General features: G+C 38.2%; 1 protein-coding gene and 1 long non-coding RNA gene across 2 annotated transcripts; both read left to right on the top strand.

The window, feature by feature from the left end:
• Positions 1 to 25,677: 25,677 nt before the first annotated feature.
• On the top strand, positions 25,678 to 28,524 carry LOC115926532. The gene has a single exon (XM_030991325.1). The coding sequence runs from the start codon at positions 25,755 to 25,757 to the stop codon at positions 27,612 to 27,614; it is 1,860 nt and encodes a 619-aa protein (XP_030847185.1). The 5' UTR covers positions 25,678 to 25,754; the 3' UTR covers positions 27,615 to 28,524.
• A 16,209-nt stretch (positions 28,525 to 44,733) lies between these two features.
• On the top strand, positions 44,734 to 50,363 carry LOC115926721. The gene is made up of 4 exons (XR_004065235.1): positions 44,734 to 44,924; positions 46,597 to 46,763; positions 47,451 to 47,579; positions 47,856 to 50,363. It is a non-coding gene; the product is annotated as an uncharacterized LOC115926721 (long non-coding RNA).
• The last annotated feature ends 21,726 nt before the right edge of the window (positions 50,364 to 72,089 follow it).

Below are 72,089 nucleotides of genomic sequence, written 5' to 3'. Positions count from 1 at the left end.
ACACCAATGTCAGTATGAGAGAGTCAGCGAAGGTTTACAAACTTTCGAAACTCGATCCCGTCGGCGTAAAGGGTAAGTTTTGGTTTTAAGGATATTTTTTAGATGTTACTAATTTCATCATTTTTAATATTTATTATTGCAGTATTACATAGTTTGATGGTCCAATTCGAAAGCAGAGAAACCGTAAATGGGTGATCCCTGGTTCAAAACCCAAGTTGATGAATAATGCCATATTGTGAGGAATATATTTTCAATAATTCTTGTTATTATATTTTGTATATTTTGTATAGTTGAAATGTAATTTGATACGAATGTTTTACAGAATTCAAATGCTCCGCGGGCTTCATTAGTCTAAAGCTATGGTCACATCACCTAAAAGTAGCCGGCTCGGCGGGTTCAAAATCGGTCAGCAACCTTTGACCTAGCGGCTTTGATTTTTGACCTAAATCGCTCGACGGCGAACGCCCGGGCACCGAGCATATTTTGGCGCCCCGCCGATCACCGGGCGGCTGCCGGGCAATTTCCTTAAAATTAGCCGGTGGCCGGTGGGAGACTGCTCGGGTATCGGTTGGTCATCGGTCGGTCACTGCCGGGACGCCGCCCGGAGAAGCTCTCAAATTTCTCCCAGTTTTGACCTAAAATCGACCGACGGGAAATCGACAGGGCACCGCCCAGGCATCGCTGGGGCTCTACAGCCTGCTCGACTTCTCACAAAAAAAAAACAAAAAAAAAACAAAACAAAAAAAACAAAACAAAAATCGTTGGGCGATGCCTAAATTCCAGCGGCGAACGAGCAGGCTACTTATCTGTCGGTCGCTGCTCTGATTTGTGACCATAGCTTAAGACAGGTAAAGATTAGCGTTGCAATTGGGTTAACGTCAGGATTAGCGATATATTTGGATTTGCATTTGGGGATAGGTCAAGTTTAGAGTTACATTTGGGATTGCGAAGGTTTATGTCTGGTTTTGTAGAGTTAGCTTTGGTTCAGGATTGAAGTTAGAATTCTGTTAAGACCACAAAGCATTTTCCCGCTGAAGAACATATAGATTTTTTCCTTCTTTTCTTCCAATGTGTTCAATTTCCAGAGTGTTCAGAACAAACGCTTTCATGTTGGTATTAAACATTCTTGGATGAGGTGTAACAGACCTTTGTCAGTTCATGGGATTTTGGTGAGTTGCATTTACTCCTTTTTTCAAATGTCATGTATAACCGGTGTCTCAGAAAATTTGCATCGAGTTTTAAACATCTCTAAGAGAAGGCCTGCTGAATCAAGTTTAATAAACTTTCGTATTTTCTGCCATTGGAATATACTCTAAAATCGATTTGAAGTAATGCTGATTTCTTCGAAAATTCTGGTGAAGGGTGGGTCGTAAAAAGAAACGATGACATTACATCAAATTAACCTTTACATTGTTTGTGTGTAATTGTCATGATAATCATATTGGATTATTGAAATGAGTTTTTCTGAAATAAATATTTCTGTTATAGTTTTTTCCCGCCAATTCCGCAACGTTATCAATCCAATTCATTTGCGTGCATTCAATCAAAAATAATCTAACCTGGCTTTGTTATTCGATAGTAAAAGGGGGGCACACTACTTTTTCAAGCACCCAACAAGTGCTCCTTTTCACATAGGATAGATGCTCCCTTTTATCTTGACAAGTGCCCCTTTATCTAGCAAATAGGGGCTCCTTTTCTTTCTGATTAATGCCCCTTTTCGTTTTTAATATGAGCACATTACCCTTCTCATAAATCTCCCTATCTTACACCTCTAATAAATGCCTCTATTTAAATCTCATAGGTGCCCCCTTTACTTCGACAAGTGTCCATTTAATTTGTAGTAATTGCCCCTTTAAATTCTAATACGTGCCCCTATTCATCTCACGTGAGTGCCCCTTACCATCTCTGAAAAGTGGTCAATCACCTCTTATAATTGCCCCTTGTCAAGTCTGGGAGATACTCCTTTTACTTTAACAAGTGACTATTTTCCTTGGTTGGGCCTATGCCCCTTTTTATTCTTATAAATGGCCCCTTTTATCTCTGGTGAGTGCCTCTATTCAAATTTGAGAGTATCCCCCATTGAACTTCGTAATAAGTGTTCTTTTCCTTTTTAATAAAAACGCCTTCCCTTTTTCATGAATGCCCCTTTTTAACCTTTGATAAATCCACCTATCATCTGATAGGTGCTCTTTTTTCTTTGGAATAAGTCCCCTTTTCATTCTCATATGTGACTTTTTCAATCCCTTGTCAGTGTCCTTCTTCAGTTGCCAGAAGTGCCCTAATTTTTCCCTCTGATACTTGCACTTTTTACCTTGATCTGATTTTTTTCTTGTCCCCTAATTTTCCTTTTTCCTTTTAAATAATACCTGTTTCTTAGTTTCCATACTCTGTTCCTCATCTCTCTTTTTAACGCTTTTTCTTTTCATTCCACTTTTTAAAGAGCTATAGAATTTCACGATTTAAAAAAAGATTATTATGAACTAAAACACGCCCCTTGGCCAGGCAATCATGTATTCTCTGCTAAATCATACGCATGTTATCTCGTCACATATCGTGATCTTTCTTTTAGAGCGAACTTATTCTTTTTTTCGCTCCACATAACTCAACAGCCAGGTGAGGTGTAAAACCTCATCATGATCATATATTTTGTCAAATAATTTGTTTTCCGCTCTAGTTAGCTCGATCTTTAGAAAAAGAAAATTTCATAGTGATTTTTTTAAAATTTCCCCTATGATACTTTATTCTTTCCTTTAAAAAAAATGCTCGTTTCATAATCTCGATACAGTTCCTGGTGTCTCTTTGAATAGGTGTTCTCTTTTCATTCCATTTATCCTGCTTCTCCCTGGTCAAACCTTCACTAGATTCATACCATCTACTTTTCTTTACCGTTCGCCTATTAAAAAGATCTATTAGAATTTGTCGTTTTTATAAAGAATACATATTGCTCCGGTTGTCTCATTTTCGCCAGCACAAACTCAGCTAGTTCGCCGTCTATAGAACGTAAATAGGGACTGTTAGATTGAGTGGACGAGAACACGACGAACGCCGACTGATCATGCGTGTCAACGTACTTAACTGCCTATGTTGACTACAATTAGAAATCTTTTAGATTGCACTCGACAATATGCATGCTGGAACATCACGGACAAAGAAAGAGGACAAAATATACAGTTCCTCATTCTACCCTCAACAAAAGAACATCCCTTCACTGCTATTATGTAAAAATGTGTAGAACAGGTGAATATGCATGTGACACCTGTTCTACACATTTTTACATAATAGCAAGGAAGGGATGTTCCTTTGTCTACCTGAGGAACTGTATATTTTATGCGCACGCGGCATACTAGTACCTTGAGCATGTAAAGGCGCTATATAAATATCAATATGTATGTATGTACTAGACTTAGGAAAATCAAGGTTGACGCATTCTCGATCGCCGACTGAGATGACGTAACGCATGCGCAGTGCCTTAAAATGACGACACACGTTGCAGTCGAAGCTGTCGTGCAAATCTAAAAGTCACTAATAGCAGACGGCAATCGGCGGATCAGACGACACTTGATAGTGATTTTTTATGTGAGATTGCTTTGCTAAATATAAAATACAAGAACCTTTTCCTTATCTTTAAACTATCATTGATATCTGATAAATAAACAGTTAGTAAAATAAACCTACCAAACTACGTAATACAATGAAATACTTGATTAAAAATGGGGGAATTTGATGTGGTGCACAATTGCACCCCTCTGTTAATAATCGAATAGTCTATGGTGTTCATGAATATTCATGTTCTTGCTTTGCTCGGCAAAATGCTTGCCTATACTAAATGGAAAAATTATGGTAGGAGGTTGGCTGAAATGGACATAATGAACAAATCAGAACTGATCTATTATAATTCATGATTGTTATCCTGCGTGCGCTTGACTTAAAACCTTACAATCGAGTGGAAAATTGCGTCCGAAGTTCGACTTGTTGCACATGTGTTATATAGGCAATGGCGAGCTGGCGACATATTTTGACCTAATTACGGTGGGTAAACTTTCGAAAGTCAATGGGACATTAGGGTTCCAATGAAAGAGCTAGTGATAACGTACGTCGGGGTGGGATTGCCTTTCGTTTAAAAAAAAAAAAAAAAAAAAAAAAAAAATTTTTTTTAACGATTTTGGGGGTAAAAGTCCATAGGCTGACATGTTTATAGGCTGCTGGACTCTGACGATAGGGGGCGTTGTCAAATTCAATTCAATTCAATTCAGTTTATTCATATGACGTTCTGGCAGCCGAAGCTGAATTGCAGGTCATTTATACAAGGTAAAAACATCATGATATTTAAAATACAGCATTATACATTTTAACATAAAAAATTAAGGCAATATAAAAGGATAAATTTACTAAATACATTTATACATAGAAATATACAAAATACATGAAGCTTACATGAAGATACGAACAAAATAGGGAAAAGAGCTATTATTTAAGCGATTGGTTTTACAAATAAATTGAGAATATTTTCTGTACATTTCGTAAATTAAATTTAACAATTCTTTGACTTGGTAGCCATAAAGAACACAATTCATGCTTTTCTAAGTTAATGGCGAAATCAAAACAAAGTTTATTCCTACGTTCTTCCAACGTTAACAAATTGCACAATTCTAGAGCATGATTATTTGTTTCGTAATTAAGTCCCAAAATAATTCTACATGATACTAAACGGAGCTATATGAGAATCAAAACATGATCGATATGTTTTGGTCTTTCCTGATGGTGAGAAAAGAGTTAATGTTTTTGAAAATAGAACAGTGTATGTAATTGCAAAGACGAGAAAGGGTTCATAAGTCCAAATTAAAATATAAAACGTTTATAATTTTTAAGGTTCATAATTCCGATTCCCCCCCCTTATCCTCTAGCAATGTATTTATTTCCATAATTTTAATACACATTTACTTTAACTACTCAGTGGTTAACGTAGGCTAAACATTTAAGTATATTAAACGATTCTTCCAGGTTACTATTATTTTCTATGCTAACACATCCATACCTTAAAAATAATCTTAGCAACGACTTCAATAAAAAAAACAAAGAATTGAAAATCTTTTTTAATCAACATTTATTTTTATAACAAAAACATTCATTTATAAAAGTTTTCTTTTGAGGCAATAAACCTGTGAATCATCTTGAAATTAAATTGTTTAACTTTATTATTACGAATTCGCTTTAATTTTAATGAAAATACATCCTTCCAATAAACAAAGTCATTATCTAAATCTAGAAAGGAAATACAAAAATAAACAACAAATGGTTCTCTTGACTTTTTTACGTATGAAAAAACGATAGTAATCTCTCACTTTCATAACAAAAACATTCACTTCATCCCCTGTTTCTATTTCTATAAGATTCAAAATATCACATTCATGTTAAAAATCATTGACATAACTTAATCTATCTAACCAAACCTGCGGAAATGCTTTCTTTTATTGTGTATATTTCAAATAAAATGAGAGCTGTTGTGCTTCCACTTTTTTTAATTTGTTAATGTAAAGTCATACCAAATACCATTTGTAATCAAATTACGAATTTTTAATAAAACGGCATCTTGCCATCCTTAATAAAAGAATATTTTTGTCTTAAATGTAATATTTCTATGTTTTTTATTTGATGTCTTCTTCTTCAAGATAATCTGCCTCCTTCAATACTGAAGATTCTTGCAGATGCCGTATACTTGGTCATATGGAATATTTGTTTATACTTAAAACATATCAATGAATTTTAGTTCTGACCGAGTAAAGAAAAAGAGCTACACAAAATTCTGGCAAAATTATGTTCAGAGCATAATAAATTCATGTCTTTTATATTACAATTGAAATGTAAACAAAGTGGCAAACCCCTTGTTTATTGGACCAGTATCTAAACATAATTTTCCAGTATAGCCATTATTATCAAAGAAACGAGAAATCCATGCCGAAAGAAGTGAAAATATTTTACTTGCAATATTTATTTTATTTTATTTATTTATTGGTCTTCTTTTAGTAGGGTGGCTCCATCAGTAGTTCAATACTGTTTTCCGTGGAGGCCCTCAATCATATTCAATCCACCATTTTCAATATCGCTTATAATTACATTACGTTTAATTTTATCTTTTTTTCGAATTCCAATAAAGAAACTAAACAATAGTCAATTCAATATCTGTAAAACATGCTTTGGTATACTGGTACAGCAGTTGCGGTATACAGTAAGATCTTTCATTTTCCCCGTATTTAATACATTTCGAATTTATCTATGTTTACATTCCAGTTTAAATCTTGTAACAATTTCTTATTTTCGCCTATGATTACTCCTAGATATTTAATATGTTGATACGTATATATAATTTCATTATCATTACAAAAATTATCTGCAATATTCAGTTTCATAACTTTTGTCTTATTCCAATTTTTTTCGGATCTGTATAGTCTCCAAAATCGTTAATTTCATTCATAATATATTGTACATCATTAACAGATTCCACAAATAATGTCCTACCATCTGCATATTGGGAAATTTTTAAACTATCGATACCTAAATCAACATTGTATATATCAAGCCCTTCAATATTTTTATTTCGTCCTATTTTGCATGCTTATATTTCCATTACTACGTTAAAAGGTAATACCGATAATGGGCAACCCTGACGCACTCCTCTTTCAATAATCAACTTTTTAAAAATCCATCCATTACTCATCACCCGACTATTGGCGTCAGTATAAAAGGTCTTTATCCAGGTGATAAAAGATTCTTTAAAATTGAATCAATTGTATAGCGCATAAAACGTCATGAAATAACATCTCTATGCGCTTCCAAAGAGCTTTAGAAATTATTACCCCAGCTTTAGCTCCGGTAGCCGTTATCAGCGCACAGTGCATTTTAAGGAATAATCGTACCAGGTATCCAATTACCTCATCTGGGTTGAGTTTTGCAAATGTAGAGTAATGTCTGGCCAAAGGTATATCATCTGCCTTCACATGACGAAGATAACATTATCTGCCCTGACTTGACAAAGGCACTCTATGATGTGATTTATATACTTAACAACGTATATGTATTTCTTCGAACGTACTTCTGATACTGAAATAACCAATGACGAAAATATTTCGTTGGTCGTTGTTGTGTGTGTATAAGTATTTTTTCATGTGTGTATGCAGACTTCAAAGTAAGTCGCTAACTGATATCAAGAGATCTGGATTTGTGTTTATGAGTACGAAAAAAGGAGTCCGAATTGTGAGTGGGAGAATACCGACTGATATATAGTATATGTATCTATGTATATACATCTTATAGCGTCATTAGACGGACATAATTGTAGTGGAAAAATTAGTCATTAAGTAGACATGGTCATTTATTTTCGTGTCCTGTTAACGATTGAACAATGGAATCACTACCCTCTACGTACGTTTGCAGGTAGAGGAAACTGAAAGGAAACCTACATTTTTGTATCAACAGAATATCTATATAATAACTGTAAATGATACATTAATAGGACATCATGAAAACTAGTATATTTCCCTAACCTTAACCTATTAATGTCAAGTGTTATATATATAGTCATATACTGCCTTTCATGGAGCGACCGTAGTGTCGTTCGTAAGTTATTTGATAACGTTTAATAAGGGTAATGTATTTCATCTTGACCGTTTTGCAAATGAAAATGATGCCGAAGGGACGTGAAATTTAATTTCACACTTTTCAACCTAAAATGAGCACAATATTTGTTTATTTGAAAAGATATACTTTTATATTTGAATACGTTAGTAAACCTGTCTATTGAATCACATTGACTGAAAACACTTTAAACTTGGCCTGGAAAACCTATGTCCTTCAAAGGTTTCTCCATTTGACACCATACTTGTTTTTTTTCTTCTCTCTCTCTCTCTCTTAGTGGGCAATCTGACGCATACAACAACCTGTTTGGACGAGCGGTGAACAGTGAAATGAGATTTTCTTTAACTTTTCGCTGATCAGCAACTCCTAGTTGTGACTAGATATCAGATCGACGATATTGTAGAGGGTAATGTTAGAACATTAGTGGTGTGAATTCTCAACCCAACCCAATTCCTCCTCAAATCGTATTTTTATTGTATAATTTGTAATGCCAGATCATTAGATATATAGTACACCTTTTATCAGATAATGAAAAGAAGTAAAATTTCTGTTTTAATGTTTTGTGAACTTCTTTATTTACATGTACCATAATTATTACACGATTGTTTGGAGAATTTATTTTTGTCTCGTGTTTCGAAATTTTTCTGTAATGGCGTCACTTAAACAGACCATTTCACGCACTTTGGAGTGTTCTATTTGTTTAGAATTACTCAGTGATCCGAAACAGTTATCATGTTCGCATTCATTTTGTAAAAGATGTCTAGACGAAATGCTAACATGCTCTTGTCAAACTGAAACGTATTCTTTGACGTGTCCGATATGTCGAAGCATAACAGATGTCAAGGATGGCGATGTGATGAATCTAAATACAAATGTTCCTCTGAAGTCTGTGGTTGAGGATCTCAGAAACAGCCAGCAGCTCCTTGACTGTGAGGTTTGCCAAACGGGTTCGAAGGCGGTGCATTTCTGCCAGGAATGCGGGAAGAACATGTGTAACGAGTGTCTGGAGAATCACAACAAATGGCCACCCAACCTCAAACATACAGTAGTGTTCGTAAAAGATATTAAAGAGCGCAAGTTTGTCGGGAGGAAGGTCGGCAAGGAGCAATACTGCCAGGAGCACGACGTATCGGACGGACATCAGAATATCTGCTCTAATGTCTGCCTTACTTGCAAGAAGTTCATCTGTATTAGATGCCGCATGCTGTTGCACGAGAAGGAAGGCCACACTGTTTTAGCTACCGATGAATACAAAGATTTTTTCCAGAGGAAAATCCAACTATTGCAAGCATTAGGTGAGAAGAAAGCCACAACCATCAAGACCCATCTGGCTGTTATTGAGAGTCAGATGAAGCGCGTTACTGATCACATTGACGGAACATATGTTGGGATCACCAACGTGCATGAAGTATCAGTCAAGCTATTAAATGAGAATAAATTAGCATTAGTAGAACAGTTTAAGGCCAAGAAAGAGCTACTTTGCCAACGCTTGCAGAAAATGAAGGGTGATCATGAAAGGTCGGTAGCTAGTCTAAAAAGTGCGAATGTGTTGTTGGGCAGCAGCTTAGAGGCTCCTCTGAGTGGAGATGTCATTGCTATTCATGATTCACTGTCTGGTAAGCTTCAAAGTCTGGTACAACGGGAGGATCCGGACGGCCAGCTTGTAACTGATGTGGGTGATCGGGCGGAGGAGTTGACCTTTACACCAGATCAACAAGACCCCTTGAGCATCGGACATTGCTGCGTAAAGTATAAAAAGATCCGTAGTGTGAAACTCTCAGGTCGAATGAACTCTTTGACTTCTTCGGTCGATGGCCGAATGGCAGTAGGATATTGTGGAGGAGGGATCGAGTTCGTTTCTGAGAATGGGCAATTCCAGGAGACAGTCCTCAGCGATGTCAAGGTTTGTGGAGCAAGATTCCTCTCTGATGGTGGGTATGTTGTCCTTGATGTGAGCAACACCATCACCACCTATTCACCCGAATGTGTGAAGTCAGATGCAAAGTTTGTAACACTGGGCCCTTATGAAGGCGGGGTCGGAAGCCTAGCTGTATGCAGTATCGATCATATCTATGTCGGCTACTGCAAAGCAAAGAAGATCCAATCGTTCCATCTAGGAGGTGGAACTGCTATCAGGGAGATAGATTGCAATAATTTCGAACCGAAGCAGATCACTTGTCTCGATGACTCCCTGATCATCAACCATAGCACTTACACGACAATATTTGGTCGAGACGGCGTTGTGAAACACAGCACAAAGAGATCACATGTTTATCCATACAGTACCATAACTCAAGACAACTCTATTCTTATCGCATGGGTCAATCATGATCAAGGGTTTGTCACTGTCGTAAAGGTCACCAACAGTTTGAAGCCGGTAAAGGAGCCCTCGTTGGCCTTCAACATTGAGAAGTCTAATGTGAATTGGTATTTCCTTCAGGTGTTCGCATCTGGCAGAGTTGCTTTCTGTACTTCAAACAGACTCTACATATTGGCATGTCCACCGTAATGGGAAACTGCCCCGGGAAACTGCTTACTGTTGAGTCGATTGTAATGATGTGAACTACTTCCGGGTATTCCGATGCAGAGGAATTGTTTATTTGATTATAATCTAATAATAATGTAATATGAATAAGTTTCTTCCTAAGGGCCATGAAATCATTATTACCTTAGCAATTACCAGGTACCCACTTACACCTGGGTCGAGAATGGCAAATGCGGGTAAACATCCTTGATCCAAGAATGGAAGCACCCAGCGAAGATCTAAAACTTATTCTAACCCATAAACACAAAAAACAACAAACTTTATTGTTGCAACGCATGGTCCAGAAGTTCCATACATATAATTAAGTATGAACTTTTAGCAAGATTACACAGAAGAGCTGCATACATTGCATCTAGAAAGTCCTGAAAACCCTTTTCAATAAGAGCTTTATAAGTTACAATGGCTTGGATTGTTTTTAAATGCGTCAACTTCCATTGTTCCTTTTGTATTGCCCTCTAAGTTAATCCAGTTGACGGCGTTGCAGTAAGGTTAACCAGTTAACCAGTTAATCTGGCTGAGTTGTCAAATTCGTGAGCTTCAATCCTGAATTTGCTTTGTTCAAGCCCGTTGGTTGAATGATTTCGCGATAAACCTCATGCGCAGGCTCTGTTGTTTGAAACCAGTAACTGAAATGTCGAGCGAATATGATGTCACGCTTCGGTACTCGATATTGCCCTTCCTTTTTGTTTTATATTAAAATGCTAAATGAAGTTATGTCCCAGTCACAACGTCACACCGAGTCAATGAGGACTCCAGACCGACAGGTTCGTGGTCATTGGGGTTAATTAATCACATTTCTTGTTCGATATATCGTCGGTCAAATGTCGGTCTCATTGGTGAGACAGGGGGCCACAACGTCACACCGAGTCAATGAGGACTCCAGACCGACAGGTTCGTGGTCATTGGGGTTAATTAATCACATTTCTTGTTCGATATATCGTCGGTCTAATGTCGGTCTCATTGGTGAGACAGGGGGCCACAACGTCACACCGACTCAATGAGGACTCCAGACCGACAGGTTCGTGGTCATTGAGGTTAATTAATCACATTTCTTGTTCGATCTATCGTCGGTCTAATGTCGGTCTCATTGGTGAGACAGGGGGCCACAACGTCACACCGACTCAATGAGGACTCCAGACCGACAGGTTCGTGGTCATTGGGGTTAATTAATCACATTTCTTGTTCGATCTATCGTCGGTCTAATGTCGGTCTCATTGGTAAGACAGGGGGCCACAACGTCACACTGACTCAATGAGGACTCCAGACCGACAGGTTCGTGGTCATTTGGATTACTTATTCACATTTCTTGTTCGGTCTATTGTCGGTCTAATGTCGGTCTCATTGGTGAGACAGGGGTCAAAGTCACATCGACTCAATACCGACTCCAGACCAACCGGTTTGGGGACATTTGGATTAATTATTCACATTTCTTGTTCGGTCTATTGTCGGTCTAATGTCGGTCTCATTGGTGAGACAGGGGTCAAAGTCACACCGACTCAATACGGACACCATACAGACATGTTCGTGGTCATTGGGGTTAATTAATCACATTTCTTGTTCGATCTATCGTCGGTCTAATGTCGGTCTCATTGGTGAGACATGGGTCAAAGTCACATCGACTCAATACCGACACCAGACTAACCGGTTGGGGGGACATTTGGATTAATTATTCACATTTCTTGTTTGGTCTATTGTCGGTCTAATGTCGGTCTCATTAGTGAGACAGGGGTCAAAGTCACACCGACTCAATACGGACACCAGACAGACATGTTCGTGGTCATTCAAGGTTTATTAAAGACATAAATGGCAGTCATAGAACTGTACATGCTTTCGCAGTGCTGGTAAAATACAGAGCAAGTATAAACTAACAACATGAGATCAGGGAAAATGGAATTGAATATAATGTGTACAAGCATAATTTAAAATTTGATTGGTAAAATTATAGTACAATATATACGGAATTTAAAATGACTAATTGATATTTCCTCATTGTTAAAAAATAACATAACATTGCACAGTTGTTAAGGCAATTATAAGCTTGGATCTGTATAGTGAAAGTTTAACATACTCACGATGGTGAGATTGGGAAGAGCACTGTTCTGGAATCTCTTACAAGAAAATCCTTGATACTTATTGGCGCTTCGTAAATTGTATTTGTTGGCTTTCTGGGAGTAACCTCATTTCTCGTTCGCTCTATTGACGGTCTGGTGTCGGCCCATTGGTGTGACGGAGGTCTAACTCGCTACGGACTCCAGACCGACCGGTTCGGGGTCATTACGATTAATTAATCTCTTCTCTTGTTCGGTCTATTTTCTGTCTGGTGTCAGTACAATCGGTGTGGCTGAATGTATATATTTCTAAACCGTGATATTCTGTAAATATTATTTTTGTACTTTGTAAAGTATGCAGAAGAATACAAACATGGTAGTTTGAAAATGAACTTACTTTCAAACTAAACTAAACAGTGGCGTATCTAGAACCAAGAAAAAAGGGAGTAGGACGTGTTGCATGGTACCGAAGACAACTATCGATCTGAAGCGGTCTGGGGGCGGTCACCTCTCTGAATATTTTCAAATTGACTTACACATTTGGTTAATGGGAATAAAGCTAACTATCGGTAACCATGTATATTAAAAATGATTTAAAATCTTTATTCACTTAATTACGTACATAAAGTAGATTGTTTAGGTTTCAGGACCTGATAATCAATTTTGATATACATGTTCACTATATCAGTTGCTTGGTTGCCACTTTGTGTTTTTGGTTATGTAAATCTTATTCACTGTACTTCTACATTTGTAGATCAGAGGACAGATATTGATTAATGATATAACAAGATGAGCGAGTATGTACATATTGTTGTGTTAAGACCAAATTTGAATTCTAACTTGTAGCTACACTTTGCTTTCATTAGGCTTCTGTTTTTAAGTATTTAACCAGGAAACGATTTAATAAAATACGATCATAGTTAAATACATGAATTTATACTTCTTGTCAGACATATTGATAGTTGAATTTATCGTAATCGTGAAGAAGATTTTGAATAAAAGTGTAAACATTGATAAAGAAAATGTTGACGATGGTGATAATGATGATGATGATGAAGACAATGGTAAATACGATGATACTGACGATGACGAGGATGTTGATAATGATCAAGGTGGTAGCGATTATGATGGTGATGATGATGATGGTGATAATATATAAAATGATTGTGACGGTGATGGTAATTGTGATGGTGAGGCTGGTACTTATCACATTGATGGTGACGAAGGTGATGTGGATGATTATGAAGGTGTTGATGATGACGATGATGGTGGTGATGATGATGATGATGGTGGTGATGATGGTGCTGGTGTGGACGACGATGATGATGATGGAGGTAATGTTGACGATGACAACAATGATGATGTTATTCTTAATGACGATGATGATGGTGTTGACGAGGAGAAGAAGAGATGTGGATGATGTTTTTGTTATTGGTGATGACGTTGGTAATGATGATGCCGATACTGCATACATGCCAACATTTGAAAATCAGAAATCTGTACAAATTATGCTATTTAAACAAAAAAGAGGAACAATCCTAACTCTCCTATTCAATACTACAGACAAATTTGTACAGGAAGAGGAACACCTGCATTAAAATGATAATTATCTTCTCCCAAAAAAGAGGAATGTTCCTCTTTAATCTGAACAGTTGGCATGTATGCGATAGTAGTCATTAAAGCGGTGGTGCTTTGTGGTGATGGTGCAGTTTTGAAGCAAGTAAAATGAAAGCCGGCAACCCTCGTTATCACAGAGCACCTAGGCAATTCCAGTATCAAAACCTTACATTGCATGAGGCACTTGTGACATAGTACAAAGAGAAAACCTCGCGGTATCCGTATATGGGGTAATGGTTATCCTAATATAAGCAGTTTCAAAGTCTGATCGGGGGGGGGGGGGTGCATCATGACTGCCTTTTTGGTCTAAATGACAATCGAGCCTTTCAAAATATTGCCGCAGATGGGGGAGTTTCAAAATTAAGATTGTGACTTCATAAAGTCTCGAAAAGTTTATCACATTATCACATACGCAACTTTATGTAACAATAATTCGACCTGAATGATAGGGGCTAATCGGAAGCGAAAGAGGGCTATCTGAATGAGAAAAGAGAGAGAGGGGGAAAGAGGGGGGGGGGGGGGATTAAGTTCAAATAAAAATCACTACAGCATAGGTTAAGAATCAACTAAGTAATTATTCAATAAGTACAACTTCAGTTTATTTTTGAAGACAGATATACTCATAGAATGGCTAATGCTTGAGTCAAGAGTGTTCCAAAACCTTGGACCAGTGCAAACTAAAGTGTTGAGAGTATTTAAACTTTGTCCTTGCATGGGGTAAGTGGAATGCAGAAGCACCTCTTGTGGCATAATTGTGAATTTGATTGTTTTTCTTGAAAATCTTGGCTAATGCCAGTGGCAGTACACCTGAGTTGAGATCTTCCTTTAAAATCCTATGTTGATAAAAAAGAGGATGTGTATGAGCAAGAAAGTCAGCATTCTTTTGAGCCAAGAATAGTGGTATTAGAGATTTGCCCAAAGCAAGCACACCATAATTAATATACGGTAGAATTAAAGTTGAATACAAGATAAGTAATATGCTTTGAGGACGAGTAGACTTCAACCTACGAATTGCACTAGTATTCCTTGACAATATTTTGCATAGATTATTTACATGAGTTTTCCACTTCAATTATTCATCGATAAAAAGACCTATAGGAGTTGATGTCACCCTGTATATCAGACCACCGTTGAAAATAATGTCACCGGGCAACATCTTGAGCGAATTGCTAAATATCATATAATTGTTTTTTTTTAAAGATTAAGAGACAGCTGTTTATTAGCATGAATCATGCAGTAATATTGCGCAACTCTGAGGTAACTGTTTGCAAAAGGACTTGTGCAACTTTGTGTGGAAAAAATATGCTTGGATCATCTGCAAACAAAATAGAGGATAATACATCAGAAGAATATTGAAAATCATTTATATAAAGGATAAAATAAAAGAGGATCAAGAAGTGATCCCTGTGGGACTCCACAGCTGACATTTTGTAACTCTGAAACAAAACCATTAATGAATACGAATTGCGGTCTCCAAGCTAAATAGCTTTTGAACTAATCCGGGGCAGCACCCTGACCCCGTAATGGGATAATTTACACAACAAAATGTTATGATCTACTGTATCAAATATTCAAATGCCTTAGAGTAATCCAATAATAGTCCAAGTGTGTGCATGTGGTTGTCTATCACACTAGAAACTTTATTGATAGAGTGCAGTATAGCATGGGTGGTAGTATGTTTCTCACGGAAGCCAAATTGAAAGTGGGAAACAATTTTACTCGTATTGAGAAACAGTTCTCACGTAGATAAATTTTTCAAGAATTTAAGAGAAAGATGTTAATAGGGAAATGGGTCGGTATAGTTCGTTGGGACAACTTTTGCAACTTTCATATTCCTGGGTACAATGCAATTTGTCATTGACAGATTAAAAATATGCAGTAATGGCTGTACGATTTCTGCTGCTACGTTTTAAACTAGACTGTTGGAGATATGATCATAACCTGCAGGGCTTTTTTTCAATCTTATTTATAAAAAAACTATACTGAGTACTTCTACTTCATTTGTTGGCATTAAATTCAAACTTTGCTGGTTAGGTTCTTTTTAAGAATTCATGGAATGATTTATCACAATTTGGAATACCCTCCGACCGATTCGGACCAATACTACAAAAATAATTGTTGAACTTTTCAACAATAGAATTTGTATCATCTACGAATTCTCCATCAATTTGCAGAGACCTTATGTTGGATGTTATTTTTATTTTTGATTACCTTCAATGTTCCTTTTATATCATTCAAGGTTGTCTGAAACTGAGTGGAATAGTAATTTTTCTTTGAAACACGTAATGTTGTAGTTAAGGTGTTTCGATATGTAGTGTAATTCAAGCATGACTGTTCTGATTTAGTTGTCTTGTATTTATAATATAGCTTATTTCTCTTATTGATCGATTTTAAAAGCAATCTTGTAATCTATGGCATTCGGGAGATTTTCCTGTGATTTCCGCTATCCCTTTTACATATAGGTATATTCTCATCTTACAGCAATATAAATTTTCTAAAGAAGTTATCAAAAGAGCTATCCACATTTTGATCAAGTACAACATCACTCCAGTCAGTTGCAAGTAGGGCTTTCTTAAGCTTTGCAATATTTTCGGGATTGCTCCTACGGACATGTTTATTTTGCCTAGCAATGAAAGAGGGTTAGCTCAATGGCATCTTGGCATAAATAGGAAAATGGTCAGATAGATTAGAAATTAAGATGCCAACATCTGGAGAGGGTTGCAAATTAGTGAAGATATTGTCAATGAGAGTAGAGGAATTTTTAGACACTCTTGTAGGTTAAGTGATTAATGGCATCAAGGAAAAGGACACCAATAGGTTAAAAAAAAAAGTCATCAATACAGCTGTTTCCATCGCAAGTGAGCAAGTTCAGATTATAATTACCCATAAGAAAAATGTTCTTGTTATTAAGTAGTGGATTTGACCGAATATCGTGTACTTCATTTATAAAGACATTTAGATTACTTTGTGGCGGCCTATAAACGACACCTAAAACAACATTACGTTTTCCCGGTATGAAAACATCGACAAATATAGTTTCAAACACATCATCCATAATGGTAAGCTCATGACAAATTTGGTAATCCATCACAGATGGAATGAATAAAGCCACCCCTCCACCTCTTTGATCTCGTCTGTTATTAGAAACCAAATTATAACCAGGAATTAAATATAAGCTAGTATCGAGTTCAGTATGAAACCAGGTCCCAGAAACCTCTATTGCTGTGAATCCTGAGTTAATACGTTTGGTGAACACACTGACATTTTCAAAATTCTTACACATACTACGAATATTCAAGTGATTAAGGCAAGTTCATTAGTTTCTGAACCACAGACCATATCAAAGAATTGATTTTCGGTACAATAATTACAATTTATTGTTATTTTATCATTATTTTCATCATATTGTTGCAAGGTACTTGCCTTGGATTCAAACAAACTGCATATATTATCATCTTTAGTTTCGACCATATTGAGAGAGTAAGAAAACGGTACTGTGAAACAGCGGTTCCAAATTCATCAGGTAGCCAGCTGGCATAAGATAGAGAGGATAGGAAATACACATAAATATATATAAAGCACCAATGTACTTAGATTCCAAGGGAAATGAGACAGCTTGAGAAATAAGATCCATGTTGAAATGAAATATCAGGGAGTGAAGGAGAAATAAAATAGGAAAGTGAGGGGGATATATAATGACCAAAGGCAAGAAAAAACAGTCTGTATACAAAACATATTTGCCATGAATAGGCTTAGTTGCAAGTAAGGAGTTACTATATATAGTCTGCGAAATTCAGTCATAACACTGGGGATGATGCTGCTAGTAATACAAAAGAAAGTAATAATTGGTATACCAATAAACTCACATCTTATATAATATCTCAAAAAGTACAATGAATACGGAAGTAACACTTTAGGATGATCTCGAGAAAAATATGGACTTTCACTTGGTATCAAAATCAGTACTGCTTCTGGTTTGAGACCGGTGGGAGCTCTGGGGATGAAGCTAAAATCGGCATTACCCCCTTTAACATTTTGAATAGCAAATTTACAACATTTCTGTGAATGTTTTGCCAAATTTCCATAATTTGAACAAAATATCGTTGAAAAAAATTCTCATTGCTGGGATAAATACAAATTTTATTGCGCTATACATTCATTTTGTAATGCAACTTTTACATTATGTATAGCAAATTTACATTCTTCTTGAAAAGAAATACATGTGCTATTTATACACACTGACTAATTGTACTACTTTAAGAGGTTTGTGAATGGTTTTAGTCTATTGAGAGTATATCTAAATTTCACCAAATTACACAAATCCAGTCTCAAAACTCAATTTTTTTCAATATTAACTATAATTCCATTACCCTCCCTTATTTTCTCTAGCTTTTCGAATTCTACGATTCACTGTAAAAAAAGAACGTGTTCATGGACCTGGTTATGGTTTTTGTAATTTTGCTGTACTGCTAATCTGCTATATAATACTTTTCAATAACAAGAAAAAATGGTTTAAAAACTTACATTTACAATACTGTATGTCATGTACATGTATAAGAATATACCCTGCTTAGCAATTAAATAATAATATATATTTAAGTCATTTTGCATGACAGATCGAGCGACAGAGGTTCCTGACATCGCATCAACGTGACATCATTTCTCCGATATGAAAATATCATAATAGTATAAATAAAGAGTGGCCTACTTGGGATACTGACTAAACACTGTTTTGTATACAAACATTTCAAGGCTCCGACTCGCAGGCCCAGGTTTACAGTTTTTATAAACCAGCTCGCTGATCTCACATCTTGTTCATATTGTCCAGAAACCTCATTCTCATAATATATCCCAAGTTGGCCACCCAATACTCAAACGTGCATCTTCTTCTTTTTACCTTCATATTGAAATCCATCTATCACATACATCTGTGATTCTTGATTTACACCCCCTCTTTCTTTTTGTTCTTTCTTTTTCTATCTCTCTCTTTTCCCCTCCATATTTGTATCATTATGTATCCATTAAGGGTAGTCATGCTATTAAGTTTTGCTTTAATACTTTGTCAACCATCCTGTTTGATGTTTTCGATTAGTTACAGCGAACCTTACTATGTTTTTCACATACTCTTTTGTCATGTATAAATGTTTAATGATTTGTGTGTTATATATTTGTAAAACTGCACACAAAAAAAAAACATCAATAAATAAATCAAATCAAATCTCATATTTTATAGAATCATGACTTCAGTATTGTTTTATCGAACTTCCTTCAATTTTGTTTACCATCCATTTTCTATATTGATAGCACCCTTTAACGAATCTTCGGAAAACGCCCCTCTTAACCCAATACATGATTTGACTGTAATTATTCCTAAATCGTTTGTTTGTTAGGCAAATATATCACTTCACGTTGCACTTGACTCCAAAGGTGCACATACATAGTTGATAACAAGCAAGTTATAATATAAAACACAAATATTATTAAGCAATAAAAAACAAATTATGACACAATATATTGTTAGATCACACATGGCCTACACTGCAATAAAGAATAATATAACCTCCCACAACATAAACAGAGGACACAAGCTGCATAGACTGACCACCTATGCATAGATATTTTTCGGGGGGGGGGGGATTCCCTTGAACACCGTTTCTCATATAATTTGACCTGTACCATACAGGATTACTGGTATTGTATGATCGGTCTTTATGTACAGTGATTAAAAAACACCCTGTTCTATTCATTCAAGTCAGTGCTAAGCATGTTTATTGTTGTGTATTACTACTTTTCTGCCATATTGTAATAGGAGTGAGGATTTCATAGTTCCTATATATATTCAAGCGAAACGGCAGGGATGTGCCCGAAAATTGTCCTATTCAGGCAGCAAGGTGTCAGAATATGTCATTAAAAAAATCCTGTCTAGTGTATTTTAATGGTGATATGACATTTCTAAGATAGTAAAGTACATGTTCTCTCCTTCTTGCTCACTCGCAAAACGTAGAAGCAGGAAGGATTCTGACCTCTAGATGACCGAATATTCTCAAATATATTACACGGACAGCGAGGTGCATGAATATCCTTATATTCGGCAGTGAGATTCAATATTCAATATTCAATTCAATATTTCAATATTCAATATTCAATATTCAAATTTATTGTCCAATGATTGGAAATTTGTTTCATTTGCATGTCAGTACAAGATAACAAATTATAAACATCAATAAGATTTCAGATTGGTACAGAGTAGAACATTTGAGATGCTTAAATGTCATAATCTTATATCTTATGATACAGTATATTTATGATTAAAAGGTATATTAACTATAAAAAGGCTTTTATTTTTGTAGATAGGCCAAGCCCGGGCAACGAATTACCCGAATGTCCTCGTATTCGGGCTGCGGAGTGAATGGATATAATGATTTAAAAATGTCGGGTATTTTTTTATATTTATTCTTGTTTTAAAGAATGGTTGACTCTCGGGCAAGAGGCGTGTCAGCTCCTTTGGCAAAAATGGGTCCATGGGTTATGGATATACATTCAGTCGGCCTGATGTGATTGGTTGATTTTACGATCTTGTGGGAGTAACTTTAAAGACAAGGAAATAATGTCATGTGATAGTTTTAATGCACCCACAGGTCTGACCGATGTCAGTTATAATTCACAATTCTTCTCTTTTTCATCGCGACACCATGCTAATGTCAGCACGAGAGAATCAGCGATGGTTTCCTAACTGTTGAAACTCCTGTCGGAGTAAAGGGTAAGTTTTGTTTTAATTTTTTTTTTAATATTTAAATTTTATCATTACTTTTTCAATATTTCAGTAATAAATAGTTTAATAGTCCAGTCCCAAGAGCAGATGTACCGTAACTGGGTGGTCCCTGGTTCGAAACTCCAGTTGATGCGCTATGTCTCCCTGGTTGCTTAGCTACAAACGTAAATCGCTTTTTGAGCAATGGGGTGAAAATAAATCACCAATTAGTCAATCACTTTTACTGTGTGTTTGCTTTATTTTCATAACGTCAAGTTTGCTTTAATGGGTGCTCCGTCAAATGCTCAGCAGGCTTCATTTTTACAAGACAGGCTAATGATTATTTAGGTTGCAATTGGGCTTACGTCAGAATTAGCGTTAGAGTTAGCTATGGTTCAGGGTTGAAATTGGAATTATGTTAAGATCACGCAGCATTTTGCCGTCGAAGCATATATATTTCATAATGCCAAAATGACCTTGAAAGGTTTGATTATTATTTTGTTATCTCAATATGTTCACTTTTCTAGAGTGGTCAGAAGAAACGCTTTCCTGTTGGTATTAAACGTTTTCGGATGAGGTGTAGATCCGTGTCAGTGCATGTGATTCTGGTGAGTTACATTCAACCTCTTTAATTCTTCAAATGTCATGTATACACGGCGTCTCAGAAAAAAAAAGCATCGAGTTTTAAATATTTCTAAGAGTAGGCTTATTGAATCAACTATTGAATCAAACTGAAAAATAATCTAGAATAGATTTGAAGTTCATGCTGATTTTTTTCAAAAATTCTTTTGACTGGTGGGTTGTAAAAAGAAATGATGAAATCACGTCATTTTGCATCATTTTGCGTGTTCTACTTAACTCGTGTGTTGTTATTACAAATTACGTTGGGTTATTGAAATTAGTTTTTGAGAAATATATATTTCTGTTATAGCTTTTCTCGTCCAATTCTGCAACATCAACACCAATATAATTCATTTGGCGTGCATTCGATCAAAAATAATCTAGCCCGGCTTTGCTATTCGATAATTCAAATTTTTGATCTGTGCTTACAAAGTTGCATTTCTGTCAGTCGAATTAACATGTTTCTCATTCAAATTCAATAATTAATGTGTTATTCATAACACGCTTTTCGTTAAGTGTTCATTACATTTAGCATGACATGATCACGGGATCACATAAGCTAAATAATGACGTTCGTAGGTTCAAATTCATTTAAAGCATCCAATTTAGTACTTCGTTCATTCAAATTAGCCAAAATTCTCTTACAGTTCTTGTTTCCAATAATCGTCACGTATTACATATTTGTTGTTGTTTATAGTGTGACCTTTTGTAATTGAGTTTGTATTTTTTGTTAATTTACTAGCTTTTATGATGTACAAACCATTTAGAATACAAACAAAAATTGTTCATGTACATATGAATCTAATGGTCTAGGAATGCGTACTCTATGCTGCTTATAGTAGCCCGTATAATATTATTATGTTAATAATATTTAATCAGTATATTTTGGGGTGCGCTGCACCTGGTAGCACTGCACTGGTGCTAAAGCAGCACTGCTTTAGCACTATAATATGAGCACCCTAAACGCAGAGGCGATGGACCCGGGGAATGGGGTGGGGGCAGGGGGCAAAGTGTGCCTCCCCATATTTTCTAGAATCCCCAAAGTTCCCCTTTTCAAATAGGAAAAATGCCCCCTTTTTATGGTTCTGATAAGTGCCCCTTCACCTTCTGATAAGTGTCCCCTTTTATCTTGTAACACGCCCATTTTTTCATTATAAGAAGTGCCCTTTTCCTTTCTGAGTAATGTCCCCTTTCTTTTATAATATGAGCACTTTCCCCATCTCATAAACGCCCCTTCCTCTGATAAAGGCCTCTATTTAAATCTCATAGGTGCCCCTTTTCCTTCGGCAAGTGCCCATTTTAATTTGTATCTATTGCCCCTTTCCATTCTCCTCCATGCCCCTCATCTCAGGGGACTTTGCCCCTTACCACCTCTGATGAGCGCCCAATCACCTCATATAATTGCCCCTTTTCAAATCTGGGAGCCTGCCCCTTTTACCTTGACAAGTGCCTACTTTCCTTGATATGCCCCCTTATCATTGCCCTTTCTATGTCTGGTGAGTGCTTCTATTCAAATTTGAGAGGATCCCCCTTTTACCTTTGTAATAATTGCCCCTTTTCCTTTTTAATAAACGCGCCTTCCCTGTCCACGAGTATACCTTGTTTACCTTTGATAAACGCCCTTATTATCTGATAGGCTCCCCTTTTCCTTTGTAATAAGTGTCCCTTTTCCATTCTTATAAATGTCCTTTTCACCTCTGATAATTTCACCTTTTACTTTGAGACGTGCTCGTTTTATTTTCTAATAAGAGTCCGTTTTGCCTTTGCATAAATGCCCCCATTTCCTTTCACCATAAAATGTGCCCAAAGTTTAAACCGACCTTTCAAAGCTTAATCGCTACGCTCACTCACATTTACAGTTGGTTCAATTATGTTACTTATTAAAGGTCTTTTTGGTCTATCATGATTAGAATATGACATCAGAATTGTTTTTACCGCTTAATAAGACCTAATTTTTTTCGCACTGCGATCTCACAAATCTTAAAATCTTATGGTGGCTCGTTTCACTCGCTAGGAAATAAAAGTTCAGATCATCAAACTTAATTGTAAAGTATGATTCTTAAGTAATATCTTGGACCATGTAAAGAGAGAAACAAATATTGAAATCATCCCGGATAATTTAATCATATTGTTAGAAAATGGTGTATTTGCGTTTTTAGGTTTTTCTTTATGAGTGCCCCCTTTTTCAGAATGTGCCCTTTTTGCGTCCCGCCCCACTTTCATGGACGCTCCGCTGCCCCTGCCCAAAAGTATATAAAATAGCCCTCCAAGTGCTAAAGCTTAGAATTGAATTTTTAGATTAATTGTGAGTATATTTTAATGCATGAGCGATATAAAAATGATTATACAAAATTGGGTAATTTTCGACATTTAAAAAGGAAAAGATGATTAATTTGTGCTTTGTGGTTCACTTAAACTAATGGGGAAACATTTTCGACCCTCTCCCATTTGCAAGGAATAACATAGATCTACCTTGAGCACTCCATACCCCCCCCCCGCGAATAAAAACCTCCAAATACGTTTTTGTCTGTTTTTATTTTTTTAATTCATTTTGGCAATAAGGGAACCATAATTATAAAACTACTAACACTGTTATCAAGTAGTCTACTAGGTTAAAGGGCGTCCGATATGGTCAATGAAAGAAAATAAATTAAATTCCTTATTTTTGTAATGAAATTTTCAGAGAAAAAAGAAAATATCCAACATGCATGCTAATTTAAATGATTACGTAGACAAATTGAATGCCCATTTGTGGAGTTGAATGCCCCAGATCACCTTTCCGTAAGGGCCGGTGAATTTAAAAGGATTTTGGTACATGCGCCATGGAGATGTATTATGAAATTGAATGTCCGATATGCTAAGTTGTGTGACCGAAGTACAATTTTGAATGACAACCTCTGATGAAAATGATGTTTGCCCAAAATATTCCGGTCTATTAAACATATTCAATTTTGAATTTTCAATACACTCTATTACTGTGAAAAAAATATATACGGAACTCATAAAATTAATCCAAAAACCATCTAGGGCGGTAGACTTCTGGAACAAAACCTTATAGACAAATTTTACTATTAAGTGGGATTCTTTATGGTTATTTAAATTGAAATATGCTCGTGATAATTATTTGATACAATTCAACTTTAAATTTATGTATAATATTTTACCAACACCTGTTAATTTATTCAAATGGAAAATCAAAGAAAACAATTTGTGTTATTACTGTAATAAACCTGGTACTATTATACATGTATTTTTTTAATGTGAAAATATTTACCGATTTTGGAACGTTATTGAAATATTATTATGTAACTCCTTCTGTAAAGATTTCAAATTCTCACCCATTTGTGTTGTATATGGTTTTCATGTCGCAAAAGAGAATGTTACAGATATTGATTTAATACTTCATTATGCTTTATTTGCAATCTATAAAGCAAGTGTAGGAAATCAATTTAATAAAAATGTAGTAACGAGAATAATAAGCAAATATTTTTTGTTTATGTTGAAATACAAAATAGAAGTAGAGGAAAACAAAACTAAGACAACGAATTTAAATATTATTAAGTGGAAGGAGACAATTACTAATTTAAAATCTGCTATCAAGTAAAGAGAGATATAATTTGATTTGACCTCATTTAGACATGTTATCCATGTTTTGTTATGAATATTTATGTATTACGATGTTATCCATTATTTTATCTGAATCAAGATTTATTTCAAAAAAAAAAAAAAAAAAAACATATTCAATTTGTTTACAACCTGACTGAAAACACTTCAAAATTGGCCTTGAAAACCCAGTGGCGAATCCAAGGGGGTGGGGGTGGGGTGTTCCCTGGGGGCCCGCTCCCCTCCCCCCTTGAGAAAAAAAATCATGTAAAAACACGTGATTTTTACCTTTTTGGGGGGTTGGCCCCCCCCCTGACGCTCAAGGGGGGGGGGGGGAGTGCAAATTTTTAAATTTTCGAGAACCAAAATAAAAAATGTGCTCACTACCCCCCCCCCCCCCCCCCCCCACTGGGCGATTTTTTTTTTAATTTTCCGGGAGCCAAAATTTGAAAAAAAAGTTGGGCCCCCTCCCCTAAGAAATCCTAGATCCGCGCCTGTGAAAACCAATATTTGTTTCCATGGTCTCTCTATTTGACATCATAATTGTTTTATCTCTCTTTTAGTGAGGGATCTTACGCATACAACCACCTGTTTGGACGAGCGGTGAACAGTGAATTGAGATCATCTTTAACTCGTCGCTTCTCAGCAACTCCTAGTTGTAACTAGAAATCAGATCGACGATATTGTAGAGCGTGATGTTAGAACATAGATGGTGTGAATTCTCAACCAAACCCATTTCCTCTTCAAATCGTTTTTATCGTATAATTTACAATGCCAGATCATTAAATGTATAGAATACTTTTTAAAGAGATAATGAAGTGACGTGAAATTTCTGTATTAATGTTTTGTAAACTTCTTTATTACATGTACTATGATTATTAAAGACACGATTGTTTTGGAGATTTATTTTTGTCTCGTGTTTTGAAATTGTATAGTAATGGCGTCACTTGAACAGACCATTTCACGCAATTTGGAGTGTCCTATTTGTTTAGAACTACTCAGTCTTCCAAAAAAGTTATCATGTTCGCATACATTTTGTAAAAGATGTATATCCAACATGCAATCATGCTCTTGGCAAACTGAATCAGTCAATTCTTTAACATGTCCTATATGTCGATGCGTAACAGATCTCCAACATGGCGATTTAATAAATCTAAATACAAATGTTCCTCTGAAGTCTGTGGTTGAGGACAATCAGCAGCTCTGTGAGATGTGTCAAACGGGTTCGAAGGCGGTGCATTTCTGCCAGGAATGCGAGAAGAACATGTGTAACGAGTGTCTGGAGAATCACAACAAATGGCCAGCCAACCTCAAGCATACAGTCGTGTTTGTGAAAGATATTCAAGAGCGCAAGGTTGTCCTCCGGAGGAAGGTCGTCTACTGCCAGGAGCACGACCAATCGGACGGACAGCAGAATATTTGCTCTGATGTCTGCCTTACTTGCAAGAAGTTCATCTGTATGAGATGTAGGATGCTGTTCCATGATGGCCACACTGTTGAAGATGCCGGGAAATACAACAGATCTATACAGAAGGAAATTCAAATACTTCAAGAAGGAGGCGAAGCGAAAGCCGCAACCATCAAGACCCACCTGGCTGTTATTGAGAGTCAGATGAAGCGCGTTACTGATCACAATGACAGCAGAAATGTTGAGATCACCAACGTGTATCTAGTATCAGTCAAGCTGTTGAATGATAGTAAATTAGCATTAGTCCAGCAGGTTAATGCCCATGATGAACCACTGTACCTACGTTTGCAGAAAATGAAGGGTGATCATGAAAGGTTGGTAGCTAGTCTAAAAAGTGCGAGTGTGTTGTTGGGCAGAAGCTTGGAGGCTCCTCTGAGTGGAGATGTCATTGCTATTCGTGATTCACTGTCTGGTGAGCTTCAAAGTCTGATAGATCGGGATGATCCGGACAACCAGCTTGTTACTGATGTCGGTGATCGTGCAGAGGAGTTGTTATTTACACCCCGATTTACCCCAGACCAACAAGACCCCTTGAGCATCGGGAAATTCTGTGTAAAAGATTTAAGGGTCCGTAGTGTGAAACTCTCAGGTCGAATGAGCTCCTTGGCTTCTTCGGTCGATGGTCGATTGGCAGTAGGGTATTGTGGAGGAGGGATCGAGTTCGTATCTGAGAATGGACAGTTCGAGGAGACAGTCCTCAACGATGTCAAGATTCGTGGAGCAAGATTCCTCCCTGATGGCGGGTACGTTGTCCTTGATGTGAGCAACACCATCACCACGTACTCATCCGAGTGTGTGAAGTCAGAGGCATATTTTGCGACACTGGGTTCCGATGAAGGCGGGGTCGGAAGCCTAGCTGTCGGCAGTTTCGATCAAATCTATGTCGGCTACTGCAGAGCAATGAAGATCCAAGTGTTCCACTCAAGAGGTGGAACTGCTTTCAGGGAGATACCGTGCAATGGTGTCGAACCTGAGCAGATCGCTTTTCTCGATGACTACTTGATCATCAGCTATCGCACTTCAACGCGAATAATTGCTTTTGAAGGTGTTGCGAAACAAAAACTCCTGCACAAAGTAAAGAGACTGAACGCTTATCCATACGGTGCCGTAACTCAAGACAAGTTCATTCTTATCGCATGGGTCAATCATGACCAAGGGTTGGTCACTATCGAAAAGTTCACCAACAAATTGAAGCTGGTGGAGACTCTCTTGAAGGACTACAAGATTGAGAAGCCTAAGAACCATTGGTATTCCCTCCAAGTTTTCACATCTGGAGGAGTTGCTTTCTGTTCTCCAAACAGACTCTACATATTGGCATGTCCAACATAATGGGAAACTGCTTAGAATTGTCGAGTCGATTGTAATGATGTGAACTACTTCCGGGCGTTCCTATGTAGGGAAATTGTTGGCATGGTTGAGTCCATTATTACGTTGTGAACTACTTCCAGGTATCAAGAGTTGCGTTCTGTAGTCCAAACTGATTCTACGTATAGGTATGTCCACAATGATATATCAAGTTTTTGGAATTGTTGACACGGTTTAATCGATGTTAATCCAATGATAATATAATAATTATTAGTTTGTTCGACCAGAGAGGCCTCGGCAGCATCAGTGCTGTTCTTCCTAAAGGCCCTGCGAACATTTGTACCCCAGCAATTGTCAGGTACCTGTTTACACCTGAGTCGAGAATGGCAAATGCGGATAAACATCTTGATCCAAGAATGGAAGCACCCAGCGAGGATCTAACCTAGGAAATCTCCTAAATATTATGAAAAACTATATTGTTTCAACGCAAAGTCCAAAAGACCCCTACATAGGTATGAACTGTTAGCAAGATTTCACAGAAGAGCAGCAGACATTGAATCCAGAAAGTTGTGGAAAACCCTTCTCAATAAGAGCTCTATAAATTACAATGGCTTGTCTTGTTTTGAAATTCGTCAATTCCATTGTTCCTTTTGTATTGCCCTCTATGGTTATTCCAGTTGATGACGTGCAGTAAGGTTAACTAGTTAATCTGGCCAAATTGTCAAAGTCGTAAGCCTCACCGCTGAATTCGTACTGAACCAGTCCGTTGCTTGAATGATTTCGCGATGAACCTCATGCGCAGGCTCTGTTGTTCAGAACCAGTAAGTTGCACAAAGAGCGAATATGATGTCACGCATCGGTACTTAAATCAAAATGCTAATTGAAGTTATGCCCCAGTCACGTCATACCGATTCAACGCGGTCTCCGCACCGTCCAGTTCCGGGACTAATCTCATTTCTTGTTTCGTTTATTGTCGGTCTGGCGTCGGTCTCGTTGGTGTGACGGAGGTTTAAGTCAAATCGACTCAATATTGAGTACAGATGGACCGGTTCGGGGTCATTGGGATTAATCAATTTTTTTTCTTGTTCGCTCTGGTGTCGGTCTGTTGCCGTTCTAGTGTCGGTTTTGGGTGTGTGACAAGGGTCAAAATCACATCGTTTCAATACGGACTCCAGATCGATTGGTTCGTGGTCTCTGGGAGTAATCCAATTTCTTGTTCGGTCTTTTGACGGTCTGGTGTCGGTCTCGTTGGTGTGACAAGGGCAATACTTACAAATACACCGACAATATACTTTATTTCATTAAAGGGATTGTTTAACAATGTTAAATCTGAGATGCATGGCCCTACGTGTTATCAGTGTCTGTGATATGGTGTTATATTGAAGCCCTAAAAAATTGCGCTTCAAAATGTTTAAGAATTGCCTCAAAATAAATAATCCTTCGAGTGACCGGTTTTTACCATACTCGTTTCTCCCAATAGACTGTAGTGTTATGAAAACTGTTTGGCAAACGAAAAATTGGATTTCGATTTTCAATCATAAATATATTGATAATTAGACAGGCGATCGGCTTGTAAAAGTCACGGGGTTCCTGACTGACATCAAGGTTTATAATTATCATTGCAGCATGAGCTAAATCAAGGATTTAAAAAAAAAGGATCTAAGACAAAGTTCCTGGATCCCTTTAACCCCAGTGGCCAAAAATCTAGTTTGGCGTCGGTTTGGTGGTGTGACAGAGTTAGACATATAAGTCACATCGCCAAACCGACTCAACACTGATTTCATATCGACTCAAGCCCGAATCTGAACCGAACGATTCTTGGCCATTGACCGTAATCTTGATAATGCCTCAGTCTTTCGACTCCTGACCGACTCCAGACCGATCATTCCCAGCCAGTTGGTGCAATGTAATTTTTTAAAGCGTGTTGATAAGCTTTGATACGATATTCATACATATTTTAATAAGGAAGAAGGAAGGAAAATTAGAGTGCCATGAATGTCATAACATGTTTATTGGACTCCACAAGGCTCTTTCTTTTCTCTTGTTTTGTTTGTGTTTGTATTTTCTCTTTCTTATTTGTTTATGTCTGTCTATATTACATATGTTATAATTAATGGGTGTTAGATGCTCAAGGTGTTTATGTTATCATGTATATTCAATATGTCGATTTGAAATGATATCTTAAAATACACTATAATGATGTTGAATTGTTTAAATGAGTCGTATATTATGTGCTTTCAATTATAGTATATAATTATCAATTTTTGTTGAATGTTTATAGAATATTCATTTGTAACACCTGTGAATGATGGAGCTAAAAAAATACCACGTTAACAAACAAACAAAAACCCAAAAAGTAATTGTTTTGTTCGGTCTATTGTCCGTCTTGGTTGGGCTCGTTGGTGTGACTGTGGTATCATGTCATTTATTATTCGGTCTATTGTATGTCTAGTGTTAGTCCAATCGGTGTGGCTGATGTATATTTTTCTCTACTCCTGATATTCTGAATATACGACTAGTACTTTGTAAATATGCAGAAGAACACAAAAATGACAGTTTGAGAACACTTATTAAGTAAATAATATTAAGCAGTGGCGTATCTAGAACAGAGAAAAAGAGAGTAGGACGTGTTGCATGGCACAGGGGCGTACGCAGGATTTTTTTCAAGGGGGGGGGGGGGGTTTAAAATATTTTGCTCCCGAAAATTTGAAAATCGCGCCGGCCGAAAAATCGCTCAGTGGGGGGGGGGGGGGGGTAAGCGGACACTTTTTTTTTTTTTGGAGGCCCAAAAAAATCGTAACGACTCAGCCAGCCGAAAAGTCGCTCAGTGGGGGGGGGGGGGGGGGGGGGGGGGGGGGGGGGGGTAAGCAGAGATTTGAAATTTTTCTTCGTTGGGGTGGGGGGTTAAGGTCACCTTATTTAGGTTAGCCGTGGGTATAATTTTTTTTTTTTTTTTTTTATAAAACAAAAAACAAAAAACAAAGGGGGGGGGGTTTAGGTTTTTTTAGGGGGGTTTACATACATAAAAATACCAAAGGGGGGTTTGAACCCCCCCCCGTGCCTACGCCCCTGGCATGGCACCAAAGACACCTATGAGTACGTGCGGTCTCTTAATATTTCCAATTTGACTTACAATCTTCTGGTTTATTGAACCGAAGTTTACTTTTGGTAATCAGATATATTATGCTTTGAAAAATTAAAAATGATTTAAAATCTTTATTCACTTAATTTTGTACATAAACTAGATGTTTTGGGTTTCAGGACCTGATAATCAATACATGTATATATATTTCTTTCACTTTTGTTCATTCGATGAATATCTGATTGATGTTCACTACGTCAGTTGCCTAGTTGCCACTTTGTGTTGTTGGTTATGTAAATCTAATGCACTGTACTTCTATTTGTGTAGTCATTATATTGTCGATCAGAGAACAGATGTTGATTTATGATATAACATGATGAGCGAGTATGTACATATTGTTGTGTTAAGAATAGATTTGAATTCTGACTTGTAGCTACACTTTGCTTTCATTGGGTTACTGTTTTGAAATATTTAACCAAGAAACGATGTAATAAAATACGCTCATAGCTAAATACATAAATTTATTCTCGTTGTTAAGACATATTGATAGTTGAATTTATCGTGATCGTGAAGAAGATTGTGAATAAAAGTGTAGAAATTGATAAAGAAAATGTTGACGATGGTGATAATGATGATGATGAATACCATGGTAAATACGATGATACTGACGATGACGACCATGTTTATAATGATCAGGGTGGTAGCGATTACAATGTTGATGATGATAATATATAAAATGATGGTGATGTTGATGGTAACTTTGATGGTGAGGCTGCGCTGGTAGTGATCACAATGATGGTGATGGGGATGATGATGGTGATGGTGTTGATGGTGATGATGACGATAATAGTGGTGATGATAGCGAGCTTTCAATTTTAGGCATCCGACGTCGGCTACTACGCGTGACGTCATATTTATCCCCTGCGCATGCGTGAGCTTCTGGGCCCACGTTCCCTTCCAAATCACGCGACGGGAGTCTGGGGCAATTTCCGTGAATCCACGTCGCCGTTTCATCACCTTCTTTTATGTTCTTCTTTGCTTTTATTATTCTATTATTTCCTCTTGCTATCTTTTGTTTCTTTTTCTATCACCTTTTCTTATGTTATTCTTTGTTTAATCATTCTATCACTTTCTCTTTCTGTTTTCCCCATCTTATTTTGTGTTTCTTCCTTCTATCACATTCTTTTATTTTATTCTTTGTTTTTATCATTTTATATCACTTCCTCTTTCCATCTTTCTTTATGTTATTCTTTGTTTCTTCCTTCTATCAAATTCTCTTATGTTATTCTTTGTTTTTATCATTCTATCACTTCCTCTTTCTATCTTTCCTTATGTTATTCTTTGTTTCTTCCTTCTATCACCTTCTCTAATGTTATTCTTTGTCTTTTAATCATTCTAGCACTTTCTCTTGTAAAATAACGTTATTCTTTGTTTCTTCCTTTTATCACCTTCTCTTATGTTACTCTTTGTTTTTATTATTTCCTCTTCCTATCGTTTATTCTTCTATCACCTTTTCTTATGTAATGTTTTTGTTTCATCATTTAACTTTCTATTTCTGTCATCCTCCATCCTCATGTTATTCTTCGTTTTAGATTTTCGCGCACTGTGCATTTATTACCTGATTTAATTACCTGATCTCAAAAATCGGTCACGTGACCGACGAAAGCACCGTCGTGAAAAATCGTTAGCACTGCCGCGAAGGGAACGGACGTGAGCTGCGCAACCTCTCCACGCTCCAGTGCCTCGTAGTAGCCGACGTCGAGTGCCTAAATCGAAAGCTCGCTGATAACGATGGTGACAACGACGATGATGATAGATCGATAGTGGTGGTTATTTTACCTGACTGCTAAGAAAGCATAAATGCTTGGTATTAAGCATCCAGAAGACCGACGGCTTTAGGTCCTTTCCGAGAGACCTGGTAATGAGAATTAATACCTTACGAAAAGGCACTAGCGCATCGACTTGGTTTTGAACCCGGGTCGCCGGATTACGAGACCACTGCTCTACCGACTGAGCTATCGCGCCATGATTAAGGTAATGTTGACGATGACAACGATGACGTTATTCTTAATGACGATGATAATGGTGTTGACGAGAAGAAGAGATATGGATGGTGTTTTTGAAAGTGGTGATGACGTCGGTGATGACGATGCCGATAGTAGTCCGAACGCGGTGGTGCTTTGTGATGATGGTGTAGTGCTAATGTAGTGTAAGATGAATGCCGGCAACCCTCGTTATCACAGAGGACCTAAGCAATTCCAGTACTCAAGTATCAATGACATTGCATGAGGCACTTATGACATACATTTAGTTCACAGAGACAAACTCGCGGTATCCGAATAGTGGGTGATGGTTGTCCTAAATTTAGCAGTTTCAAAGTCTGATTGGGAGGGGGGTTGGGGGTTGGAGCCTTGGAGGGCATCCTAGAGGCTGTTCACACCGGCAGAGATGGCGCGCGCTAGACCGCGCTATCTCTGCGGTTTGGAAGGTACAACGTCGTGTCGGTCCGCCCAACAGCGAGCCACGGCGAGCCAAAACGGCGTGCCACTGGAGCACCTCTTGGGGGTGGTCCACGAGAGAGCGCGCGGTCTAGCGCGCGCTAGAAAGAAGGGGGTGCTACGATAGACCGCGCTATCTCATTGCGGTTTGAACAGCCTCCTAGCTGCCTCTTTCGTCTAAATGACAATCGAGCCTTTCAAAATATTGCCGCAGATGGGGGAGTTTCAGAATTGAGATTGTGACTTCATAAAGTCTCGGAAAGTTGATCACATTATCACCTACGCAACTTTATGTCCTACTTTGAGGAATTTATTGGAAACGAATAATATAACTTAGCGATTATTGTTCTTCGCACAAAAAACAAGGAGATCTAAAAAAATCAAGTTGGATCAAACAGCTTAACGGTTCACTCAAAAAATATTTTTCCCCGGGATAAAGTGACAGCGAAGGGGTGGGCTGCAATAATTTCATCCTAAATGTGTAGACAATTTGAAAGTGGTTTTATAATGAATAGAAAATAGAATATTTATTTTCTCGGGGTGGGCGAAAATCTGATATCACCAATGGAAAGAGGATCATAAAATATTGACAAATGATCGGCAAATTTTGCAGTTAATTGCGTCCGTTCCTAAAAATTCTCAACTTACCGATAAGGGGTTCTGAAATCTCCATTTTGAGAACAGGATATCCTCAAAATTGTAAGTAATGAGTTTTACCGACTGGTTGTATGATATTTTGCCTTGTAAATTATGAAATTAACCTATTTTTAATGGATCGTATTTTTGTATAAATCAGCTGTAAACCCCCGTGCGTGAAATTAGGTCTCGTTGTTTTTATGGGTTTTTTTAGGTGCAACGCGCACACACGATCGGACATCGAATTTTTAGATCGCGATATCTCCGAAATCCTTTGACTTTAAATGTCCTAGTTGAATTAATTGGTAGTAAAATACTTTGCCGTTCATTTGATATTAATCAAAATAAATACATTTGTGTAGAATATGAGAAAACATGGATCGAATATCACACTTTCTAATATGTACTAAAATCTGCGCGGACTTGTTGCTCTAAAATGACGGTTCAGGAGAAGTGAAATGTTTCCGATGTGGAATATTATACAAATAATGCACTGCAGTGAGGGCATAAGCCAAGGTATCTGTGGAACAGTCAAACACGCCAGGCGATAGCCGAGGGTGTTTGGAATGTTTCAAAGGTACCGAGTGTGGGTAATTCTTACTAATGCCCGAACAAAATGCTCTGTATTATTTGTTTTATAAAATTATGACGTGGATCCTTGTTATTTGATAAATCACCCTCATCTGAAAGTCAGACAATACATTACTATAACTAATTCTAGGTCAACATCTATCTAGATGTAACTTATTTTTTTTTATAATTTAAATGTTTTGATCTTACTATCTTATTCTTAGTCTAACCTTTACTCATGACAACATGATCATCCATCATAAACGTGTAAATCAATGGTTTTGCAGCACGCCAACAGGTCATAGATAAACTTGAAATTGAACCTCCAACTTGAACAATGAACATCTAGAGTCTACGTAGAACTTGAAGTAACTTAGAACCCGAACCAGCAAGGTAAAACTGTCTTTCAAAAGTGCAACTTCGATCCAAACAGCGATAGTGTACATGTAGGCCTAGAATAGTTTTAAAAGCTGAAATAGTCAAACTCAAAGCCAAACATAATGATCTAGGCCTACACAAAATCTTGTCCTAAAACATTACTTAGACCATAGGGTCTATTATAAATGTTCACCACACAATCGTGGATTCGAAAAGTATTTGAAGTCGTTGAAGGTCCTGGTGGATCTTTTAATGCGAAAGCGAAAAAGAAAGTTGTTGATGGGAATTCGCATGAATTGAACATCTACATTATCTGAGTCACGATCCGGAACTACTATTTCAAGCGGCTGTCTGGTCGTGTGTATCATGGAATAGGCGCTATTAGGCCTGTTTGGACCTGGTCCAGGACCAGGATCTGGAACCGATTGAGTTGCACTAGGCAAAGTGATGTTTCTTTGCTCGTAGATATGACTTCCAAGATGGGAGGACATTTGTTTCTTCAGCTCGAGGCTAGTGGTACAGTAATTCTTGAGTGACTACTCACTGTGGTCTGTGGTGACCACTGTTTGAATGTCTCGAGACTCGAAACCGGGCTCGAAACCGACTCTATCCAGAGTCGTGATGAATTTTGCTCAGTCTTAAGCAGTGGTTTGTGTACAACTTTGAGTATCCAGCTTTCTGGGAAATTTGTTTAATCTTATTTATAATTTCCCATAGTGTTTTTGCCAACTGTTACATTGCGGTACCAGTGGTCACTATCTTCTGGCTTCTTTGCTTTGGATTTCTGCCATAGAAAAGGGCGATATTCGTTGAGCTTCGATACGTACCGCAAGAAACTCTCAACTGGACACTTTGAACTTCCATGTATTTCGTACATCACTCTGCTGTTTGACACCTCGTCATCATCCTCACGATTATTCTTTGTTAGTTGATCTCCTTTACCGATGTATCGAAGCCCGTCTTCATCTGTCTCAAGTCTCAAGTCGTCTGGTTTGGGTTCCCGAAGATTTTCGCGTCCGCGATTACGGAAGTAAGTGAATGAATGAAATCGACGAACACTTTGTTCTGTAGGCAATATCAAGCTGGCGTGTCGCAATCGAGCACAGACGAGTTTTGTATGATTTGCATGTCACTAGCTGAGATCGCGGGTTGGTGCTTGATGGAGTATTTGCCTTCATTCTTGAGTTTCACTAAGACAGCTTTAAACATTCTCACACTTTGTGAGAATGTTGCCTTGTCACGGATATCAGAGTTATGCAAGTCCAAAAACTGTCTCTGTACACCATACCTGATCACATGCATGGTTTTCTTGCTATACCAGGATCCATCTTTGTGACAGAGACTTGAATAGAAAGTGAAACAAAACGTCTTCCAGTCGAAGCCTGTCGGTTGTGATTTCACCTAATTCAATATGTTTCAGGCCCAAAAATGTTTTCAAATTTCGCAAAGCCGCACTTTGTGCTCTTCTTGTTACCATCAGAATCAGTTCCATTCAATAGCTCTTGCATTTCTTCAGTCGAAAGCATTTAAAATCTCTATTGTTACGATCGCAAAACATGATCGTCAATGACCGGTCATTTCCATAGCATCATGACTGGTATAGTTCACGTTAGCAAAATAAATGCATTATGCATGGTCACGTGTACGCTTTCAACCGATCATTTGATTAGGACCCGGCCCCCCCACTCAGTGTTATTTAGGGTACGCATATGCGTGTTCCAACCGACCCCCCTTTTCAGCAAAAGTCCGGTGTGTAAAGTCAATACGGCTCGACCTTTTTCTTTTGTATACTAGCCTTTTTCCGCACCCCCCCCCCTTTTCAGCAAAAGTCCGGTGTGTAAAGTCAATACGGCTCGACCTTTTTCTTTTGTTACGAAAAGGACATTTTGGCAACACGCATGCGGTCATTTTGAAACCTGAGTGGGGGGGCCGGGGATTAGGATCCACGTCATCATTTTATAACATAGCATAACGCATAACATAACATATATATGGAAAAATATTTATCCTACTCCAGAAAAACAATCGAGGACAACCAAATGATTTTTTAGGGGCCTATTAAAGGTACATCTGAAAAGTCTAACACGCCCGAGGCGGTGTGGGTAAGTTTACTAATGCCCGAACAAAATGATGTGTATTATTTGTTTTATAAGATTATGTTTTATTTGTTTTATAAAATGATGTTTTATAACATGATTTTACTAATGACCGGTCATTAGAATTGGATAATGACTAGCCTTTTGACAAGGCCTCGTGACTCTGGCTAAGCGGCTGAGATGAGTCTAGATACCCAGGGTGAACGCGCGACCGCCACTGGCTGGGATTCTCGCTATGTTGTTCACTCGGGCTTTCGCGATTAGTCTCTTTTTAGTCGCTCGGCGTCTATCAGACAGGTGGCCTTGTACAAAGGCGAGATAATGACCGGTCATTATACATATTACGCGTGTACGTTTTCAACGAATAATTTTTGATTAGGATCCACGTCATCATCTTATAACATAGCATAACGCTTTGCATGCTGCACGTTGTATCCCTTCCCCATCACTATTTCTGTCATTCAGATTGCCCTCTTTCGCTTCCGATTAGTCCCTATTATCCATGTCGAATTATTGCCGCAGATGGCGTACTGGGAAAAATATATTGATTTTATTTGACCATAACATGACTTTCATGTGGTAGCAAAATAATTCCTTGTATGCAAAATATTTATGCCTAAAACCTGATACGACGGGGGCGGGGGGGGGGGGGGGTGTGATAACCTATTCGTGTGATAATCTATTCGAGACTTTATGAAGTCACAATCTTTATTCTGAAACTCCCCCACCTGCGGCAATATTTGAAAGGCTCGATTGTCATTTAGACGACAGAGGCAGCAGGACAAACATCACCCCATATTCGGATACCGCGAGGTTGTCTTTGTGAACTATGTCACAAGTGTCTCATGCAATGTCATGTTATGAGACTTGAATTGCTTAGGTGCTCTGGGTTGCCGGCGTTCATCTTACTCGCTTCAACACTTAACCATCACCAACGTCATCACCACTATCTAAAACATCATCCATATCTCTTCCCCTCCTCGTCAACACCATCATCATCGTCATTAAGAATAACATCATCATCGTTGCCATCGTCAACATTACCTTCATCATCATCATCATCATCTTCGCCCGGCCCCTCCACTCAGCGTTATTTAGGGTACGAATATGCATGTTCCCTCATTTTGAAAACGCCCCCTAAGTCCGGTGTGTTAAGTCTTTTTTGTCTTTTTTTTACGAATATGCATGTTCCCTCCTTTTGAAAACACCCCCTAAGTCCGGTGTGTAAAGTCTTTTTTGTGTATGTACGAGCCGGACTTTGGTGCGTGAAAAGTACCCCTTTACCGGACATTTTGGTAACACGCATGCAGGGGCGGATCCAGGAATTTATTCCCGGGGGGGGGGGGGGGGGGTAAGAGCACATTTTTTTTTGTTTTACTCCCAAATATTTGAAAATCGCGCCGGCCGCAATTCGCTCAGTGGGGGGGGGGGGGGGTGAGCACATTTTTAAATTTGTTTGGGGGAAAGGGGTGGGGGGGGGGGCACGTCCCTGTTTGCCAGTACATTTTGGCGAATTTGGGGCTGATTTCAACATTTTTTTTGGGCCGGGGGGGGGGGGGGCACATGACCCCTGTGCCCCTCCCCTGGATCCGCCACTGGCATGGTATCCCTCCGTTCACGGAGTGGGGGGGGGGGGCGTCTTCGTCACCAGCACCATCATCACCACCATCATCATCATCATCAACATCGTCATCATCACCATCAACACCATCATCGTCTTCATCACCATCAACACCATCATTATCATCGTCTTCATCACCATCATAATCATCTCCATCACCATCATAATCATCTCCATCACCTTCGTCACCATCATTGTGATCACTACCAGCCTCACCTTCACAATTATCATCACCATTACCATTATTATCGCTACCACCGTAATCATGGCTGGCATTGTCAGTATCATCGTATTTACCATGGTCTTCATCATCATCATCATTATCACCATCGTCAACATTTTCTATATTAATGTGTAACTTTTATTCACAATCTTCTTCACGATGGCGATAAATTCAAATATCAATATGTCTTATAACATCGAGAATAAATTCATGTATTTAACTATGAGGGCATTTTATGAGATCATTTCCTAGTTAAATCCTTCAAAACAGTAGTCTAATGAAGGCAAAGTGTAGCTAAAATCTGTTCTTAACACAACAATATTATGCACATACTCGCTCATCTTGTTATTATAAGTCAATATCAGTCCTGTGATCGATAATACATATAGGATTTATTGAAATCAAAGCAAATCACATCAAAGACCAAGGACAAACAGTCTGAAGACTGACACCTGTCTTGGGTACAATATACAAATTAGTATATTTATATATTTACAATATAATGACTACAAAAATAGAAGTACAGTGAATAAGATTTACATAACCAACAACACAAAGTGGCAACTAGGCAACCGACATAGTGAACATAAATCAGATTAGAATTATCGAATGAACGAAAGTGAAAGAAATATATAGATACAAGAAGTCATGTTTATCAACATTGATTATCAGGTCCTGAAAACCAGACAATCTACTTCGCGTACGAAATTAAGTAAATAAAGATTTTAAATCATTTTTAATTTTCAAACCGTAATATACATGATTAACATAAGTAAACTTTAATCCCCCAAATCAGAAGATTGTAAGTCAATTTGGAAATATTCAGAGAGGAGACCGCCCCCAAACCGTTCCAGAACAATATTTGTCTTCGGCACCACGTAATGTGCCATCTTCCTTTTTTCTCTGTTCTAGATACGGCACGGCTTAATCCCATTTAGTCTAATTCAAAATAATTGTTTTCAATACTTCTGCATATTTTACAAAATTCCAAAATAATATATTCAGAATATCAGGAGTAGAGAAATATATACATCAGCCACACCGACTGGACTTACACTACACATACAATAGACCGAATAATAAATGACACAATACCACAGTCACACCAACGAGCCCAACACAGACGGACAATAGACAGAATAAACAATTGCTTGATTTTGTTTTTGTTTCTGTTAACGTGGTATATTCTAGTTCCATCATTCACAGGTGTTACAAATAGATATTTTATAAACATTCAACAAGGATTGATATTTACATACTATAATTAAAAGCTATATAACATCCGACTTATTTGAACAATTCAACATTAGTGTATTTTAAGATATCATTTCAAGTTTACATATTGAATATACATGAGAAAATAAACACTTTGACTCTTTGAGCATCTAACACCCATTAATTCGAACCTATGTAATATAGACAGACAAAAGCCGGTGTAGGTGTTGTCTATTGTCTCGTGTTAATTACACAACCTCCTCCCTCCACAAATAGCAGTAATCATGAAAGAATCCTGGATCGATGAACAAGCTTAGACCTACAACATCGTGTATTAAAGTAAAGTAAGTAAAAGCAAATGAGACAGAGAAAATACAAACACAAACACAAACAAAAGAAAGGGAAAGAAATAGCCTTGTGGCGTCCAACAAATATGTTATGACACTGTCATTTTCCTTCCTTCTTCCTTAATAAAAACTTTATGAATATAGTATCAAAGCTTATCAACACACTTTAAAAAATTACATTGCACCAACTGGCTGGGAATAGTCGGTCTGGAGTCGGTCTGTAGTCGGTTTGGCGATGTGACTGAGGCATTATCAAGATTACCGTCAATGGCCAAGAATCGTTCAGTTCGGAGTCGGTCTTGAGTTGATATGAATTCAGTGTTAAATCGGTTGGGCGATGTGACTTATATGTCTCACTCTGTCACACCAACAAACTAACACCAAACCAACTCCAGACTTGATTTTTGGCCACTAGGGTTAATAAAATGAAAGCTTTATTGTCGGTCTATTTTTAAGTATTGCCCTTGTCACACCAGCGAGACCGACACCAGACCGTCAATAGAGCGAAAAAGAAATGAGATTACTTTCAGAGACCTTGAACCGATCTGGAGTCCGTATTATTAGTCGATGTGATTTTGACCCCTGCCACAATAACGAGTTCGACACCAGACCAGCACCAGACCGACACCAGACCGAACAAGACAAGAGATTGATTCATCCAAATGACCCCGAACGGGTCGGTCCGGAGTCAATATTGAGTCGATGTGACATAAATCTCCGTCAAACCAACAAAGCCGACACCAGACCGTCAATAGACAAAACAAGAAATGAGATTAGTCCCACAATCACACAGAACCGGACGGTCTGGAGTCCGCGTTGAGTCGGTATGACGTTGTGATTGGGGCATAACTGCCCATAAAAGCGTAACCTCATAATCACAACAGAGCCTGCGCATGAGGTTAATCGCGAATTCATTCAAGCAACGGGCTGCAAGGTCTAGTGCAAATTCAGCGTTGAGGCTTACGACTTTGACAATTTGGCCAGATTAACTGGTTAACCTTACTGCAACGTCATCAATTGGAATGACCTAGGGGGCAATACAAAAGTAACAATGGAATTGACGCATTTCAAAACAAGACAACCCACTTTAACTTATAAAGCTCATATTGAGAAGGGGTTTTCCATGACTTTCTAGATGCAATGTATGCTGCGTATGCTGTGTAATCTGGCTATAAGCTTGCTATAAACTGCGAGTACCTGCGGGATTGCAACGGTAGTCTGCGATGGGTTTAAAACTTTTAGTGCGATTTTTCACGTTTTGTGACGTCAGTGACCCGCACACACACAGGCTTTGATGTCGGCCGCTGAGTCACGTCATCGTCGCCGCAACCCATCGTCAGCCGCAGTTCCTTGCCGCCAGTCAATCCGCAGCCAGCCGTCAGACCTCGTTCCTTGTTGCCGGGCTCCGTCGAGATATCATCACTAGCTAGCGGCCGTTCCGTTCCCTGCCGCAGCCATTCGTCCCTTACCATCATGTTGTCGCTGAAGGTCGTTGCCACCCGTCAGCAAATCTTGATTTTCCCCTTTTGCGGTCGCTTTACCGCCAAAATGTTGTGATTTTTACGGCCGTCGCCTTTCGTTGGATCTTTGCCGCTACTATGTGAGTCGGCTTTTAGGAAGAACAACATTGATGCTGACGAGGCCTCTTTGAACAACAACCTTCTATATAAGTAATACGCTAAGGCTACGCGGGGGGGGGGGGGCGCGACGTCTCCGCCAGCCTTTGTATTCTATTGTTTTTTAATGAGATCGCCGACCCAAGCTGGTGCGGCTATCTCCTCCTGCATGAACCCTCCCCTCGGGGTACCCGTGCCCGGTGCCATCGTCCGCGGGAGAGTCTACTCTGTGGAATTGGCTATACTCCGCCCGAGGTCCTCCTCCGTGTCGACGTCCAGGGCGAAAACAGACGCGACATGCATAATGCAGGATATGCGTGACGACAGAGATACCTCATGCATATTCAACATAACATCCGTATCAAAGAGACACACGATAGACGACGAGCAACTCACATTATGTTGCGTATTAATTGCTCTATGCAAAGGGCGGGATTACACACGAGTAAGCCATCTTGCTATAGGGTGTGCTTTGTACTAGCTGCAAAAGCCCGAGAGATACACGGGGCTAATTCCCGTCGACGTCCAAACTTAGAGACCTATTTCCACCATGATTGCCGCGATTTTGATATAGTTTTCGTGAATGGAGGTATGAAATCAAAGCTTATTTTGTGATTATTACGGACATGTATATAAAATTTTGATCATCATTTTCTAAAGGAAAGTTTTTACAAGAAAACCATTGGACTGACAGTTTAGTCGCAAGCTGCCTTCAGTCAACACACAGTGCAGTGCTGCTGTGCAGTGTGTGAGAGTTGAGATGAGCTTGCAGGAAGCTCCAACACAGGCACCGCGCACCGTAGGCGTCCGACGCCTGCGGCGCCGGTGTTGACCTTCCTGGAGTGTGTGTGAGTTCAGCTGAGCTGAGCTTGAGTCGAAGAGATTTGACACTTTGAAATTGTTATCTGTTGGTTTGCATCATTATTGCCGCGATTTCAATATAGTTTCGTGAATAGATTTACGAAACCTGAGCTTAGAATTAGTAAAAGTATTACTAATGTCTACGTTTTTAAACTATACTGTCTGATTTTCTTGTGAAAATTTTACTTTGAAAAATGATTATCGAAATTCATGGTCAGAAATAATCACAATCTAGGGTCTATCCCTGATAGCAGACTGACGTCTTAAAGACGTCATAAATTGGTCGTAAAGTGGTAAACACGTCGTACGTCGTATGGACGACGTAATTATGACGTCATTATGACGTCTTCAAAAGACTATTTTTTCCAAGATAATTTTTGTCGCATTGACGACGTCATAACGACGTCATAATGACGTCTTTAAAGGACTAATTTTTTCAAGATATTTTTTGTCTTCTCGACGACGTCATAATGACGTCTTTAAAAGACTCTTTTTTCCAAGATAATTTTTGTCGTATTAACGACGTCATAAAGACGTCATTTTGACGTCTTTAAAAGACTATTTTTCCAAGCTAATTTTTGCCGTATTGACGACGTGATAACGACGTCATAATGACGTCTTTAAAGGACTAATTTTTTCAAGAAATTTTTTGTCTTCTCGACGACGTCATTATGACGTCTTTAAAAGACTATTTTTTCCAAGATAATTTTTGTCGTATCGACGACGTCATTATGACGTCTTTAAAAGACTAATTTTTCCAATGTAATGTTGTCGTATTGACGACGTGCTAACGACGTCATTATGACGACTTTAAAAGACTTATTTTTCCAATGTAATGTTGTCGTATTGACGACGTGATAACGACGTCATTATGACGTCTTTAAAAGACTATTTTTTCCAAGCTAATTTTTGTCGTATCGACGACGTCATTATGACGTCTTTAAAAGACTAATTTTTCCAATGTAATGTTGTCGTATTGACGACGTGCTAACGACGTCATTATGACGACTTTAAAAGACTTATTTTTCCAATGTAATGTTGTCGTATTGACGACGTGATAACGACGTCATTATGACGTCTTTAAAAGACTATTTTTCCAAGCTAATTTTTGTCGTATCGACGACGTCATTATGACGTCTTTAAAAGACTAATTTTTCCAATGTAATGTTGTCGTATTGACGACGTGCTAACGACGTCATTATGACGACTTTAAAAGACTTATTTTTCCAATGTAATGTTGTCGTATTGACGACGTGATAACGACGTCATTATGACGTCTTTAAAAGACTATTTTTCCAAGCTAATTTTTGTCGTATCGACGACGTCATTATGACGTCTTTAAAAGACTAATTTTTCCAATGTAATGTTGTCGTATTGACGACGTGCTAACGACGTCATTATGACGACTTTAAAAGACTTATTTTTCCAATGTAATGTTGTCGTATTGACGACGTGATAACGACGTCATTATGACGTCTTTAAAAGACTAATTTTTTCCAATGTAATTTTTGTCGTATTGACGACGTCATTACGACGTCATTATGACCTCTTTAAAATACTATTTTTTCCAAGATACTTGTTGTCGTATCGACGACGTCATTACGACGTCTTTAAAAGACTATTTTTTCCAATATATTTTTTGTCGTATTGACGACGTCATTACGACGTCATTATGACCTCTTTTAAAGACTATTTTTCCAAGATATTTTTTTGTCGTAAGGACGACGTTATAACGACGTCATTATGACGTCTCTAATAACCTAATCATTTCCAAGATAATAATCGGGTAAAGACTACAACATCTAATATGAGCATAAGTCAAAGTAAATAGGGCAATTATCAGAATTGAAATTAGGGAACAACTCCCCCCCCCCCCCCCCCCCCCCCCCCCCCCCCCCCCCCCCCCCCCCCCCCCCCCCCCTCAAATGTCATTAGTCATTATAGATTGTGCAACATCTTAACACGCACCAAGGTCTGCAATATCGATCAAGACTAAACATGCTCGCATCTAGTTCAAACGGGAGTGTGTACGTGTGTGTACAGATGCATAGTACTCAAGGCATGCAAGGCGTAGGACTACATGCACTATGCGATGTGTATGTAATGTATTTGAATTCAGAGTAAAAAAGCCGTTGCATCAAGTATCGTCCTCCTGAATACTCTCGTTTTCTCCTGCAAATTTACAGTATGGGTAAGTCCTAGAATTACCTAATTTATTTACAAAAAGTACATAAATCTATAGTTACTGTTTTTTGTTCTGAAAAGTTGATATGTAGACTCAATGTATGATCTTATGTCACTATAATGTCAGTGATAGTGAGCTCGGACTTTCAACACTTGGTGACAAGATTTGGAATGTATGATCCCATATATGTATTTTTATGTAGGGTCTTGATTGAAGGTATGCATGGCATGGGGCATCATTTAAAGCAAAACAGTTTACTCATTTGCCTACACATGGGCTGCATGGCTTTAAAGGGAAATCTAACTCGAATATACAACTGCTCTAAAAGACTAAAACTAAAAGAAAGCAGAAAAATAAGAGAAGCAAACTGATGAAAGCTTTGGCACTAGATCTAGGTAGACTCGTCTAGATTAGACAGCAATAACCATCTGATTTGGGTCATTTCTTTAATAAAACTGACATTTGTTGTCATTCCCCAATACAGATGGTAACCCAGAGATCTCGTACCGTGGGGGTGGCTATGTACATATTTTCGTCCACGACATTTTCTCCCCGATTTTCTTTGTTTAGATCTAATTTCCTGATTTCTAAATCAGATGTAAATTAACGCCATTACGAACGTGTAGATGGCGCACAGTTTTTCCTTCATAATCATTTTGCCTTCGGCGTAGACTAGAAAGGATGAGTTGATTTAGATGACTCCGGCAGCGAGAGTTTAACACGGCTTGCAAGATTTTCAACATGGATGTCGATTTTGACCCATAATTTCCTTAAAAGGGACCATTAAACGGATTATTTCAATCAAGTTAGTAAGTGGAACCGATGTATTATAGCCTAGGCCTAATTTACAATTGGATATGGACGAGGTAAAATGACATTTTGGGGGATTTTGGGGGCATAACCCTACGACCTGAAATGGCCGTGGCGTTATCAAGGGAATGTGTATAGACGGTTTCCGTCTCTAAAGAGAGAGCCGGCCGACCCTACCCCAATAAGAGGCTAACGAACGAAAGAGACGGAAAATTCGGTCTAGGCCTACCCCAAATCAAGCAAATATTCATGAAATGTTCAAATAATGCCGGTCATGATTTAAAAGTCGTTATGTTTCTAACCTGTTTCTGGTCAATTTTCTTATTTTGGGGGGAGTATTTTTTCGGAAAAACATTGATAGTAGTATACACTTTCTCACAGGTTGCATGGCAAACCGCTGCACAATACAAGTGCATACAGATGGAGGGTTGCGGGGGCACGTAAGTCTGCGTGAAGTGATCTACCTCCTCATTGTACGGTAGATAACTTCCACCATCGGTATGCACTTGTAATGTGCAGCGGTTTGCAGTGAAAGTGAAACCTGTGAGAAAGTGTACTACCGGCCCGGGCCCAGATGTCTGGAAATTGAGCATTACGTGTCGATACATAGAGGAATAAAGCAGTGACTTGTGTCACAAACATGTAACCTTAAACAAGTCGTTTCTATAGTCTTTAGACAGCAAATTTATCTTATAGGCTACTGCGTATACAGAAATCTTTATCTGGAAATAATCGGTTAGACCTGTAAATGGTAAACAAAATTCTTTCCCCACAGGCTGTTCAAAGAAGTTTGTAGTAAATGTGTTGCACATGCATACATTATCAACCTTTCATTTTGTTCTTTATTCATTTTCTCATTTATTTGTAGGCATCCTTTTTTAACATCTTTCGTCAAAGAAGTGGATTCAAAGCACATTGTGGCCTCAGTATATTGATGTGAAACCATGCAGAAAATGCTACTCTCTCTCAACCTTGTGGATGTTCCCTACTTCCCTAAGGATCAGCAGCCTCTTGAAACAGTTGAAGCCATTATCGGTAAATGTGTACATGTACTTGTATTATTTCTGTACATTTATTTGTCATATTGTGCATGATCACTGAGACACTGACCAATTAGACACTACATAATGGTTCATTTCATTTGAAAGGCTTATTTCAGTTATTTGTCATGAGTTTCAAATATATTTATAATTCAATTAATTTTAGATCACTAAAACCTGCAGGTATGTTGCAATAACCGACAATATTATGTGAGTTTCAAACAGTGTTTTTTTACCCTTCAGCATAGGTCAAGGAGCTTTCATTCTACCCTCATCAGCAAACTACAGGAATGCCAGTTTTCAGGCAATAGCCTGAATTCAGGCCCTGGCGAGTTATTTTCATACCATAGTTTAGGTTTTTTGTGTACAAGCTAGCACATTCTAGGTGATTTTTCAGGCCCTCTGATCAATTCTAACTGGCATCCCTGAAACTACAATTGTATTGATAATTTACCAAACAAAATCCTGAATCACGTTTTGCATTGCCCACAAATGTTTAAAATCCAAAGGTGTGTTGACTTTATGTTTGTGAGCAATGAGAAATTATTTCTGATAAATCTTACCAAGCAGTACTTTTCTGACATAATTCATTATTTAATTCATTGTTTACGTTCCAGTTTTAAAATATATAAAAGTTTGTCTTAAATTGTATTCCTTTCTTTTTGCTTTATTCATGCACTAGAATTCCTTGCGTCTATGTTTTCTGGATCTGAAAGCAAAGCATAATGCCAGAGATTCCACCCAAAAGCTAACCCATGAGTCCAAGCTGAAGAGGAATATTTCCAAATCGATGGCTCCACTAATCCGATTGGTGAGTCATGGCCCTCATCAGCAAACTACAATTGTATTGATAATTTACCAAACGAAATCCTGAATCACGTTTTGCATTGCCCACAAATGTTTAAAATCCAAAGGTGTGTTGACTTTATGTTTGTGAGCAATAAGAAATTATTTCTGATAAATCTTACCAAGCAGTACTTTTCTGACATAATTCATTATTTAATTTATTGTTTACGTTCCAGTTTTAAAATATATAAAAGTTTGTCTCAAATTGTATTCCTTTCTTTTTGCTTTATTCATGCACTAGAATTCCTTGCGTCTATGTTCCCTGGATCTGAAAGCAGTGCATAATGCCAGAGATTCCACCCAAAAGCTAACCCATGAGTCCAAGCTGAAGAGGAATATGTCCAAAATTACATGTAGATCTACACTCACCCGATAGTTAAACTGCTAGAAAAAAGGTTTTTTTTTCACTTCATTATAATTTATAGAGAGAGATTGGGGGAGGGGGAGAGGTGAGGTGTAGCCACAAGCCTGAATGGCTAAGCTGTGGAACTGAAATTCCCATTCATGTCACTTACACTTTTAATGAATTACAGGGTGTACGAACTGACATAATAACAGTTTGAGTAAAAGATTCCAGTATTTTGCATATATTTGTAATTACTATTTATGAGGTTGACCTGTTTCATAATGCTTAAATGTAGTAGACTTGATATGCTCAGTCTCATGCTCACCCCCACCCCCCATCCGCTTCTTATCAGTTCTTAAAACCTGTTGCAAATTATATATAAGTTGGTAATAGAGAAAAATTGAGTGAGTTAAATACAATACAAATCGATTCCATTATTAAGCAACTAAGACTTGTTCAGATACGGAACGTGAACCGCCAACAATTTTCGAAAATGATGCAGTTTGGTTTTATGTGTAAAGCGAATGGCAACAAGTCTTTGTATGTTTTGGACTGCGCATATTCAGTGAGCTCTTTTTTTAAAATAATATACAGAAATGTAAAGCATATTGAACTCTATGTCAACATTAAAAAAACTCTGAGATTTTGTTTTGCAGCATCATATCTGAACGAGCCTTAAAGGGACTTGGTAACATTGTTCATATGAGAGAAAATGGTGCTAAGGTATTGACTTCAATGCTATACTGTATGTACACTTAAAGATAATCTGAACATTTGAGTTAAAAATAGACCACTATTGATGATTAAAATTGGGAAAACTGATCTAATCCATTCCTTAATTCTCCCAACTATATTTTTATAATTTGATTAAATTGAAGTGAGTGTAAATCATCACAAAGCAACGAATTAGCTCCAATACCTTTTCCAAATTTAGGCGTTGAAAGATTTTTAAAGGCCTGTTTTATATCTTATTTTCATGGAAAAACGGTTGGGGAAAATTGAAAATTTTGTTGGGAGAATTAACTGTTAAAGAGTGACACACAGTAGCGCCTTCAATGAAAACCATAAATACCTTGTGGTTTGAAAAAAAATTGGTAGTTAACAGTATAAAATTCTTGGATTGTATCTGTGATTTTGAAAGCACAATATGGCTTACCTACATGTATATTGAATTTGCTGTTAAAATTTAAGTTAAATTTTAATTCTTTTGTGAAACTCCTGGGACTTGCCAAATGAATGTTGTGACATTAGCAATGGAATATATCTCTTTGTGCTAAACTTTTTCAGCATGTTTGCTATTTTATCTTAAACTGGGAAATATCTTCTGAATAATTATTCCACCGTCACCTTGGAATTGCCCAACTGAGCCAATCGTACTGGCGGGAATGTTATCTGATATAAATTGCATTTTATACTTGAACTTCAGCTTCTGTATTTGCAACAAAACTAATTTTTTGATATTTATAAAGATGAATGTTGCCACTAATGCCTTTTCTTATATTTAAGTCATGTGCCCGTAAGAAGCAGGTTTCTAGCACAGAGAATAGGTACAGTTGAGCTGATTTCTTCACAGTTTTCTAATATGCTGTATCGCCAAATGTGAACATCATGGTTTTGACGGGCAAGCAACCATCATCAGAAAACTCTGCAGGTATCAGTGAAGCTCTCCCTGTTCCCCTTGCTGCCAACTTGTTCCTTTTGAGTGTAAGAAATAACTTAGCTAAGCCATGTGTTTATCATTTGTGCCATTTTTCTCCTGTGTGTGATTTAGATTGTATAGTTTTATACTTTATACTGAATTCTTGCCATGAACTTAGATATTCCCCTTGTATGTAACAAGAATTGATCTTTCATGCTCAGAAATTCTTTCCAACAACCTTTTGTTTTATGTGATAGTCTTTATCTGCATTAAAGTCTTGGGGTTGTCAGGAGCGGTTTTGCAGCATGGAGACGAGGTAGAGCTGCACTGATGAATGCCTAGCTTTCCACTATGCTGTTTTGCTGAATATGAGGAACTTCCCCAGTGTGCTGTTTGCTTGTCTACTAAAATACTGCGGGTATCAGTATAGCTTTACCTAGTCTCTATGCTGCTAACCTGCTTCCCACAACCGTAAGACTTATAAGTTTAGCCAATATGTCATAGTTTCTTGTAGCACAATTTATAACGAAACAGATATCTTTGTGATGGCCTGTTAACTTTCTTAAAATAAATTATGAGACTGACAGAAATACACTAGGTATTTATACAGCATGTTTTGGAAGAAGTGTCAGGATAGTGATGAAAAGATTTTGTACCAATGGAAAACAAAGTTAGATAGAATAAGAAGGTATAGAAATACGTATTTTATATTTTTGTTATCCATTTTCATACCATATACGTGTACATTAAAAATATGAAAATTACTTTCTGTTTGGCATGTATATATATATTATGTGATGCAATATTTGTTGCTTTGATTTTACTGTGTGATTGTTCAGAATGTGTACATGAAGTGACTTTTACACTTTCTTCCTTGATCAGGTGGTCGTATAGATGTTATTTAGAGGACAACAAAGACGTAAAGATCATGTAAGGATAAAAGGTACATCGAAATGACCAGTAAGGTGTAAATATCACGTCAAAATTTGATGTCCATACAACGTATACAGGTCTTTCTTGGGTGAAAGTTGACGTCTTAAAGACGTCTTTATTTAACCAATAAGACCTAAAAAGAAAATATGACGTCCATACAACGTCTTTATATGGTACAAGTTGACGTCTTAAAGACGTCTTTCTTTGACTAATAAGACGTTAAAATCACGACAAAATATGACGTCCATACGACGTCTTCCTATGGTACAAGTTTTTCTTTGACTAAAAGACGTAAATATGACGTCCATACAACGTCTTTCTATGGCACAAGTTGACGTCTTAAATATGACGTCCTCGTGACGACGTGCGCGGGTGCAAAATCAAGTCTTTTTGACGTCGTGTTATGTCGTCTTAAAGACGTCTTTCTTTAACTAAAAGACGTAAATATGACGTCCATATGACGTATTCCTATAGTACAACTTGACGTCTTAAAGACGTCTTTCTTTGACTAATAAGACGTAAAAATCACGTCAAAATATGACGTCCTCGTGACGACGTGCGCGGGTGCAAAATCAAGTCTTTTTGACGTCGTGTTATGTCGTCTTAAAGACGTCTTTCTTTAACTAAAAGACGTAAATATGACGTCCATATGACGTCTTCCTATAGTACAAGTTGACGTCTTAAAGACGTCTTTCTTTGACTAATAAGACGTAAAAATCACGTCAAAATATGACGTCCTCGTGACGACGTGCGCGGGTGCAAAATCATGTCTTTTTGACGTCGTGTTATGTCGTCTTAAAGACGTAGTACAAGACGTAAATATGACGTGATATTTACCAGTCTCTGCTATCAGGGATATTACGTTACAGTTCTTGCATCAAATCAATGCATGAAAACTTAGTTATTGAACTAGAAAAATGTTGTGTTTTTTTTAAATAGGCAATTATGAAGTAGGAAGCCTGAAACCTTAGCCTACTAAACAAATCTCAACAAAGTGTAGGCCTATCCTTTGATGAATTAATGAAACAGTAGCCCCAGAAAAAAGAGCCCCCGAAAGTTGAAAAAGTAGCCCCCGAAAATTTCCCAAAAATTTGAAATGGAGCCCCCTCTAGAATCCCGCGGATTTCCGCGGGTCCTGAGTTGAGTGTATATATAATATAGGCGTGGGGTCCACGGGTTTCAAGGGGCCATAAACCCCCGAAAGCTCGGGGGGTTTAGGCATTTAATTAGGGTCAGATGAGCATATTTTTGATACTTTATTTGTGACACTTGCGGGTCACTAATTGGCGTGGGGTTAATACGTAGAGTTGCGTAGTGTTGCGTACCAACTTCGCTGGCCTACGTTACTATATGCTGAGGGACGGAAAGGGGTACGCAAGATGAACGAAAACAATTCAACATGTTTAATTTTTTTCGCGTACTTTCGACGTAGAAACTCGACGCAGAAAGTACGCCTTTTTACGCAACACTACGCTACATGACTACGCAACAGTACGCTATACCCTACGCCAGATCGACAAAGCAGTAAAAGTTTTCCACACAGTAAGCAACCATAAGCAAACCTGTACGCCAGCTTACGCATAACCTACACAGGGACAATTTTCCCATTAATACGAGCCTAATTTCTGCGTAGTCGGTACGCCACACTTCGGAACTCTACGCAGTTCCAGTGGCTTAAAGAATAACTACCGGTACAGTTGGATCGTTTTTTAAATTTTTTTTATGTAAGGCCAAATTTAAAAAAAAACATGTTTAGCGTCCTGTTTTTTTGAAAAATGGGAAGGAGGAGGCCCTTTTTTTTTTTTTCTTCTTTCAAAATGGCCGCTCCGTACATTTTCCCTGACATTGGGGCTATTTTTCAAGATGGCGGCCGACAATTTTTTTTTTTTTTTTTAAATCAGAAATACATTTTAGCAGTGCTCTTCATGTTTTTTTTCTTTAAAAAAAAAAAAATTAAATTAAAAAAAAAAAAAAAAAAATAGGAGGCGGCCCCCAAAAAGGAAGCAAACGGGGACGCTGTTTTTTTTTCTCTCAAAAAAAAAATTAAATAAATAAAAAATAAAAAATAAATAAAAAAATAGGAGGCGGCCCCCAAAAAGGAAGCGGGCGGGGACGCTAAACATGTATATTTTTTTAATGGCCTGAATGGCAAATAAAGTTCTTGACGATCTCTATATATCTATTTACACCCCCCGCCCCCTCTAGAATCCCGCGGATTTCCGCGGGTCCTGCTAGTTTACTATTATATTATCATTAGATTTTAATCGACCAAACAGGGTCAAAAATTCTGAAGAATGATCCACTTCATTGTGGACATACGTAGAATCAGGCAGACTACAAAAAGCAACTCATTCTACCTGGAAGTAGTTCACACCGTTAAAATGGACTTAACCATGTCAACAATTCCAGAACTGATTCCCTTTATCGCTGACATGCCTATAATTATCGTAAAGTCTGTTGATAACAATTCCACTACATCGGAATATCTGGATGTAGTTTACAACCTTACAATCGACTAAACAAATAAAAGCAGTTTGCCATTATGGTGGACATGCCCATATGTAGAGTCTGTTTGAAGTACAGAAAGCAACTACTCCAGATGTGAAAACCTGGAGGTAATACCAATTAATCTCAGACTTATCTATCTTGTAGTCCGACAAGAGAGTCTTCACCGGTTTCAATCTGTTGTTGAACTTTTCGATAGTGACCAACCCTTGGTCATGCTTGACCCATGCGATTAGAATGGAGTTGTCTTGAGTTACGGTACTGTATGGATACACGTTAGATTTCTTTACGCTGTGTTTCACAACGCCGCCTCGACCAAGTATCGACGTTGAAGTACCTTGGTTTATGATCAGGAAGTCATCGAGACAAGTAACCTGCTTAGGTTCGAAACCATTGCACTCTATCTCCCTGATAGCAGTTCCACCTCCTGGGTGGAACACTTGAATCTTCTTGGCTTTGCAGTAACCGACATAGATCTGATCGATACTGCATACAGCCAGGCTTCCGACCCCGCCTTCATCGGAACCCAGTGTCGCATAATATGCATCGGACTTCACACACTCGGGTGAGTACGTGGTGATGGTGTTGCTCACATCAAGGACAACGTACCCGCCATCAGAGAGGAATCTTGCTCCACAAACCTTGACATCGCTGAGAACTGTTTGCTCGAATTGCCCATTCTCAGATACGAACTCGATCCCTCCTCCACAATACCCTACTGCCATTCGGCCATCAACCGAAGAAGCCAATGAGTTCATTCGTCCAGAGAGTTTCACACTACGGATCTTTTCATACTTTACACAGAAATTTCCGATGCTCAAGGGGTCTTGTTGGTCTGGTGTGAAGATCAACTCCTCTGCCCGATCACCCACATCAGTAACAAGCTGACCGTCCGGATCCTCCTGATCTACCAGACGTTGAAGCTTACCAGACAGTGAATCACGAATAGCAATGACATCTCCACTCAGAGGAGCCTCCGAGGTGCTTTCCAACAACACACTCGCACTTTTTAGACTAGCTACCAACCTTTCATGATCACCCTTCATCTTCTGCAAGCGTTGGCATAGTGGCCCTTTCTGGGCATCAACCTGCTCGACTAATGCTAATTTACTCTCGTTTAACTTCTTGGCTGATTCTAGATACACGTTGGTGATCTCGTCACATATTCCGTCAATGTGATCAGTAACGCGCTTCATTTGACTCTCAATAACAGCCATGTTGGTCTTGATGGTTGCGACTTTCTCCTCACCTGATGCTTGCAATAGTTGGATTTTCCTCTGGAAAGAATCTTTGTATTCATCGGCAGCTACAACAGTGTGGCCTTCCTTCTCGTGCAACAGCATGCGGCATCTAATACAGATGAACTTCTTGCAAGTAAGGCAGACGTCAGAGCAGATATTCTGGTGTCCGTCCGATGCGTCGTGTTCTTGGCAGTAGTGCACCTTGCCGACCTTCCTCCCGACAAACTTGCGCTCTTTAATATCTTTTACGAACACGACTGTATGTTTGAGGTTGGGTGGCCATTTGTTGTGATTCTCCAGACACTCGTTACACATGTTCTTCCCGCATTCCTGGCAGAAATGCACCGCCTTCGAACCCGTTTGGCAAACATCACAGTCAAGGAGCTGCTGGCTATTTCTGAGATCCTCAACCACAGACTTCAGAGGAACATTTGTATGTAGATTCATCACATCGCCATGCTTGACATCTGTTATGCTTCGACATATCGGACACGTCAAAGAATTGACTGTTTCAGTTTGACAAGAGCATGCTAGCATGTTGTCTAGACATCTTTTACAAAATGAATGCGAACATGATAACTGTTTTGGATCACTGAGTAGTTCTAAACAAATAGGACACTCCAAAGTTCGTGAAATGGTGTGTTTAAGCGACGCCATTACTGTACAATTTCAGAACAAGAGACAAAAATAAATCTCCCAAACAATCTTGTCTTAATCATGGTACATGTAAATAAACAAAAATGTCACTTCATTTCATTATTTCTCAATAAGTATACTATACATTGAATGATCTGACAATATAAATTATACAATTAAAATACGATTTGAAGAGGTTGGGTTGAGAATTCACGCCATCTATGTTCTATCATCACCCTCTACAATATCGTCGATTTGATATCTAGTTGCATCTGGGAGTTGCTGAGAAGCGACGGGTTAAAGATCTCATTTCACTGTTCACCGCTCGTCCAAACAGGTGGTTGCATGCGTCAAATTCCTCACTAAAAGAGAGAAAAACCAGTATGATGTCAAACATAGAAACCATGGGGAAAATAAATGTTTTCCAGGCCACTTTTGAAGTGTTTTCAGTCAATGTGATAAAGCATGCATTTTATAGCCCGGTTTGGTAACATAAACAAATGTTTTGATGTCTCTTTCGAGGGGATATTAAGTGAAGAGTTATTCCATTAACGTGTTATCAATGAATGAACTACAATACTTGGAATCCAGTATGCTTATAATAATGTACCGAAATTCATTTAAATTCATCGGCACTTACGGAAAGGTGATCTCGAGCAATTAATTTCATAACATGATCTTTCAAATTAATATATATGTTGTATAATGTACTTTTTCCTCTAAAAATTCCTTAAAAAATGTAAGGATTTTAATTTATTTTCTTTCACAAACTAACCCTCGTTTCTTTTTTAAATGTCGAAAATTACCCAATTTGGTATAATCCTTCTCATGTCGCTCATGTCGCTTAAGAAATAATAATAATTTTCTTCGTTATGAACTTTAGGGGGCAAATAGCAACAAAAGAAACTCATTTTAACCGATAAATGTTAATCTGCCCCTTTCTATTTACACTGTCGCTCATAAAGGTGGAATATTTTAGTTTTACCCCAATTTATGGAATTATTTTAAAAATTATTTAAAAATAATAGATATAGATAATAGTATACATTCTCAGATTTTATTGAATAAAAACTTGCCAATGTGTGTTTTGCGGAACTGCTAAAGCATGTGTATGCTACTATGCTTATTAACTAGGGGACCTATGCCCTTAAGTCATAAATGACAGTAATGAGGATTAATGCCCCACAGAAGGGCACTAATATAGCACATCGACACGGTTTTGATCCTGGGGCCTCACAGTTACGAAGCCATTGTTTTGTCACTGAACCATGACTGTACGCAGCGGGGGCTAGGGTAGGGGGCAGTTTCCATAAATTTAAAAAAAACACTGAAAATGCAATAAATTTTCAATAATTTATTGCATTTTACCCCGGTCCCCAACATAAAAAAATCCTCTTGACGGCCATGCATTATGGCTCAAGGCATGGGTACACAGAATTTTTTTTTAATGTTAGGCACCGGGGTTAAATGCAATAAATTATTGAAAATTTATTGCATTTTCTGTTTTTTTTTTAATTTATGAAAACTGCCCCCTACCCTAGCCCCCGCTGCGTACAGTCATGGTTCAGTGACAAAGCAATGGCCTCGTAACAGTTAGGCCCCAGGATCAAAACCGTGTCGATGTGCTATATTAGTGTCCTTTTGTGGGGCATTAATCCTCATTACTGTCATTTATGACTTAAGGGCATAGGTCCCCTAGTTGATAAGCATAGTAGCATACACATGCTTTAGCATTCACGCAAAACACACATTGGCAAATTATTATTCAATAAAATCTGAGAATGTATACTATTATCTAGATCTATTATTTTTAAATTATTTTAAAAATAATTCCATAAATTACAATTTAAAAAAATATTCCACCTTTATGAGCGACAGTGTACATACCGATAAATATCCCTTTATTTTATACGCACAATTTAATCTAAATGTTTAATTCTATCAAAGCGGATTTGAAAAAATCCACGCCGTTATTGTTTTCATTGTGCACTTTAAAATCTAAAGTGCCTTTTTTTAGCACTTGTTGGGCTATTAAAAACATTATTGGGCAGCGGTGGCTGAGCGTATACGAAAGTGGGGAGGGGCACAAAAAGGGCACATGCTGGAAAAAAGGGCCACTAACAAAGAGAAACCTCAAAGCGCGAATAAACCATTTTTTACACTATGATTGGATTATCGGGGATAAATTTAATATTTGTTACTCTCTTTACATGGTCCAAGATATTGCTTAAGCATCATATTTTGCAGTTGGGTGTGATGATCCGAATATTTAATGCGAACGAGCGACCAAAATTTAGGATTTGTGAGGTCGCAGTGCGAAAAAATACATCTTATAAAGAGGTAAAAGCAATCCTGATGTCACATTCTAATCATGAAAGACTGAAGAGATCTTTATTAAGAAACATAATTGAATCAACTGTAAATGCCAGCGAGCGGAAAAGGAAAAGGGCGCATTCATGCAAATAAAAAAATGGACACTTACGAGAAAAAAAAGGAGCACGTGTCAAAATAAAAGGTGCAGTCACCAGAGATGACAAAAGTCACTTATGAGAATGGAAAGGGGCATTTATTACGAAGGAAAAGGGGCACCTTTGAGATAATAGGGGCACTTATCAAAGGTAACAAAAAAGGGTATTCATGAGAAGGGGAAGGTGTTTTTCTTAAAGGGCCCCCGGTCCACCCCTCTTGTTTTGTGGGTGCCCATATAGTGATTACACTCGCAGTGCTGATTGAGCACCAGTGCAGGTGCTAACTGGTGCAGCACCCCAAAATATGCTACTAATTTTACATTCTTTACATATTTATATGGGCTATTAAACAGCACAGGGTACGCATTACAAGAGATTCATATATACATGTACAGCTATAATTTATCTTTAAAATGGTTTGTAGAATCAGAAGAGGTAGTAATTAAACAACAATTACAAATTCTCTTACAAAAGGAGACACTATAAAGAAAAAACATATGTAATACGTGATGATTATTTAAAACAATAACGATAAGATAATTTGGCTAATTTGAATGAAAGAAGTGCTAAATTGGATGCTTAAAAATGAATTTGGACGTACGAACGTCAGTATTATGTTATCCCGTGATCAATTCATACTAGCTTAAATGAAGACGTCAAGAAAGGCGTTCATAACACATTAATTTGAATGATAAACATGTTAATTTGAATGATGAAAATGTGAATTTAAATGCACAGAAAAAATTCGAACTTTCGAATATTTGCCGAGGCCGGGCTAAAATATTTTAGATCAAGTGCAAGCAAAATTAAATTGGTGTTGATGTTGCAGAATTCGCGAGGAAAATCTACAATAGAAATATTATATATATTTCACAAAAACTAATTTCAATAATCCAACATAATTTGTGACAATAAAGTAAAGTAGAACACGCAAGATTATGTACAAGATTTTTTTATGTGATTTTATCATTTCTTTTTACGACCCACCATTCAACAAAATTTTCGAAAAAAATCAGCATAAACTTCAAATCAATTCTAGATTATATTCCTATGGCAGATCCTACGAACGTTTATTTAAATTGATTCGGTAAGCCGACTCTTAGAGATATTGAAAACTCGATGCATTTTTTCTGAGACGCCGTGTATGCATGACATTTGAAAACAGAGGAGGTTAAATTCAACTCACCAGAATCGCAGGCACTGACAAGGATCTATACCTCATCCAAGAACGTTCAATACCAACAGGAAAGCGTTTCTTCTGACCACTCTAGAAAAGTGAAAATATTAAGAGAAAAAATAATAATCAGTTTTAAGTTTTATTTTTATTTTTCATTTCCAACAGAACAGTAATTTTGACCAAAAAAAATCAGATATACAATTCAATATTCTATAATACGATATATTTTACATGGTTTAAAAGTTATGAAATAGAAAGTATACATAAATATCCATTATAATGTTTTTTTAAAATGTTTTTTAAAGACAAACCTGTGGAAATGGAGGGATCCACTCAAAAGCAGAGCTTGTAAAATGTAATTTTTTGTCAAATGTAAATATATTTACTTGAAAAAACAAATATATACATAGATTACCAAAAACTGGCAGAATAATAATACAATTGTAAATCTGTAATTCGAAAGCTTGTTACGACACTTTTATTTTGGCGTTTTCATAATATTCATGTTTCGTCGGCAAAATGCTCCGTGGTCTTAACAAAATGTAACTTCAACCCTGAACCAAAGCTAACTCTAACGCTAAACCAGAAATAAACCCAATTTCAATCCCAAACCCAACTCTAAACTTGACCTAAACCCAATTGCAACCCTAATCTTTACCCTGTTTTATACAAAATGAAGCCCGTGGAGCATTTGACGGAGCACCTAGTAATAAAAAGTACTATGTCCCACTTGCAGGCCAAAAAATGAAAAAGTTAAATTCCAACGGGCATTTGAAAGACAATACTGATGTAGAACTTCCCTCAAACGAAAGGGCTTGAAAATGGCTTTGAGTGGGAAAATAATGACTATGAGTTGTCGATTAGTGTTTGCAGTCACCTAGGTAATAGTCTGATTTTCAGACCCTTTTACTGAATGGTCGTACGTTGTGTGCTGCACAACGATTCAATCAGTTTGATTTTGACCATTACAAGTAGTGGGTTATTGATGTTTACAAATGATCATGTACCTGTTACAGCTCATTTCATGTATGTTATTACCAAAGAAAAAATGTCAGTCAGTCACTCAATAGTGTCTGACAGTGACGTCTAAAAGGTAAACGGATTTCCTTGCATAATATGAATACTAGGACACTGCTAATGTTTAAATTTCACAAATAGGAGATACATATACATAACATATTTATAATTCCTGCAAAGTTCTATAGAATTCGATGTTGGCTGCAAAAAGGACATAGTATCTTTAAAGGAAAATTAACGTCATGAAATAAAGCAAAAACCAACTAAAGGTAATTGATAATTGATAATTTATGTCCACCCGACTGCCTATAAATATTTACGTTTGCAGCTAAGCAACCAGCAACCGACTTTGAGTCCTATCTGAAGGGCATTAGCGCATCAACTTGAGTTTCGAGCCACGGACCACCAAGTTATGGTTCCTCTGCTCTGGGACTGGACCACCAAACTATTTTATACTGCTATATTGAATAACTAACGATGAAATTAAAATTATTAAAAAATATCTTTAGAATCAAAACTTACTCTTTACGCCGACAGGAGTTTCGAAAGTTAGGCAACCATCGCTGACTCTCTCGAGCTGACATTAGCATGGTGTCGCGATGAAAAAGAGAATAACTGTGAATAACAACTGACGTCGGCCAGACCTATGGGTGCACTTAAACTATCAGGTGACATTATTTCCTTGTCTTCAAAGCCACGTCCACAAGACCGTGAAATCAACCAATCACATAAGGCCGACTGAATATATAACCATAACCCATGGACCCAAGGGAGCTGACACGCCTCTTACCCGAGTAAACCAGACACTTTAATCATGGTTTAAAATTTAAAATTGTTATTAAAATATTTTACAAGACTTAACTCCGGTTCGTTGACAATCAACCATGCATGGAGTCTTTCGTGCATGGCTGATTGTCAACGCAACGGAGTTAAGTCTTTTAGCAATTCTGCTTGTTGCTACGGCAGGCAGCTAGTGAAAACGAATTGGTTTAATGAAACTATGAAAATGCAAGCACTACTTTAGACAAACAGAACTTTGTTATTCCCAGCTCATTTTTCCTGATTGAGGTGTCAGATGAAAGAGCAGAAAATGAATTTTCTAGATAAGTAATTTGCTCTTTGAAATTCAGATACCGTCCGCCAAATGACTTTTTGGTTCTCTCTCTCTCTTCAAAATGATTTTAATCACTCATGCGTGAAATATGTTGCATCAGATGAAAGAGGAGGATCTAAGCTTTACAAATATGTGTCATTGATTAATTATAATTGTCATTAAGTTATGATAAAACATTGATGACTCTCGGTTTCGTTTTTTCTGGGACGCACTGTATATGAACTCTAAAATAGAAAAGTACTAAAGTGACTCTCACACTCTGCCGTGTAGGCCTACCGTGTGCCACCGTGCGCGAAAATGTCTGCGGACGGTGGAGAACGGCGAGGGCACACGGTGGTTCGTTATCAGAGCGGGCAACACGTTAATAGGGCGTTGGCGCTTATTTACACCCGGTGGGACCCGGCGAAAGTTTTGGGCATGTTCAAAACTTTGGCCGGCTGGCACCGGCCGCAAGTAAGCGGCAAGAGGACGGTGTTGAACGGTATGAGGACGGTATGAATACGTTATGAAAACGGTCACACTGTATGAACACGTTCACAACACGCTCATAACCCGTTACAGAACGGTGATGAAAAATGGAGAGCGGACTGACCGTTGCCGTTCAAATCGGGGTATTTATGGCAGTCGTGTCATGACGTCAGCAGTCCGGGGACTCGCTCACAGGACGCTCCGAGCGGTGAGGGGACGCTAAGTGACGGGTAGGTGGCTGCTACAAACCCGGTGCACACGTTCGAGACCCGGTATGGGCCCGGTATGAAAACGGCCAAAATTTTCAACAAAAGTCAATCTGGGCGGTGAAGACGGTAGAAGCACGTTCAACACCCGGTATGCGCCCGGTGAGAACGGTCAGAAGATGGCAACGAAACGGTGAAAAGATTAATTTTATGAATCTTTTTTTGCGGCCGGGGACAAGTTCGCTCAAAACCCAACGTTCTGTACTCTGTTTTTTTTTTTTTAATAGCCCGGCAGGTGGACGGTAGGCCTACACGGCAGAGTGTGAGAGCTCCATCATACACAACAATACGCATGCTTAAAACCGACTTGGAAGAACAGAAAAGGGTGTTTTTTTAATCACTGTACCTGAAGACCGATCATACAATGCCATTAACCCTGCCCCTGTAAATACAAGTTACCTATAGTGTGATCTAACAATAATAATCGTGTTTTATATAATTCGCTTGTTATCTACCATTATCTACCCTTTGGAATCAATTGCAACTTGAAGTGATACATATTTTGCCTAACAACATGCTATTGAGGAATAATTACAATCAATTTATGTATTAGGTTTTAGAGGGGAGTTTTCCGTTAGTCTGAAGATTCGTTAAAGGGTGCTATACCAACCTTACTAACATGTTTCTCTGGAGGAAATCACATTAATAATAGAAAAAATGAATGGTAACAAATTGAAAGAAACTCGATAACAAAAATACTGAAGTCATGATTCTGTCAATTTTGAGATCATGTTATTATGATATTTTCGTATTGGAAGAGTGCTGTCACGTTGTTGCAACGTCAGCAAACTCAGTCGTTCGTTCTGACATATAAAATGACTAAATATATAAAAACATGTATAATGTTTAATTGCTAAAGCAGGTTATATTCTCTAGTGGTCACATATACATGTACATGTAAGGTTTCATACCCATTTTTCTTTTTGTTGAAGAGTATAATTACATAGCAATACAGCGAATTGAAAAAGGACATGTTTGGTTTGTACAGTAAATCTTTGAATCCAATTTCTTTAACAATTTCATCGACCTATTTCTTAGAATATTTAATTTTTGTATTTCCATCTATGTTTCGTACTTTAATTAATCCACCACTCAACAAGTTCGATTTCCTCGACAGGCTATAGACGAATAACCCTCAAAACAAGTGATAAAATATTGAATTTCTCTATTTAGCAAGGTACAATAAAAACAAGTCTCAAAGTAAATAAAATGTAATGAAATTAAAAAAAAGTTGTACTCTGTCACTACTGTATGTAAACAAAACGCCCCGGTGAAAAAGAACAAGTGAGCTTTGAACAAACAATAATGATAATAATAATATATCGTTCTTATATAGCCTATAGGGCATATTACATCTTAATATATTTTAAGTCGTTTGCATTCAGAACGAACGTCAGATTTTTCTGATGACATTGCATCAACGTGACATCACTTCTCCAATATGAAAATATTATAAAATCATGATCTCAACTTTTATAGAATCATGATATCTATCAATCTGCTCTCCTCCACAGAAACACGCTGGTTAGGTTGGATAGCAATTAAGGAATCTTTAGACTAACGGCAAACTCCCCTCTAAAAGCCAATACATGAATCAAACTTAAATATCCATGAATTGCATGTTTGTTAGGCAAATATACCACTTCAAGATGCAATTGATTCCAAAGGTGCACATAAATGTTTGATAACAAGCGAATTATAATATCAAACACAATTATGATTGAGCAATATGACATAATATATCGTTAGATCACAGTAGGTCCGTTGTAGCCGCAAATTGTTTTTGATGAAGACCTACATTGAAATACAAAATAATTCAACCTCCCAAAACATCTACAGAGGACTTACCTGTATAAAGAAATACCCCCCCTTTTTTGGGGGGGGGGGGGGTGGGGGGAGGGGTCCCTTAAACATTGTTTCTCATATTATTTATTAAGTAATCGGTACCAATGTAACTTGTATATACAAGGGCAGGGTTAATAGTATTGTATGTACAGTGATTAAAACACCCCGAGCTTTTCATCCAAGTAAGTATTAACCATGCTTATTGTTGTGTATTACTACTTTTTTTTAAAAACCATATTGTAATATAATGGAGGATTTTAGAGTTCCTATGAATTCGAACGAAACGGACGGGGATGTGTTCGAATATCGTCCTATTCAGGCAGCAAGTTGCCAGAATATGTCGTTTAAAAAATCTTATCTAGTGTAATTTAATGGCAAAATGACATTTCTAAAATAGTGAAGTACATGTACTCTTCTTTTTGCTCAATTGCTCCGCTCACTCGCAAAACTTAGAGCCATGAAGGCTTCTGACCACAAGATGACCAAATATTTTCATATACATTATACGGGTAGCGAGGTGCAATTAATATCCTTATATTCGGCAGTGAGATGATTGAATGTCGTAATCTCATATCTTATGATACAGTATATTTATGATGAAAAGGCATATTAACCATAATAAAAAAGGCCTTTTATTTTGTAGATAGGACAAGCCCGGGCAACGAATTACCCGAATATCCTCGTATTTGGGCTGCGGAGAGAAAGACTATAATGATTTTAGAACCTGTCTAACCTATTTTCTTATGTCGAGTTAAACTTTTTAAACCATGATTAAAGTGTCGGATGTTTTATTCTTTGTTTCTCCCTTTTTTAGGATGGTTGACTGTCGGGGCAAGAAGCGTGTCAGCTCCCTGGGCAAAAATGGGTCCATGGGTTATGGCTATACATTCAGTCGGCCTTATGTGATTGGTTGATTTCACGATCTTGTGGGAGTGGCTTAAAAGCCAAGGAAGTGAATGTCACGTGATAATTTTAGTGCACCCACAGATCTGACCTATGTCAATTATTATTCACAATTCTTCTCTTTTTCTTCGCGACACCATACTAATGTCAGCTTGAAAGAGTCACCGATGGCTTCCTAACTTTCGAAACTTTTGTCGGCTTAAAGGGTAAGTTTTGTTTTGAAAGAATTTTTTCATATTTAAATTTCATCATTATTTTCTCAATATTACAGTATAACATAGTTTGGTGGTCCAGTTAATGAGCAGAATTACCGTAACTGGGTTGTCCCTGTCCAGTCGATGCGCTAATGCCCTTTTGTGAGGAATATATTATCAATAACCAAGTCCTTCGGATAGGATTTAAAATCCTATGTCTCCCTGGCTGCTCATCTACTAACGTAAATTGCTTTTTGAGCAGTCGCAGATGAAAAAAAAAATCAATAAGTCAATCACTTTTTACTGTGCGTTCGTTTTATTTTCATGACGTCAAATTTGGTTTAATGGGTGCTCCGTCAAATGCTCCGCACTTCATTTTGTATAAGACAGGTAAAGATTAGGATTGCAAATGAGTTTACCTCAGGGTTGAGGTCAAGTTTAGAGTTGCAATTGGGTTTAGATCAGGTTTAGAGTTAGATGTGGAGTTACACTCGGGCTTAGGTCAAATCTAGAGTTGCATTTGGGTTGAGGTCAGGTTTAGATTTAGATTTGGAGTTACAATCGGGTTAAGGTCAAGTTTAGAGTTAGATTCGTGGTTGCAATAAGTTTATGTCTGGTTTACCGTTAGAGTTAGCTTTGGTTAGAGGTTGAAGTTATAATTTTGTTAAGACCACGGAGCATTTTGCGGCCAAAGCATATATATTTCAGAACGCCAAAATGACCTTGAAAACCTTAATTATTTCTTTCTTTCAATATGTTCACTTTTCTAGAGTGGTTAGAACAAACGCTCTCCATTTGGTATTGAACATTCTTGGATATACATGTCTTTGACAGTGCATGCAATTCTGGTGAGTTGCATTTAACCTCTTGTCATGTCATGTATACACGGTGTCTCAGAATAATTGCCTCGAGTTTTAAACATCTTTAACAGAAGATCCACTGACTCAAGTACGATATACGTTCGTATTTTCTGCCATTGAAATATAATCTAGAATTGATTCGAAGTAAATGTTAATTTCTTCAAAAATTTTGTTGAATGGCGGGTTGTAAACAGAAGTGATGACATCACATCAAATAAACTTGTACATCGTTTTGAGTGTTCTAATTTACTCGTGTTTTGTTATTACAAATTACGTTGGATTATTGAAATTATTTTTTGTGAAATATGTATTTCTGTTTAGGTTTTTTAGACCAATTCTGCAACATTACCAATCCAATCATTATATCATGAATTCAATTAAAAATAGTCTAGCCCGGCCTTGCTATTTTTGATCTGTGCTTTCAAATTTGCATTTTCTTCAAAGAAAGATCACTACAAAAATCCTGCGTGTGATGGAGCTGGGATTATATAGACAGCCCATGAGACCAACAATGTACGTCTCTTGAACCCACAGAAACGTTGTCAGAATGCCGACAAAACTGAATTGGCGGTCTTTTGAATCCTCAAGTAATTTTTCAGAAGACCATGCAGAGTGACTTAAAGCAGTTCAAAATTAGCCTGGAAAGCCCATATTTTCCATGGTTTCTCTATTTTTACATCATATACTTGTTTCTCTCTCTTTCACTTTTAGTGAGGGATCAGCACCTTGTTTCTACGAGCGGTGAACAGTGAATTGAGATCATCTTTAACTCGCTTCTCAGCAAGTCCCAGATGTAACTAGATATCAGATCGACGATATTGTAGAGGGTGATGTTAGAACATAAATGGCGTGAATTCTCACACCAACCCATTTCCTCCTCAAAACGTATTTATTGTATAATTTATGTTGCCAGATCATTCAATGTATTGTATGTTTTTTAAAAGATAATGAAATGAAGTGACATTTTTGTTTTAATGTTTTGTGAACTTCTTTATTTCATGTACCATGATTATTACAAGATTGTTTGGAGAATTCATTTTTGTCTTGTGTTTCGAAATTGTTCTGTATAATGGCGTCACTTATACAGACTATTTCACGCTCTTCGCAGTGTCCAATTTGTTTAGAATTACTCAGTGATCCAAAACAGTTATCATGTTCGCATACATTTTGTAAAAGATGTCTAGACAGCATGGTACCATGCTCTAGTCAAAGTGAAACAGTCGATTCATTGACGTGTCCGATATGTCGAAGCATAACAGATGTTAAGCATGGCGATGTGATGAATCTAAATACAAATGTTCCTCTGAAGTCTGTGGTTCAGGATGTCAGAAACAACCAGCAGCTATGTGAGATGTGCCAAACGGGTTCGAAGGCGGTGCATTTCTGCCAGGATTGCGAGAAGAACATGTGTAACGAGTGTCTGGAGAATCACAACAAATGGCCTTCCAACCTCAAGCATTCAGTCGTGTTTGTGAAAGATATTAAAGAGCGCAGGTTTGTCTTCGAGAGGAAGGTCAGCGAGGAGCACTACTGCCAAGAGCACAACGCATCGGGTGGACAAAAGAATATCTGCTCTGACGTCTGCCTTACTTGCAAGAAGTTTATCTGTATGAGATGCCGCATGCTGTTGCACGAGAAGGAAGGCCACACTGTTGTAGGTACCGCAGAATACAAAGATTCTTTCCAGACCCAAATCCTAATATTGCAAGCATTAGGTGAAGAGAAAGCCGCAACCATCAAGACCCATCTGGCTGTTATGGAGAGGCAGATGAAGCGCGTTACTGATCACATTAACAGAACAAATGTTGAAATCACCAACGTACATCTAGTATCAGTCAAGCTATTAAATGAGAGTAAATTAGCATTAGTCGAGCTGTTTAAGGCCAGTAAAGGGCTACTATGCCAACGCTTGCAGAAAATGAAGGGTGATCATGAAAGGTTGGTAGCTAGTCTAAAAAGTGGGAGTGTGTTGTTGGGCAGCAGCTTAGAGACTCCCCTGAGTGGAGATGTCATTGCTATTCGTGATTCACTGTTTGGTAAGCTTCAAAGTCTGATAGATCGGGAGGATCCGGACGTCCAGCTTGTTACTGATGTGGGTGATCGGGCAGAGGAGTTGTTCTTTACACCGGACCAACAAGACCCCTTGAGCATCGGAACATTCCGTGTAAAGTATGAAAAAGTCCGTAGTGTGAAACTCTCAGGTCGAATGAACTCCTTGGCTTCTTCGGCCGATGGTCGAATGGCAGTAGGGTACAGTGGAGGAGGGATCGAGTTCGTATCTGAGAATGGACAATTCCAGCAGACAGTCCTCAACGATGTCAAGATTCGTGGAGTAAAATTCCTCTCTGATGGCGGGTACGTTGTCCTTGATGTGAGCAACACCATCACCACGTACTCACCCAAGTGTGTGAAGTTAGATACAAGGTTCGCGACACTGTGTTTCAACGAAGGAGGGGCCGGAAGCCTAGCTGTATGCAGTATTGATCAGATCTATGTCGGCTACTGCAAAGCAATGAAGATACAAGCGTTCCACCCAGGAGGTGGAACTGCTATCAGGGAAATACAGTGCATGGGTTTCGAACCGAAGCAGATTACTTGTCTCGATGACTCCCTGATCATCAACCATAGCACTTCAATGACGATACTTGGTCGAGGCGGCGTTGTAAAACATAGCGTAAAGAAAGCGATCGTTTATCCATACAGTACCGTAACTCATGACAACTCCATTCTGATCGCATGGGTCAATCATAACCAAGGGCTGGTCACGATCGAAAAGGTCACTATCGAAAAGTACACCAACAGATTGAAGCCTGTGAAGACTCTCTTGTCGGACTACAAGATTGAGAAGTCTGAGCTGAATTGGTATTTCCTCCAGGTTTTCACATCTGGAGAAGTTGCTTTCTGTTCTCCAAAAAGACTCTACATATTGGCATGTCCACCATAATGGGAAACTGCTTGGAATTTTTGAGTCGTGTGTAATGATGTGAACTACTTCTTGATATTCCGATGTAGAGGAATCGTCTAGTTGATAAGCTATAGTAATAGTGATAGGTTCGTTCGACATGATATGTCTAATCAACATCAATGCTGTTCTTTCTGGGCCCTGCAGTCATTATTACCTCAGCAATTGTCAGGTACCCATTTACACCTGGGTCGAGAGTAGAAAATGCGGGTAAACATCCTTGATTTAAGAATGTAAGCACCCAGCTAGGATCTAACCAATGAAGAAAAAACTATTTTGTTGCAACGCATGGTCCAGGTATCCCTACATAAGTATGAACAGTTAGCAAGATTACACAGAACAGCACCATACATTTCATCTAGAAAGTCATGGGAAACCCCTTCTCAACAAGAGCTTTATAAGTTACAATACCTTGTCTTATTTTTAAATTTGTCAATTCCAGTGTTCCTTTTGTATTGGCCTCTAAGTTTGTTCCAATTGACGACGTTGCAGTAAGGTTAACCAGTTAACCAGTTAATCTGGCCGAGTTGTCAAAGTTGTAAGCTTCAATCCTGAATTTGCCCTGCTCCAGCCCGTTGCTTGATTGATTTCGCGATGAACCTCATGCGCAGGCTCTGTTGTGTGGAACCAGTAACTTATATGACGAGCGAATGTAAAGTCACGCTTTGTTACTCGATATAGCTCTTCCTCTTTGTTTTATATTATAATGCTGCTTGAACTTATACCCCAGTCACAACGTCACACCGACTCAATATGGACTGCAGGCCGAAAGGTTCGTGATCATTAGGATTGACTAGTCTCATTTCTGTTTCGGTCTATTGTCGGTCCCATTGGTGTGACAGGGGATAAAGTCATACCTATTCAATTCGGACTCCAGACCGTCCGATACGTGGTGATCGGGACTAATCTCATTTCTTGTTTGGTCTTTTGTCGGACTTGTGTCGGTCTCGTTGGTGTGACAAGGGTAATACTTCCGAATAGGCCAACAATAGACTGATAATTTTTTTTCGTTAAGCCTAATGGCCTAATATCCAGTCTGGAGTCGGTTTGGAGCTGGTTTGGTGGTATAAGAGAGGTAGCCATATACAAGTCACATCGCCTAACCCACTCAACAATGAATTCATATCAATCCAAGACCGACTCAGAACCTACCGATTCATGGCTATTGACAGTAATCCTAATAATGCCTCCGCCACACCTCTCAATCGACTCCAGACCGACACATTCCCGGCAAGTTGGTGCGATGTAATTGTTTGTTCGGTGTACTGTCCGTCTGGTGTCAATACTTTATTGGTGTGGTCAATGTATATATTTCTAAACTCTGATATTCTGAATATATTATGTTAGTACTTTGTAAAATATGCAAAAGAATACAATACTGACAGTTTGAAAATAATAATAATATTTAGCTTTTAGATAGCGCTTAATACAATGTCTCTAAGCGTTTTACAAACATACTATTACCCCGGTCATTGAGTTCAGTGCTTGCCCGCACACACTGTGTTCACAATCTCCACTTCCTGGGGAGCATTCCAGCCAGGCGTTACTTGACGCTCAAAAACCGTTTGACCGACAATGACGGTCGGAGAGTAGGTGGAGAGTAGCAAGTGCAAGTTAATACACTTATTTGAACTAAACTAAATAGTAATAGCAGTGGCGTATCTAGAACAGATTTTTTTAAGGGGAATAGGACGTTTTGCATGGTGCCAAAGACAACTATGGGTCTTGGGCTGCCTGGGAGCCGTCTCCTCTCTGAATCTATCTTCTATCTATCTATCTATCTTCTACATTATAATTTGAGTAAGGAAATCCATTGAAATGTAAAAACTTTTAGGGTGCTGAACGTCTCGGGCTAAACAAATACCACGTTTCATTTGTTATGACTGCAGATTGTTCAAAAGGCTGGGGTTTTTAAGATAAGTTGTTTGAAATCTCGAAATGAAATATAAAAACTCAAAATAGTTCATGAAAGAGGATGGCAACGGATTTCGGTACTTGCGCTGTACATCAAATGTATACTCTTCAAATTGGATTGAGGATTATGAAATTAGCAAAACCTTCAGCATGTTCAGAGGGATATGGTTCCATGGGAGAAGATTTCTGTACTGATCTCAGGCACGTAGCCACGGGGGGGGGGGGGGGGGGGGCACATATTTTGATATTCTGGGACAGGATTTTGTTCCCTCTGTATAGTGACCAACTTTTGCATTAATAACATTTTATGCATTGATTTGCACGTGTTGAGAGTCGCTGTCTGGCTTTGCAAACATGTCCCAACCTGTTCTGTCTGGTTCGTTAATATATTGTTTTGTTATGTAGATTTTTATTGTTACATACAGGGGTGTATACCGTACGTGCATATTAATTTTATGCGCGCGTTTCAACCAATCACGCTACACCGGCGATTGGGGCTTCGCTTTGATTTTTCCATGTGGAAATCAGAGGTATTAATTTCATCGATACACTGCAGGTCGTTACTGTGTTTTCGTTTATCGTATCATATGGTACGGTATCAAATCACCTAAAAATAAGAATGGATTTATTATATATGTATTATGTGCACACGATCTGGAAGCGTCAAAGTGTAGTGGTTCTGACTCTCGTATTTCAATCATAAGGTTGTGAGTTCCTTCAGCAAGAAATTCATCCCCATTGTGCTGCACTCCAGCTAAAGCTATGGTCACAGATCAGAACAGCGACCGACCGATTAGGTCGCCGCTGGAATTAAGGCATCGCCCACAGATTTTTTTTGAGAAGTCGAGCAGGCTGTAGAGCCCCCAGCGATGCCTGGGCGGTGTCCTGTCGATTTCCCGATTTTGAACTCGCCGCCCAGTGACCGACCGATCTCCCAGCGGCGACCGGGCGGCGAGCGGGCAGCGAACGCTCAGCAGCCTTTGACCTACCGACTTCGATTTTTTTTTTACCTAAATCGCTCGACGGCGAACGCTCGATTAGGTCGGTGCCCGGACGCGAACTGTTTTTTCCTACGAACTTTTATACCTGGCGCATGCTCACATACAAACTTTTATACTTCACGCATGCAAGGAGGTCACAAACAATTAGACTTTGATTACTTATTGCTTTGCTTCACTATTTATAAAGGCAAACAACTAAATAAGCTGAGATTTGAACCCTCACGGCAACTCCAAGGTTCTATTAGTAACACGCTGTCCTCACCGATTGAGCTAACGATGAGTTGATGAAAGATTGTTTGTATAATTACTATCACCCTATTGACCGCCCTACCGGATTCCACGTGCGCATGCCCTGGTTTCCTTCGCAGGTGCGCATGCGCAGGTTCCCCTCGCGAGCTCAAAGTTCGTAGGAAAAAAATTTTCGCTGCCCGGACGGCGACCGACTGTTCTAGTGGGGTACGGGCGGCGAACGCTCGGCAGCCTTTGACCTAGCGGCTTCGAATTTTGACCTAAATCGCTCGACGGCGAACGCTCGATTAGGTCGGTGCCCGGGCGGCGACCGTCGACGCCCGGACACCGAGCGTATTTTGGGCAGCGAGTGAAAAGTGAGTAGGCGCCGCCGAATTTTTACTCCGAGCTTAAACTTCAGCGGCGACCGAGCGATGCCCTAAAAACAAGCGGTCCCCGGGCAAAATTGGCTAAAAACTCGCCGCCCGGCCGCCAAGGAGGCTACTTTTTGGGGGTTGTGACTATAGCTTTACAATATTCTGGTTTATGGAACTTAAGTTAACGTTTGGTAATCATGTATATTATGCTTTGTAAAATTAAAAATGATTTAAAGTTTTTATTTACTTAATTTTGTACACGAAATAGATTGTTTGGGTTTCAGGACCAGATATCAAATCAACTTTGATATAGCCTACATGTAGCCTACCTATGCTTCTTCCATTTTCGTTTAATCGATCTGATTTCCACACTTGTTTTGT

This window comes from Strongylocentrotus purpuratus, unplaced genomic scaffold, assembly GCF_000002235.5.
Source record: "Strongylocentrotus purpuratus isolate Spur 01 unplaced genomic scaffold, Spur_5.0 spur5_scaffold_2, whole genome shotgun sequence".
In the NCBI taxonomy this organism is placed as follows: Eukaryota; Metazoa; Echinodermata; class Echinoidea; order Camarodonta; family Strongylocentrotidae; genus Strongylocentrotus; species Strongylocentrotus purpuratus.
Note: the sequence above shows the minus strand (reverse complement) of the source record. Positions and strands in the feature narration are given on the sequence as shown.

Excerpts from the sequence above, each read along its gene's own strand:
- LOC115926532 (XM_030991325.1), top strand. The coding sequence starts at position 25,755 with ATGGCGTCACTTGAACAGACCATTTCACGCAATTTGGAGTGTCCTATT.